The sequence below is a fragment of the Amblyomma americanum genome, chromosome 7 (assembly GCF_052857255.1).
Source record: "Amblyomma americanum isolate KBUSLIRL-KWMA chromosome 7, ASM5285725v1, whole genome shotgun sequence".
NCBI lineage: Eukaryota > Metazoa > Arthropoda > Arachnida > Ixodida > Ixodidae > Amblyomma > Amblyomma americanum.
In genome coordinates, this window is record NC_135503.1 from 151781430 (window position 1) to 151852629 (window position 71200).

Genomic DNA, 71200 nt, shown 5'->3' on the forward strand with positions numbered 1-71200 from the left:
TCTATAGCTTCTACCCGAAAGTCAAGGAGATCATTGAAGACTCCACTATCGGACTGCTTGCCGCGAATTGGCAAGTCATGCGTCGCGCAAAAGAGAATGGTGCAAACTATTTGAAATAGTTTCTCCCGATTCCTTTCAACTTGCTCGTGCAGGGCTCTGTTCAGGCGCTGTACAACGAGTAGCTGCTTGCCTTTCCTCACATCCATAAAGTTCTGTGAGGCCGTCATTGCCTCCTGGTGCCATTGGGATTTTACGTGATCCCTGCACGCCTCGTGCATTTTTCTGTAGTTACTGAAAGCGCACACGAAAAAAACTACCTTCAGTACCCCGGTGAACATATGGAGGAAAAGTGACGCAAAAACGACAAATGGCGCCTTTCGCTGTCACTGAGTACGCAAGCCAAGAGGCGTAATCTCCCAGCCATTGGTGGCGAAAAGGCCTCTTTCCAGGTGTTACATCCTTGTTAAAGTCGTATGTAACATTTGGTGACCATGGCTTAGTAAGAAGATGTAGCTTTAAAAAGTCTGATATGCCAGTGAGTTTAGCTTTGCCCAGAAACTCGCCTAAGTCATATTCTTGAGGCAAGTTGTTTTCTTGCTGTTGTCTCCGGACTTCAATCCCAAGTAAGGAGAAAGGGAACCGTCTCGGCTTACTGCGTGACTGGAGCTCGCTGTTGGACGACTTCCTTCCATGGAGTCGACGACATCGGCTACTGTCCGGTGATGAAAGCTTGCATCACTCTGGTCAAATGCTACACCGTTGTCACATGTCACGCCAGAATCTTCAGGGGGGCGGTTGGATAATGCTTCGTCAGACAAGCGCTGACGCTTGAAGAAGCGCCAGATGTCCATCATTCAGGACCACGCGAGACAAAACTGGCTATGGAGTTCCTCGTGGTTGATAGTGTTAGAAAATATATACACTTTGATTGGAAAAACATTTGAATACGTACGCTGAAAACAGAAACTAGCTATATATACAACAAGAACTTATTTACAGCATAAATGCACGCTCGCAGCTTCATACGCCTCGCTCGATCTTGCTCGCGCATCCGCACAGTGGATCAAGCGCGCACACACTGCTCGCCGCTCTCTCGTCCGCTGTCTCGCTTGTTCTCAGCTCCGTTGACAACCGGCCACTTAAATACCTGCCTACTCGCCCGTGGGGAAGGAGAAAAGCATCCGCTTTTCTGCTTCTCCAAGGCGCGCCTAGCCGGCCAGGGAAGGGTACGGCATTCCGAAACTCCCACAAGCTTCTAGCTGAGCGCAACCTAGCGTTTAGGGGCAGTGAGAAGATTTTTGGTTTACCGAGAAATGGTAATTATATGGGAGTGCTTAAGGCCATTGCCAAGTTTGATCCCTTTCTAGAGGAGCACATCAAACGGAACGATAACAAAGGAAAATGTCACCCATCGTATCTGCCAAAAACCATTTGTGATGAATTTATCGAGCATATATGGCATAGGCTGCCAAGGAACGTCTCGTTGACGAAGTGAAAAGCGCAAAATACTTCTCTTTAATTGTTGATTCGAGTCCACACCTTACTCACGTTGGTCAGCGGTCAGTTGTTTTACGATACTATTTAAATGGGAAAGTGTACGAACGCTTTCTTGGATTTGTTCCAATCGAATCGCATACCGACTTGTATCTTTTCGATACCGTGATGTCCCTCTTGACGGCCAGTGGCATCTCAATTGATGATTGTAGAGGCCAAGCTTATGATATTGCAAGTAATATATCAGGAAAATACAAAGGACTGCAAGCTCAAATCAAACACCTGAACGAATTGGCAGTCTACGTGCCGTGTGCTGATCATTCACTGAACTTAGTTGGCGCGTGTAGCGTTGACAGTTGCCTTGAGGCAGTCAAATTTTTCACTGTAATCCAGAGACTGTATGTGTTCTTTGCTCTCTCACCTAAGCGATGGAGGTATCTGTTGGACAGCATGGGCGGAACTGGCCAGCAGCTTGTTTTGAAAAGTCTCTCTGAGACCAGGTGGTCGAGACACGCTGAATCATGTAAAGCCATTCTGAAAAATTTCAATGCAGTCTTGTGCTGCTTTGAAGCTATATCAAAGAACGAGGAAGAAAACGGTGACACTATAAACGAAGCACACTCTTGAAGAAAATGCCAAAACTAGATATTGCATTCATGGCGATTTTCTGGAGTGAAATCTTGGGGCACTTTGACAAAACGAGCGTAGCACTTCAGAAACCAGGCCTAGACATTTCAACTGCTGTAGGCCTGCTGAGCTCTCTAGAATGCTTTGTTAATTCTTTGCGACCTCCCTTTGATACCTTTGAAGAGAGAGCACGCACGCTAAGTACCAATCAATGTTATCAAGATGAGGGCAAACGCATCGTTTTCAGTAAGCACCCGGACGAAAAAGCGATAGCGCGCTACAAGGTAGAAAAACGCTTATCGTAGAGACCTACAGTGTTGTGCTTGACAGTCTGGGCTCTGCTTTGCGAGTGCGAAAGGCTGCCTTCACTGAACTCAGAGAAAGGTTCGGATTCTTAAAATTGCAGACAGAAGTTGGGAGCGAGGCCTCTCTGGCACAGCAGCCTGAGAAGTTGGTGAAAACCTACAAAAATGATTTGGAGCCAGCATTTTCCTCTGAAATCGTTCAGTTTGCGAACTTTCTGCACAACTCTGTGTGCCAGGACACGAGTCCCCTGGGAATAATGAAGTTGCTGCACGAAAGCTTATTGATGTGTTTCCGAACCTTTCTTTTGCTTTGCGAATGTACATAAGCATACCCGTGGCAAACTGTGAGACCGAATGATCGTTTTCCACGTTGTCGCTGATAAAAAATCGCCTTCGTCCGAGCCTTGTTGACGACAAGGTGATCTCGCTTGCTATCATGTCGATTGAAAGTGACCTCCTCCGCGATCTATCCTTCGAACAGACTATACCTGATTTCGCCAAAGGAAAGGCGCGAAAGATGCCATTTTAAAAGCGTACTGTTTGCGCTATACATGAATAGTTCCATTAAGTTTCTTGTGTCGCCTCACAGCCTCCACTTTGTCAATGAAACGCTGAGCAGTGTAATTCAAGGTATGCAAATCTTCGTTGTTCATCTCTTGTTTGTTCTTCTTGTGATATTTAGCGTGCTTATAAAGAACTGTATTTTTTTATAGTGCCACGTTTATTTGGTGTCGTCCTTTGTTGTCTTACCTTAATCGAAAATATTTTCAAATAATGTTTTGTAATTGCATTTGGTAATTTTCATCTGTATTCTAGTACATTTTTATGGTGTTTGTACTGCCTTAAGTATTGTATATATCTATTGCATATTTACAGTGTAACGTGTATAATGAATACTGCAGTCTGATGCTTGAATTTTAATAAAGAATGTATTGGATACAATCATGCGTCTCCTGACGGGATTAAACTTAGTGATGCAAACAAAGCCTAGCTTCAGAAGGATCGACATCTGAGCTGTGTTGTCTTTTCTACGTTCTTGTTCGTCTTGAGTGCACTAAACTTTTCCTTAAAGCCTAGCGTTTGCTGGAAACAGAATGCAGATTAATCACAAAGTGAACATATGTGTTGGTGTTTACAACAGCACGCATTTCCAGCAAGTTTCGTTGTTTTCCTTATAATAATAACAATAACAATCCCGTTGATCGCACTTCGTTCTTTTTAATTTGGTGGAATTAAAATGAAACATGAAATATTTCCGGTAGCGTAGCAGGCTACAGGGGGGGGGGGGGGGGGGTCAGCGTAGGGAAAGGGGTCTGCATGCGCATTAGCCCAGGGCCCCCATTTTTCTTAATCCGGCCCTGGACATATGCTTGAATTAAGCTCTCAATTTATCTGATTATCTCCGAAGATGAACATGAGCACAGCACTCACGAGCATAATATCAAGGATAAATTCTGCATAAGCTAGCCTACCTGAATAAAACCCGCATACTGGGGAAAGCGGCAGGATCGACCCTTACAACGTATTGGCTATTATGCGAGTATATGCGTTGCATAAATCACGACGTGTTCTCCGCATGCGCCCGGTGATCACTGATCTCCACTAGGGGGCTGGATGCCGCATCGGGCGCCCGAAAGTGAAGCCACCGGAAGTTGGGCAGCATGTCCCGAAAGTCAGCCTTTGGCAGTGCACGAAATCGGACCTCAGCACGGTTTTTCTGTTTTAGTTTCCGTTTTCCACTTAGCACCTTGTCTTTTCGATATTCTCGTCTTTTTTCATGACAATGCCTACCTGTTGCGCCATCAACTGCATGAGGAGAGCAGCAAAGTCCTCGGGAAAGACGTTTAAAATATAAGGGTCTATTGCATCTCTAAGGGACGACACTAGCAGACGACAGAACGTCGCTACACAATGTACGTACAGAGCCTCGTGTGCTCAGCTCTCTGTCGTCCCGTTGCGCTTGCGTCGCCAACTCTGCTCTTTGTTGTGATGCACGTTGTCACGCTCTAAGCCCAAGTTATACCATCAATGGGGTATAAATTTAAGAAAGAAAAGGTGGAAACCTTCATTAGGCAGCCGACTTTGCAGTGAACATTTTACCGAATTATGTTTAGACCGAAACGGAGTGGGGGCGAGGCCACAATCTGGTGGGGTGCCGTCGGCGTTCTGCTGGTACACATTAGCGCGTCCAAAAGGTATATGGTACTACTTTTTCGACGGAGCTAGTGTATCAAGTACTGTTTCCTACTGTATCAAATTATGCCTGAATGGGATGTTATTCTTGATGCTTGGTGCAGTTGACTTCTAACAATGCTTGTCACACGCTCTGCAGCATTCGCCTTCCTCGTCAGTCGTTTCTCTCGTGATGTGTAGATGAAACATGGCTGTGATATTGAGTTAGATTAAAAGCACGTCGGAAAGGTAAATGACACCTTAAAGCGATAAACATCAGCTGCCATCGATGAGAGGAGACATCGTCCGCCATTAATCCGAAACTGAGACAGCAGAAGTTCGAGTGTCAGGATTTCCGCGCCATTGCCTTTTCTTTGCTACACGAAAATTTGCTTTTAAGATGGCCTAGACTTATCGTCATTCCACTACTTACCCTAATTACGCTCGTAAGACAAGAACCAGATCAGAAAATAGTGTTTAATGCACGTACCCCTTTGCCGCGGCATGGTGAGACCTGCATGCCTGTTTTCTTCGGTTTCTCTGAAATTACAGGGTTCCCCAAGCAATGCACAGATTTCTCGCGTTGACCTAGCTTATTCCTTTGATATTACAGCAGCCGTTACAGGAAAACAACGCGAAAAACTGAGAACGGAAGGGCGAAAGACGCGACTTTTTGCATTGAAATACACAGCAGACACCGAACTTCCGAGATATATGCCTCCGAACTTCCGGTGGCTTCACTTGCGCCCATTTCGCAAAGCGGGAATGCGGCATCCAGCCACCTCGTAGAGATCAGTGGTGAAGATATATATATATATATATATATATATATATATATATATATATATATATATATATATATATATATATATATATATATATATATATATATGTAAAGTAGTGGTGACGGCAGTCGAAGCAGCGATGAAGACGGACGAAAGGGTCTTCTAAAAGAAAACTGTTTATTGGGCTGACTTGCACCCAAAATGGACTGAATCACTCGCGGTGGCGAAGCTACAAGCGTGCTCGGCGGTCGTCGAACAGAATGCCCGCCGCTGTCAGCCGTGCTCAATTTAAAGCTGATAGCGAACTTTCGAGATAAAGCGTGCAAAGTTACTAGAACATTCCGGAACAACGTAGAATCAGTTCTGCCTGGCTGCGATCAATCGAGATAAATCTAGTCGCGTCTTGAGTCGAAAGGAAAGCGATAAGGTGGTGTGGCGGCAGATTTGAAAAACGAACAAACATTGCAAATATTCGCGGCATTACTCCCCTCTCAAAGAAGCATCGACCCGATGCATTAAAACAAATAATGCGACTAGTAAGAGAAAAAACGGATCTTGCGAAAATAGAGCATGGAAATGCAGCGGCCTTTATCGCGCATAATACAGCTTCAGACGGACTACACGGACAACTTCTGGTCGTACGCGGCGTCGCTGGGATGCAGTCATTGCGTCAGGGATGACTTCATAATCCAGTTCACCTAGCCGGCGAAGAACCTTGTACGGGCCGAAATAGCGGCGCAAAACCTTTTCACTCAATCCACGGCGGCTAATGGGCGTCAACACCCAGACTTGCTCTCCTGGCTTGTATTCCGCGTTGCGTCTTCGTAGGTTGTAGCGTCTGGCGTCGGACCGCTGCTGATATTTGATCCGAAATCGGGCAAGCCTTCGAGCTTCTTCTGCGCGTTCAAGGTAGGCGGCAACGTCGACGTTCCCTTCTTCTGTAACGTTGGGCAGCATGGCGTCTAGCGTGGTCGTGGCTTCCCTGCCATGGACGAGTCTAAAAGGCGTCATCTGGGTGGTCTCCTGCACTGCGGTGTTGTAGGCGAAGACGACGTAAGGCAGGATGACATCCCAGGTTTTGTGTTCGGCATCGACATACATGGCGAGCATATCGGCGATGGTTTTGTTCAGGCGCTCGGTCAGTCCGTTGGTCTGCGGATGGTATGCAGTTGTCCTCCGGTGGCTGGTTTGGCTGTAGCGCAGGATGGCTTGCGTTAGTTCCGCAGTGAATGCCGTTCCTCTGTCCGTGATGAGCACATCGGGGGCGCCGTGTCGAAGAAGAATGCACTCCACGAAAAATTTGGCGACTTCTGCTGCTGTTCCGTTCGGTAGGGCTTTCGCCTCGGCGTAGCGGGTCAGGTAGTCGGTCGCTATAATGATCCACTTATTTCCAGATGTTGACGTTGGAAAAGGGCCAAGCAAGTCCATGCCAATCTGCTGAAAGGGCCTTGAGGGAGGTTCAATGGGGTTCAGAAATCCTGCTGGTCGTGTGGGAGGAGTCTTTCGTCGCTGGCAATCTCGGCAAGTTTTCACGTAGTGTGCGACATCGGCAGTCTGGGCCAGTAATACTTGTCTTGAATGCGGCGGAGGGTGCGAGTAAACCCGAGATGTCCAGTTGTCGGCTCGTCGTGTGAAGCTTGTAGAACTACTTCGCGGAGACAAGTAGGTACAACAAGGAGGTACACTGTTTTGTTCGTTGTAAAGTTCTTCACAAGGACCTCATTCTGCACACAGAAGGAAGACAGTCCTCGCTTGAATGAAGCGGGGGGTGAAGAAACCTTGCCTTCCAGGTACTCGATGAGGCCTTTTAGGTCGGGGTCCGAGCGTTGCTGCTGAGCAAAAGAGCTGGGGCTGATGGGTCCCAGGAAGGCGTCCTCATCGTCGTCCGGCGGCGGTGCATCTACAGGGGCTCGTGAGAGGCAATCGGCGTCAGAGTGCTTGCGTCCGGACTTGTAAACGACGGTGACGTCAAACTCCTGGAGACGCAGACTCCATCGAGCGAGTCGGCCAGAGGGATCCTTCAAATTGGCAAGCCAGCAGAGCGCGTGGTGGTCGCTGACCACCTTGAACGGCCGTCCGTAGAGGAAGGGGCGGAATTTCGACGTAGCCCAGATGATGGCAAGGCACTCCTTCTCAGTTGTCGAATAGTTAGCCTCGGGCTTGGAAAGGGAACGGCTATCGTATGCGATGACTTTCTCCAGCCTGTCACTTTTCTGAACGAGGACGGCGCCTAGTCCCACGCTGCTTGCGTCGGTATGAACTTCAGTATCGGCGTTTTCATCAAAATGCGCAAGGATCGGGGGGGGGACTGTAAACGACGCTGAAGTTCTTTGAAGGCTTGTGCTTGCAGCGCTTCCCATTTAAACGGCTCGTCTGCCTTCGTCAGTTGGGTCAGGGCCTCGGCGATGCGCGAAAGGTTTTTCACAAATCGTCGGTAATATGCGCACAGTCCGAGAAATCTGCGCACTGCTTTCTTATCGGCCGGCGGTGGAAACTGTTCAATAGCAGCTGTTTTCTGCGGGTCTGGGCGTACTCCTTCCTTGTAAACGATGTGGCCTAGAAACAGCAGCTCTTCGTAGGCAAAGTGGCATTTCTCTGCTTTCAAGGTTAGGCCAGACGACTTGATTGCGTCTAGTACAGTTCGAAGTCTTTTGAGGTGCTCTTCAAAGTTCGAGGCGAAGACAACGACGTCATCTAAATATACCAGACAAATTTGCCACTTCAGGCCTGCCAACACTGTATTCATTACTCACTGAAACGTCGCTGGTGCGGAACAGAGACCAAATGGCATCACCTTGAACTCAAATAGCCCATCCGGAGTTATGAATGCTGTCTTCTCGCGATCTCTTTCGTCGACCTCAATTTGCCAGCAGCCGCTCTTGAGGTCCATCGATGAGAAATATTTGGCGTTGCAGAGGCGGTCCAGTGTGTCGTTGATGCGGGGGAGGGGGTAGACGTCCTTCTTTGTTATGTTGTTCAAGCGGCGGCAATGCACGCAGATTCGAAGTGCGCCATATTTCTTTCTCACTAGAACAACCGGTGCCGCCTATGGGCTGTTTGAAGGCTGGATGACGTCGTTGCGAAGCATTTCTTCGACTTGTTCCCGGATGGCTTGTCGTTCTCGCGGTGACACACGGTAGGGGCTTTGACGGAGAGGTCGGACGTGTTGATCCTTTATAATGCGATGCTTGGCAATTGGCGTCTGTCGCACATTCGGCGATGTCAAAAAACATTCACTGTAGCTTTGAAGCAGATTGCGGATCTGGTCTTGTCTGTTCCGGAGTAGGGCTGGGTTGATGTCGAAAGTGGGCGAGTTCTCTTGGTCAGGCGAATCTTCTGCGGAGGAGTCGGAGAGGGCGAAGGAGTCTCGTACGTCAGATATTTTTTCGAAGAAAGCAATCGTCGTTCCTCTCTTAATGTGCCGGTATTCTTCGCTGAAGTTAGCAGTACTTCGGCCTGGCCATTGTGGAAATGTGCGATGCCTCTTGCGATGCTGATTCCTCGGTCTAGAAGCAACTGCATGTTCCCCTCGATGATGGCTTCAGCGTTAATGGCTTTCGTGGCGCCTACCGTCACGATAACGCTTGATCGGGGTGGGACGCTCACTTATTCCCGCAGAAAACTTAGGGCAACGTGATTTGCCCCAGTTTTCATCGAAGCGATGGCTTTGTACGTCGAAAGCGTGACCTGCTTGGATCGGAGGTCGATGATCGCCTGATGCTCATTAAGGAAATCCATACCCAAGATCACTTCACGGGAGCATTGCGGTAGCACAACAAAGGTGGCAGGATATGTATGTCCTTTGACAGTCACTCGCGCTGTGCATCGTCCTGATGGCGTAATGAGGTGGCCCCCTGCGGTGCGAATTTGTGGGCCTTCCCAAGCCGTTGTGACTTTTCTCACCTGCGCAGCGAATGTTCCATTCATCACCGAGTAATCGGCTCCTGTGTCGACTAGAGCGGTAACTTTCCGGCCGTCGATAGTCACTTCTAAATCGGAGGTCCTGGCTTTTGCATTGCATGTCGCTCTCGGCGTCGGGTCACGGCTTCGTCGCGTATGCGAGTCGCGGGTGGGGCGTGTGGTCGAAGCTCTTCTGGGTGGCGGCGTCGTTTTCAAGGCAGCCTGCGTCGTGGTCGGGGTTCTCATTGTGTGCGGCGTTGGTGCAGCGAGTTCCGGTTCCTTATGAGGCGTCGCGGGTGCAGCGTCTTCATGGGGCGTGGTCGTTGGAGGATCTTCGGCGTTTCGCTCTTGAGCAATCTCACCTCCAGAGGTTGCTGCCTTTAGTTTCCCCTACGGGGGCTGGGGGACCTTCCTCGTACTGCGGCTGCGTAGCTGCGGCGTGGCGACACAAAGCGCGAGGTTGACGGCGATGGTGAGCGCGAAAAGCGGTTCGGCGTGTACTCTTCTCGACGCAGGTACTCGTCGATTTCCTGCGGACGTTGTCCGAAGCGTGGTCGTGGGGCGTTAACGGCAAATCCTCGAAGACCGATACGTCGGTACGGGCAGTGACGAAGAATATGGCCGGCCTCACCGCAATGGAAGCACAACGGCCGGTTGTCGGAAGTCCTCCAGGCGTCGCATTTCCTGGGGCTTGAGCGTCGGTCATAGGTTGGGCGGGCGGGGGCTGGGAGGCGGCGTTGTGGAACAAGTGGCTCATCCCGGGGAGGACGTGGGGGTTGTCGTTGGGGCTGAGCAGTCCTTACTGCAGCGGCGTAGGTCATGGCCTGGGGTTCTGTGGCCGTCGGGGTGCCAAGTGCGTGTTGCACTTCTTCCCGTACCACGTCCAGCAGAGTCGCTGTTTGTGGCTGTGGGGACGATGACAGTAATCGGCGTAGCTCCTCTCGGATGATTTCGCGGATAACTTCCCGCAAGCTGTCGCTGGTGGTGGCCGGCGTGTCCGAACGGATTGCACAGGCAGAGGAAGGGCGGTTGTACTGCCGAGCTCGGACGTCGAGGGTCTTCTCCATCGTGCAGGCTTCTTGCATGAATTCCTCTACTGTTTTTGGCGGCTGGCGGACGAGGATGCCAAAGAGTTGTTCTTTTACGCCGCGCATTAAGAACTGAAATTTCTTTTCCTCGGTCATCCTGGGGTCGGCGCGGCGAAATAGGCGCTTCATCTCCTCGACGTAACCGCGGACGGGCTCATTCGGAAGCTACATCCCGGACACGAGGAGTCGTTCGGCTCTTTCTTTCCTCACGACACTGGTGAATACCTTCAATAGTTCTCTCTTGAATAGCTCCCATGTCATAAGGGACGACTCGTAGTTTTCGTACCACGTGCGTGCGGAGCCATCCAATGAGAAGAACACGTGTCCAATTTTTGCCGCATCATCCCACTTGTTGAATGACGCCACGCGCTCAAATTGATCCAACCATTCTTCAGGGTCTTCGCCTAGGGAGCCATTGAAAGTTGGCGGCGCCCGCGGCTGCTGCAGTATGATCGGTGCGACATCTTCGGCGAGGTTGCGGTGCTCGTAGCAGCGTCTTTTCGCTGTCTGGTGTGGTCCGGCAGTTTCCCGCACTCAGGCTCTTCTCCCTGGAGACGTCGGCTGGCTCGCTGAGCTGCTGGCTCGTCCTCGGGTGCAAAGCGCTGAAGGCTGTCTTCACGACTTAACGGGGGCGTCTGGAACATGGAAGGCTACCCAGAACCTCCACCAGATGTCACGTAGTGGTGACGGCAGTCGAAGCAGCGATAAAGACGGACGAAAGGGTCTTCTAAAAGAAAACTTTATTGGGGCTGACTTGCACCCAAAATGGACTGAATCACTCGGCGGCGGTGAAGCGACAAGCGTTCTCGGCGGTCGTCGAACAGAATGCCCGCCGCTGTCGGCCGTGCTCAATTTAAAGCTGATAGTGAACTTTCGAGATAACGCGTGCAAAGTTACTAGAACATTCCGGAACAACATAGAATCAGCTCTGCCTGGCTGCGATCAATCGAGAAAAATCTAGTCGCGTCTTGCGTCGAAAAGAAAGTGATAAGGTGGTGTGGCGGCAGATTTGAAAAACGAACAAACATTGCAAATATTCGCGGCATATATATATATATATATATATATATATATATATATATATATATATATATATATATATATATATATATATATATATATATATATATACCAAAAGTGATTTCTGGCAGCTGATTTGGTCAATATAATATAAAATCACAAACATTGAAGAAACATAACAGGATTTAATTCACGACGTTTCGGCTGGAGGACCAGCCTTTTTCGAGTGTGTCCTCCAGCCGAAACGTCGTGAATTAAATCCTGTTATGTTTCTTCAATTTTTCGTGATTTTATAATGTATATATATATATATATATATATATATATATATATATATATATATATATATATGTATATATATATATATGTGTGTGTGTGTGTGTGTGTGTGTGTGTGTGTGTGTGTGTGTGTACCGGGGCGGGGGGGGGAGAGGCGCCTCGGTGCACTGGGAGTGTGTGCAAGCACCGGGCGGGGGGAGAGGAGCCTCGGTGCACAGGAAGTGTGTGCAAGCACCGGGCGCGGGGAGAGGAGCCTCGATGCACTGGGAGTATGTGCAAGCACCGGGCGGGGGGAGAGGACCCTCGGCGCACTGGGAGTGTGTGCAAGAACCAGGCGGGAGGAGCCTCGCTGCACTGGGAGTGTGTGCAAGCACAGGGCGGGGGGGGGGGGGGGGGGTGGAGAGGAGCCTCGGTGCACTGGGAGTGTGTGCAAGCACCGGGCGTGGGGGAGAGGAGCCTCGGTGCACTGGGAGTGTGTGCAAGAACCGGGCGGGGGGGGAGAGGAGCCTCGCTGCACTGGCAGTGTGTGCAAGCACCGGGCGGGGGGAGAGGATCCTCGGTGCACTGGGAGTGTGTGCAAGCACCGGGCGGCGTATTTCCGTTTGCTAGCCGCTGCAGACAAGCTCAATGTTGCCCACGCCAACGCGCGCGCGGATCAGCTGTTGCCATGACAACTATGTACATGCCATGGTTGCCTACGCCAACGCGCACGCGGAGCAGCTGTTCCCATGGCAAAGTGTGGAAAATAGACTCGACGCCGGTAATTGCAAACGGCGGCGCCCAGCCGCCTCTGGGTGTTCGTGCTTTTCGATGACAGCAACGATGACTGCCGCTTGCGGCGACTATCAGACTATGAGAGTGCCGTTTGGACAAGCTTAATTCAAGGTGGGTATTTTGTTCGCTTTCATTCTTTGCATCTACGCCGGTGAGGCGGTGAAGCAACGATGTCTGCCGTAGGGGTGGTATGCGATAAGTTTAACGAAGGTGAGTAATTTATCTGGGACAACTGTGCTGTCCCAGTTTTTTTTAGTGCGTAAGAGACTACATGAATACATGGCGTAAAAGAGTGCCGTTTGGGCAAGCTTAATTGAATGTATGTGCAAATGGCTGCGTTCCACGACCACAGAACAGTTTACCTTGTGGACTTTCTTCTTAGAGCGGAACAGAAAGAAGTTGTGAAGAACAAGGTACCGTGATTGGTACAGGTAAATATTCTTGGTAATGCTCTTGTTTTATTGGAAATTTGCCACAACTAGGGCTATTTTCATCTTGTTCAATCATGCAAATGTTTTAGAACCTCCTAGTAATTTCTGGCTTTTTTTGGATATGCCCAAAATTTGGTTCCTACGCGCGCACGCAGCTTACTTGCAAAATCAGCTGGTGATGTCAACACCTGTAGTTCACCTTTTGGTGTTTTCCGTCTTATTAAAGCTCAGTTTTCGGTGACAGCAGTTCCTTTGACATTAGAATATCATAGTCTGTCGAGTAGCAGGTCAACTTTAATTTATCCTCAATGTTCTTTTAAGTTTGGTTTGATTTGTGCCCAGTCATAACTGAAGCTTATATTGTGTGTAGTTATGCAGCATTCATTTGGGGGCTGAAATTTTTCAGAGCACTTTAAAATTACTCTCAAAAGTGCACTTCATCCTTAAATAATTTAGTTAACATGAGGTTTACGATTGCTATGCACTGAGAGAGCAATAAAACCTGCTCATAACTGTACATTGTACAAAGATTGCTTTTGAATATCGGGTCTAAAGCTGTGTAAGTGAGGTTGTATAATGACTAATAATAAGCTGGTCCATCTAAAACGAGACCTTTCATATGCGCAATTTCATATTCCAGAGAGCTGTGGCGTACAAAGTTCCTGAACGGCAAACACTGAAATATACACCTCATTAGTGTTGCACCCAGCTTCAGTGTATGTTGACTCGAGATAGATTGCTCGAAATGTAGGTGCATAAAACTATATCTGAAGGGAATTTAGTGAGGAAATCACTTCCAGTTCTCAACATTTGAAAGGGTCATACACTTAGTGTAACGCTGAACAAACTTGCTAAGGCTTAGTCCCGTTTTGAGCTGTGCTAATTTCCCTTGCAATTCTACATGTATGAAATTATATGCATTTAAAAAAAAGATGAGGCCAGGCATGGTGTCAGTGAGGTTATTAATTGTTTCATTCTTGCTGAGATGGCCGTATGTGCTGCTAGGCTAAGCTTTCTCCAACCGTTACGAATTGCAAACATACTCATGAGAGAAGAAAGTTGGCACATTTTGTAGGTGCCCGTCAGAGTTGTTTCATACATTGCACAAGTAGTGTACTTTATTACATAGATAAGCTTCATGCAGTTACTATAATCTGAACTGCATGAAAAGGTTGATGCAGTGTGAACATGGTTAAACAAGAATAAAGGGAGGTCGCATTAAATGTCATACTGTCACTCCCTTTCGAAAATGACACCTAATTTTGGTTACATCCTGTCTTCTCTGTAATGAAGCATAAGATATTAGAATACATGGATCACCACATGGTATTTAGCTAGGCCTGCTATGTGATTTAAAATTCAATTTATTTTCTCATGCTGTTTCGCTTTAGACAGCCAGACAATGGCTATGACATGAAAGGTCAGTATAGGTCACTGCTTCTTCATTTGTAGTCATTCTCACTCTTGAGACAGGCTGGTTTTAGCATTGCAGTTAATGAAAACAAAGAAGGAGCAGTTATATTGCAGTTTATTTTATGCCGCATGTGGCGCACACCGACCTTTGATATCACAACTATCTCCTAGCTGCTGGAATCAAAACAGCATCAAGAGGAAATTCGATTGTAAATTATTTAGCGACTGATGTGTATGGGGTGATCCATATATACTCATGTCTAACGCATCGTTTCAAACAAGAAAACACGCAAGCAACGATTTGGTTGGTGGGTATAGTCCTGTAAAAAGAACAGTGAAAAAGCAAGAAAGGAAGGAGGAAAAATTAGAACTACACACACACACAGCAATTGAAGAGCAATGAAGAGAGGATGCGAGTGTGTTCCATGCCTTACCTGCATTATGTTTCTCACGTCAAGAAAGATCCAGGCAGGTAACGAGTAAGCCTCTGTTTTTGGTGCAATTTATGCGAGGAGCTCCAAATTTTTGTGGACTTTGGCAATACATTTTGCTGCATGAATGTTCTGTCTTCTCAAGCTTAGAGTGGCATTCCTATGTCGTTTTAGAGGCATAACTGCTTCATGGTGCTTTTCTAAATACACATACTGACTATAAATATGAGAAAAATGTGGAGATGGTGCAAAGACAACGGCGACATTCTTGAAAGAACAAAAATGAACAAGGATACTGTACCATTTTCACTATGAGCTCAGGCCCACCTATTGAGTTGTTGAATTCCAACAGCATTTCGTGAATGAATATTCATCTAGGACCACTGTTTATTTCCAGAAATGAGACCACTGCTGCCACTCAGAACACTGAAATGCAAAAGCTACAAAGGAATAATTTCAAAGCATATTAGGAAAAATAAATCTGTCACAACAAGAAACACACTGGCATCAATGGCAAATATGTTGAGAGATGTTTGAATGAATAGACTCTTTTGGTACAACCTTTGTCCTTCGTTCCATCAACTAACGGCCACAAATTTTAGACCTCTTCTCGTAAGCTTGCCAAAGTGTACCCAAGGATGAGCAAAAGATTAAGAGCTCAAAGAGTTAACAAAAAATGACATAAGCGAACACAGTGCGCCTCACGGCCATCAACAAGGCCCTTTATTCCAACTTGCCGCTCATTAAAAAACATTCCATTTGGTAAGACCGACTGTGGGGCTAAGTTGGTGCATGGTTTTGAAAACAGACGCGCAAAAGAGACAACGCTGGGGGAAGACCGACGAAACAAGTGCAACTGTTTATTGACCTATTGAAGCAAGTGAATATATAGACAAAAAGGCAAGAGCAGAGAGGGACTTACACAGGCGCACAAGTCGAAACAAAACGGTAACAAATGGCTATAGAAAAAAATGTGTCTCAGGACATATCTAAAGAGACACTTTCTTTTCTGTCAATTGTAAGCGAGGGCGTGCTTACATAATCTCTTCCGCCTTTGTTGATGTGGAACGCCTCTATAAGTTCACGGGCTGTAGTATCTTTGCCCCTGCTTAGGATTTTTGTTTCCTTCAGCTTCGCCTGGCATTTTTTCTTCTTTTTCCCTGCAGGCTTTACAGTAATGTGGGAAGAAAGAACCCATGCCGTTCTTTAATGCGTGATTATGGTCAGCAAGGCTATCATTAATACATCAGCCTGCTTGGTCAATGTAAGATTTCCCACACCTCAGCGGGATCTGATAAACTACGCCCACTGCACACTTCACAAACGGCGTCACATGCTTTTTCTGGCATTCTGCTTTTTCCGGTTTGTTTCAATCCATTTTGCCACACAAAGAGAACAGCTTTTTAAGGGTGGAAAAACTACACGATCTTTAAACTTTGCCTCAGTATGTTTCAGATTGTGTGCCATCTTATGAATATAAGGAAGTATCACAGGTTTAGTTTTCTGTTTGGCAACATCATTTTTGCACTGTTATTACGCTTTTATTTTTTAAATATTTTTCAGTAACACTTCGGCAACTGAGCAGAGTAGGATAGCTAGCTTGTTGAAGCCTGGTCTTGCCTTTTTGGTGATCTATTCACTCGTTTTCCAAGTGAATACACAGTTGCAGAGTTGCACTTATTTCGTCTGTCTTTCTCCTGTGTTGTTTTGTTTTGTGCATTGTTTTTTTTCAAAATTCCATTTGGTGACACCTGACTGCCCCAAATGGCGGAAGTAGATGCACATCTGCTTCTGGCATTTTGGCCAATTAGGTGTCGCTGAAAGGGACCTTTTCAAAAGGGACACAAATTGGAATACAGGCCGAGATTCGCCTACCGTGTGGGAGTATGCCCATTTGGCAATGCACTGTAGTAAAAGCAAGAAACATGGCTGCTGCCCTGCCTTTGAAAACGCAGTGTTACAGTGTTGTTTGCAAAGGCAAGATGTAAAACTGAGGCTTTCATATCACCAAGAATGCCGACAAAAATATATGAGCCCGCCATCTATCTTCATCATTATCATCATCAGCATGACTGCGCCCACTGTAGGGCAAAGGCCTCTCCCATGTCTCTCCCATTAACCCTGTCCTTTGCCAGCTGCAGCCACCGTATCCCCGTAAACTTCCTAATCTCATCCGCCCAGTTAACTTTCTGCCGTCGCCTGCTACTGTTGCCTTCTCTTGGAATCCACTCCGTTACCCCTAAGGACCAATGGTTGTTTTGCCTTCGCATTACATGCCCTGCCCAAGCCCATTTCTTCCTCTTAATTTCGACTAGGATGCCATTAACCCGTGTTTGTTCTCTCACCCACTCTGCCCGCTTCCGGTCTCATAACGTTACACCTAACATTTTTCTTTCCATGGCTCGCTGTGTTGTCCTTAACTTAAGCTGAACCCTTTTTGTTAGCCTCTACGTTTCTGCCCCATAGGCGAGTACCGGCAAGATAAAGCTGTTGTACACTTTTCTGTTGAGGGATATTGGTAAACTGCTATTAATGATCAGAGAGAACCTGCCATATACGCTCCACCCTTCTTATCCTTCTAGTTATATCCCTCTCATGATCCGGATCAACAGTCTCTGCCTGCCCTAAGTGACATATTCCCTTACCACTTCCAGCATCTCGCTTCCAATTGTGAACTACTGTTCCCTTGCTAGGCTATTGAACATTACCTTGGTTTTCTGCATGTTAATTTTTAGACCCACCGTTCTGCTCTGCCTGTCTAAATAATTGATCATGCTTTGCAATTCATCTCGTGAGTGACTCAGCAAGGTAATGTCATCAGCAAATCACAGATTATTTAGGTATTCTCCATTAACTCTTAACCCCAGCTGTTCCCAATTCAGGCCACATGATGTTATAACCCTTTATTTTTGCTGTAGTATGCAGTCTTCCCTTCATATTTTGTGCATATACAAGGTACTTGAATAGCACCATCTGCCGGGCTAGTTGGTTGCGATCCATATGTATCAGCAGCGTGAACACAAAAAGGAAGAAGAAGGAGAAGATAGTACAGAGCGCTGAACTTTCAACTTTTATTTGAATGAAAACTGAACCCGCACTTGTATACACACACCAAGAAAAGCCCACCAGAGGGATTGGTCAAGCCACGCGAACAAACTGGGACCCGCACGATTTACAGGGGATCAAAAGATAACAGGAATCACACTATACAATGAGATCAAAGATATGGAGCATGAATGACATGTGTAAACAAAATGGAAAAACGGTTGAGTATGCGCGAGTGACAAAACAGAGTTGAGGGCGCGATTTTGCTAAAAAACCAAAACATGAGACGGCGAGAATACGAAAAAAAAATGCGAAACGAAGGATGAGCACCAAAAATTAACACGGCTAGAACGAAAAAGCGACATGTGAAGTGTGCCTCTAAAAACCGGGTAAAATCAGATAAAACCAGACAGGAAGGTGATTTCTTTTTGAGATAATCATACAGAAGGGGTGCTACTGCAACCTTCCTTAAGCCCTGAGATGTGGGCTGCTTCAATGATTTCGCGCGTTATTTGGTTTTTATGTTTTTTTCAAGACAGTTGCCTTCTTAAAGTTAGGAATGCATTTCTTTTTGCTGTCACATACCCGGCAATGTGCGGGCAAGTTCCTCAATGGCGCTCCAGTTAAGTCGTTCTTGTGTTCTATTAACCTTTCATTTAAACATCTTCCTGTTTGGCCTATGTAAGCCTTACCGCAAGTTAAAGGGATGGAATACACGGCGCCCTCCACACAAGGCAAAAAAGGGTCTCGGTGCCGGGTTGTACAGCTACTGTTCTATTTCTTTTTGTTCACTTTGTTGCACAGGCCGGACAAGCGCAGTAGGGCTGAAAAGACGTCTACGCCTGCTTTTTTACCAATTTTCTTAAGATTATGAGATATTTGATGCAGATACGGCAAAACGGCAACCCATTTGTTCCGCTGTCGTGTGTCATCCGGGGCTCCCCTATCATGCTTGATACCTATCAGGACTTTTTTTGCTATTGACGACAGGAGAGATTGCGGGTACCCTGATTGCGTCAGCCTCAACACCTGATTCGAAAAACTGTCATGCAACTTGTGTTCACAAGATTTTGTGAGTGCTTTTATAAAAGTTGACTTCACGATGTCCCTTTTTACAAGTTTTGAGTGGGCTGAGTCGTAAGGCAGGATGGACTTATTGGCTCTTGGTTCAAATAACCAGCAGACGTGGTTCTCTCCGAAATAAACCTTTAACTCTTAAAAAACCTTTAAACCTTTAAAATCTTGCGTTCAGAATGGCAGCACCTGGCGGGCACCCATAGAGAACATCTGCGGTTAATGGTGTTCGCATCGTCGCCAGCGCCAGCAGCAGCAAGAAAATGGCGTGAGGTTGTGACTCAAGCCAGCCGAACGACAGAGTGCCTCTGGCAGCAGGTACTCCCGGGCCTGCGTGCTCTCGTGCCTCCAAAGAAGAAAAATACCGGAAATCCCGTCTATCTCGTGGGAGGTGTCAGGAGCATCCCAGAGGAGGTCCAGCGTTTTCTAGGTCACGGCCCCAAGTTCGCTGTGGAACCGATGAGGACAGCGCCGGAATTGTTGACCATGGTCAGGCAAGTTTCTCTCCTAGCCCCAGCGGCGGAAGCGGTTCGATGTATTGCGGAAGGAGTGGATCTGGTCACGCGTTGTAGCGCTGAAAGACACAGGTTCCCAATCAAGAAGACTGTGTCATATTTAACGAAGAAAAATTTGTCATTGTTAACCACCGACAAAGAGGGAGGGTTTGCCGTCCTTCCAAAACGAGTGTTCATGTCAAAGGCAGCGGAAGCAGTTCAAGCAAATTTTGAAAAATGCGGAACTTCCGATTCAAAACTAAGAAGTAATGCAAATAAACTATGCCAACGATTGAATTTAGAAAACCTTTCACGTGCAATACAAGGAAAGAAGACTGGCTGTCTGGAAATGTTTTTTACCGCCAAGACGCACAAGACTGGATGCCCTTTGCGTGTGATTGTGTCTGAAAAGATGACCTGGCAAAAAGAAGTCGCCAAGTTTCTGCAAAGTAACCTCAAGCGACTTCCAGTCAATGACCCCTTTCTTGCAAAAAATACCAAAGAAGTCGTCAGATTCCTGCATGAAAACAGAACAGTGTCGTTCAATGGCTTCTCCATTGATGTAAAGGATCTGTGTTATTCCATCCCTCAGGATGCCCTCATAGAATGTGTTCGTGACGCCATCGATAGACACGGTGTGGTGGCCTTCCAAAATGAGTGTGGCGTATCTGCGGACGGCTTCATTGAGCTGCTATGCACTTACCTAAAATCTACAGTAACTGAGTGGAACGGCTCCAGATTCATACAAAGGCAAGGCTGTTGTATAGGCTCTTGCATCGCCCCCATTTTGAGCGACCTTTTCCTGGCTATGCATGACAGATCCTTGAAGGACAAGCTCGAGTCTTCAAGCGTTCTCAAAATTTTCCGGTACGTTGATGACTTCCTGGTTCTCTTAGACTGCGACTCTGAAGCATTTAAAACAGAAGCAACTCAAGTCCTCCACGTTTTTTCTAATACTTTATTACCTCTTGAAGTTACCCATGAATTCCCAGAACAAAACGCAATGCGGTTTATAGAGTTAAAGTTTTTTTTCGGAGAGGACCACGTCTGCTGGTTATTTGAACCAAGAGCCAATAAGTCCATCCTGCCTTACGACTCAGCCCACTCAAAACTTGTAAAAAGGGACATCGTGAAGTCAACTTTTATAAAAGCACTCACAAAATCTTGTGAACACAAGTTGCATGACAGTTTTTCGAATCAGGTGTTGAGGCTGACGCAATCAGGGTACCCGCAATCTCTCCTGTCGTCAATAGCAAAAAAAGTCCTGATAGGTATCAAGCATGATAGGGGAGCCCCGGATGACACACGACAGCGGAACAAATGGGTTACCGTTTTTCCGTACCTGCACCAAATATCTCATAATCTTAAGAAAATTGGTAAAAAAGCAGGTGTAGAAGTTGTCTTTTCAGCCCCACTGCGCTTGTCCAGCCTGTGCAACAAAGTGAACAAAAAGAAATAGAACAGTAGCTGTACAACCCGGCACCGACACTATTTTGTGCCTTGTGTGGAGGGCGCCGTGTATTCCATCCCTTTAACTTGCGGTAAGGCTTACATAGGCCAAACAGGAAGATGTTTAAATGAAAGGTTAATAGAACACAAGAACGACTTAACTGGAGCGCATTGAGGAACTTGCCCGCACATTGCCGGGTATGTGACAGCAAAAAGAAATGCATTCCTAACTTTAAGAAGGCAACTGTCATGAAAAAACATAAAAACCAAATAACGCGCGAAATCATTGAAGCAGCCCACATCTCAGGGCTTAAGGAAGGTTGCGTTAGCACCCCTTCTATTTCATTATCTCAAAAAGAAATCACCTTCCTGTCTGGTTTTATCTGATTTTACCCGGTTTTTAGAGGCACACTTCACATGTCGCTTTTTCGTTCTAGCCGTGTTAATTTTTGGCGCTCATCCTTCGTTTCGCAATATTTTTTCGTATTCTCGCCGTCTCATGTTTTGGTTTTTTAGCAAAATCGCGCCCTCAACTCTGTTTTGTCACTCACGCATGCTCAACTCTGTTTTTCCATTTTGTTTACACATGTCATTCATGCTCCATATCTTTGATCTCATTGTATAGTGTGATTCCTGTTATCATTTGATGCCCTGTAAATCGTTTGGGTCCCAGTTTGTTCGCGTGGCTTGACCACTCCCTCTGGTGGGCTTTTCTTGGTGTGTGTATATAAGTGCGGGTTCAGTTTTCGTTCAAATAAAAGTTGAAAGTTCAGCGCTGTGTACTATCTTCTCCTTCTTCTTCCTTTTTGTGTTCGCGCTGCTGATACGTATATATACAAGGTGTCTGATTTAATTCAATACCTCAATACAAATGGTTTATTAAACATTGCATTTGCTGTACACCACAGCTTTGGAAGTTGAATAATCGGTGAGGCTGATGCCTCAGTCAAGTGCAATGTAAATAATAAATGCGTATATATCTAACACTTTGAGATTGGCTTTTTAAATCCTGTGTTTAGGTCATATCTATAGGGAATAACATGGCACACTCTGTATACCATGAGTATTCCGGCCAAACATATTCTTTAAGAATAAATGAAAACACAGAAATGGCTCCATTGCGCCATCTTCTCATAATATGTCCAATGCTAAAGGCAATTGCTACAGTTTAGCAAGGCCAGAAATAAAATCAGCGTTTCACTGGACGGACCATAACAGGTGCTGGCACCACATCGCTGGAACTCCTTCATAAAAATTTATTTCTCGCCAACAAAAAATATTTTTCTAGTTTTTAATATGCGAAACTAAATGGATTGACCATTTGGCTAATTTTTTTGTTCAGCAACGTTGCCCACATAGCGTTTCCTGGTCCTCAATGTGGCCGTTTCCGCAGAAATCTATGTACTTTTTATTTAAATTACAGAACAACGCAAGGTTCAAGTTTAATTCAAACAGTGCTAGATTAAGGTTTAAGGCAAAATTCCAAAAAGGTTGCTTAAATTTAGCCTCCAAGTTTAGTTTAATGCGGAAATCTTCAAATTTTTCTCCTGTTAAGCACTTCCATTTTAAACCAAAATGGCATCATCCACAGTTTATTTTTTCAGGCATGACAGGGATCTCAATACCAGACTACATGTGGAGATAAGTTTTGCCGACAAGGACCGGTTCCTGAACAACAATTCTTGCAAAATGCCCAGATGAAGGTGATGTCTTACACTTTGGAGCATGATATATGGAGAAAATTTTTTTTTATTTGAAAGAAGGTCTCTACACTTCTGTTGGGACTGGTCGTCCATGAATTTTCTCAGCAAAATCTAAAATACCAAGAATTTGGTGCATCTCCTTTCGCGTGGAATGACTCTGCTGTCCCCAAATTTAATTCTTGAAATCGACAGAGAAGCACTGTAAAAAAAAATTGTTTCATGAACCTCGACGGCTGTGAATCGTGACGAAACATTCATGAAACGGGCAATTTTCTTTGTTAAGGTTTTCTGCCTAGATACATGCCTTACGGAGCATACTTGTCCCCAACAGTTTTATGTTTTCTGGACCACTCGTTTCGTTGCACTCCTAGAACCGCAGCCCAGGCCTAGACAACTGTTTTTTTCTTCAAATTTATGAATTTTAAATTTCTTGTATGAAATTGTCTTCTCACTTTATTATGTCAACAAACACTGAATCTCAAAAATTCAAAACAAAAATTTGAGCTTTGCAAAACAAAAAGAATTACAAGAATGACTTCACCCTGCAAGAACAATGAATGTTGAACTAGCCTTCTGCCATATTTTCTTAGCTTTGCAGGTTTCAAGAAAAATATATATTGGAAAATAATGTTCTGCACATAAAACAGTGACATTTGGTGAGAGCAGTCATAAAATTATTTTTAAATTGCTCAAAAAATTTCATGTAAATCCAGCTAGAAATAAACTAAATTTTGTTGAAAGTTGCGTCCCTTCTGAAATGGAGGTGTGGGACAGACTGCCGGACATATCATGCTGACTTGAAATCCTATTGTTTACATCGAGTGCTGTATTGCTTGCTGCATTGCCTTTCTGACTGGTTCTCGCATTTCCTTGTCAAGTGCGAGTGAACTTTGAAAATGGGCAAGGTGCCACCTCTTTTTGACACAGAGTGGCACATGACCAGAAATGTTTGAAGTAATGGCCATTTGGCAATCACTAAGTGCCAGCAGACTGGTTGGAAATATGCAGAAATCACTCTTGCTTGACACTTCAGCAGCCGACCATGATGCATGAATACTTTACTGTGAGACTGTTTATTACCCTGGATGCACTCCAGAAACTCCACATTGTAGCACTCTCTATGTAGCCACTGTCTGCAAGTTACCACATCTGTTCTTCCATGGCCGAGATAAAGGTGCCCCCTGCCATCATTGGTATCCAAAGTCTCCCTATGCATCGCTCCCACTATAGTGGCAGTGTTTATCATGCTGTTCGTCCTTTGATACAGCCACATTAGAAGATGCATGCAAAGTTAGTGGGCTTCCTCATAACAGGAACATTGAAAGGACTCTCAAAATGAACACTGAAGCTTGTTTGGCTGGCTGCTGTTTACTTCAGAAAGTTTTGCATAATACCATTTCTGTGTGCTCAACTTACTGCCCTACCATTTCTGTATTTTTTGTCATAGCAGGGATGAGGGACGTTCTTTAGGAAGGCCATGCATATCATGCGAAACCAGGTGGTGTTTTTCGAATACTGCATGGTTATATAGAGGCATGCCTCGTTAATATGGTACTTTCGTCACCCGTCAGAACTGTCCAAAACAAATTTGGAAGAAAAATAAAAACAAGACATTTATTCAGATATATACTCTGGGATTACAGTATGCTTTTCTGCATAACAACAAGCAGTGAATTGCAAATTATAATCTTAGAAACTTGAACATTTTCCCGGTCGAAAAAGTTGTACTGCGGTGCGAATTGCCTCACAGGCCGTGAGAGACATGATGGCAGGATTCGCACTGGGTGTCCGATTCTGTGTTTGCTGTTGTATCCACAGTGGCCCTGTAGACGACTTGCTTGTTCACCAGTTGTTCATCACTTTCTGGTCTACTGCGTCAGCTGCAGGCATTCCTGAAGACTCACGAGGAGGATGTCATTGATGCGCACATTCATTTGCTTGTGACCTCCCTGTGAGGAATGCGATTTCTTGGCTGCTCTGTGACAACGATGGTGAGCCAATGCATATGTGGGCTTTGTTGGCTATGCAGAATCCTTCAAGGTTTGTGTGCGTTTGCACCTTTTGTACTGGAGTTACAGGTTCCCTGGTTCACCTATCTGTTTGCATATGTTTCTGTGTTCATGTTAGCACCATTTGCATGTTCCCTAACGAAATTCCAATTCTTGTGCAGGATGTCTGCACAATGACAGACACTGCACTGCTGAGTTTAGCCGTTCCCGAATCTGGCAGTATCGATGCTAGAGTCTGTGCCTCAAAGCTGAGGTTAAGTGTTGGACCTGCCTAACTCCCAAAGTTTAATTTCGGTTTCATTCCTCACTGGTTGGGCTAAATTAAATTGTTCTTGCTGCTTATACTTGTAAATGTAGAGCTTTGAACTGCTGTTAAGCTCAGTTCCTCTGCGCTTAACCGCAGTCATATCTCAAGACCAAATACCGCTTAATTTTCACCACAACTGTTTTGCTTGTGTGCTTTTTTCCCGAGTGGTCATCACACTGCAAGTGAACACCTTTGTTTTTATTATTTTTTGAGTGGCTTTGTTCTCTTTGCAGGCGCAGGTTGGCACAACAAAGGTTGACGAAACTTCCATTCTTTTCTTTACAATGTTGAAATGCTTATGGAGGCGGTCATTTGAAAAGTTAATTATTTTCACATCCTGCAGCGTCAGGTGAAACTGTGGCGTGAGGAGCGGAAAAATTATGTACCCCAGTGTGCCCTTCTGAACACCTGCCCGATGACAGCAGGGTCTAATACACTGAATATTGTGCAGTGGAATTTTTTCCTTACATATTTCTTTGTACACTTTTTTCCCAGAAGTGGTTGCCCTCATCCTACAAAGTAATGCAACTAGGCTATGCAGAAAAAAAACTGACATTAGTTTGCTGCCTGATTTTCAAGCTATGCAACAGCTGAAATGCCCTGGAGACTATACCATGAAGCCTTAAGCAACACCCGCCGCGGTGGCTCAGTGGTTATGGCGCTCGGCTGCTGATCCGGAAGACGCGGGTTCAATCCCGGCCGTGGCGCTGAATTGCGACTAAATTTCGATGGATGCGAAATTCTAGAGGCCCTTGTACTGAGCGATGCCAGTGCACGTTAAAGAACCCTAGGTGGTCGAAATTTCTGGAGCCCTTCTCTACGGCGTCCCTCATAGCCTGAGTCGCTTTGGGACGTTAAGCCCCCATAACCCTTCAGCAACATTGGCCAAAACGTAGTTAAGGTACTGTGCTTCTGCCAAGTGTGCATTCTTTGAGAACCTGATGCTAACATGGTGTGAACATGACATTGAAGAGATGTCTTCACGATAGCTGCCTTGACAAGTTTACGGTGGAATGAATTGTATGGAAGCAGTCCTTTAATAAAGGCACTGTCTCTTCATTGCTGTTCAGAGCAACCAAACTGCCATATATATAGCCAAGTGGAAATCGGACAGCGATTCAATGTCAAAGTGGTTGTTTTCTGTGCCAAACGAGCTGCAATCGTTGTGCCAGATGACTAGGCCGACCATTTCTTGCACGAATAGAATGCGAAAAAAACATAACTTCAGATTTTTTCAGTGCACGGGATTCATTGTACATTGGATCCCGCTGTCTTAGGTACGGTTTCTTTAACGGCAGACTGGGGTACATTTAAATGATTGTTTTCACCAGCATTGCAAAAATGTAAAAGTTAGAGAATGGTGGTTTCCTCAGCTTTCATTGCAGAGTTTGCAGATGCCAACATATCTTTGACATATTGTAACGGGAAGAAGCATATCTGATAACCCGAGAAATTGTCTAAACAGAAATAATTCATAGTCTGAAAAGAGAAAACTGCACATCTACTCCGGCCGACATTTTACTGCAGAAACCTGCCGTCATGATGATGATTCTTATTCATTCACAGTGCCAGCACTCTTTACTGCATAAGTCTGTGCAAGAGTGCGAACAGTAAATGGCAAGCAGCAGCAGCAGTGCATCATCCTTTCCCCTGTATTCATTGTCTGTGTACTTAACCAAAAATAAAAATTACGATTACTGACGCTGCAAGACCAGGCCCCTTCTCATCAAACAAGCCCTTTCCAACAATGTACTTCGCACCAAGGCACTGCGAGTTTTCTGTTCGAAACATAAGTTAAGGAGCTGCACAACAGAGTCCACACAACTTTCTGCACAGTGCGGATGTCAGACGAGTGATGTATTCCTTCCAGTCCTCATAAATTGGCAGTCAAACCACACCTTCGGTCACATGCAGCGTCAGACTGATGTGGATGTTAGTTTTCTGTACAGTATGGTACACTGTTAAAGGGAACATGCGGTCGCGTAAGGTTGACTTTCCGCGAGGCGCTGCTGACGAAAGTCGGAAAGAATGCCGAGCTGATTATGGTCCGCAGTTTTTTTTGGGGGCATTCTGCCCCATGCATGGATCTCATTTTTCACACCCACAACACATCGATTACCTCTTCTCGCTGCTGAATTGGCTTTTTCCATTCTGTGGTCGCGTTTCGTGCGAAATAAGCAACATTTTCTGCGGACTAGATTATCCATGTGTGAGTGACTTGGTTCATATGCCACTTAACGCGTACAGTACACGTTGATAAACAGTAATAAACATGCTGTTCTTATTGACAGATCCATGCACTAACACTGCGCCTTTGTTTAATCGGCACCTACATCGCCGAAACAATAACAAAAACGCCTTTACAGACAGGCTGACTGCTGGAAACGCTACAAAGGCTGGAAATGCTACAAAGCATGCGATAAGGATTATCAGTTGATGTCTAAAAAATGGTGTCATTGCAAGGCATCAATTTTTTGGGAAGGAAGCATTCGAGTATTTTTTATTTATTTGCACATACTGCTGTCTCTTCTCTTAAGAGGCATAACAGGGGTGTGCTACACAGCATTTGATTACAACAATGTCAATAACATAGTTAGGCAGTTCTTTTTGAAATTGATTATTTAGCAATGCACGCAGATCACCGTCCAAGTTATTCCATAATTTAACATTCTGTGGACCTTGATATGCCGGCCTGTTGACATTGCAGATCTGCAAGCTTGAGCCATTTTTGCAAGCCACCCAAGACAAACACATTAGGTAAAAAATTGTGAAGCATAGTAGTGATGTCATTGTTAAAGAGTGTGGGAAGACGGGACACATGAAAGGAAGACAAGCAACACAACCACTGAAGCAAATGCATCATTACCAGCTCGCCCAAACAGAAGCTTTAATTTAGTGGTGATATGTTCACTTTTTCAAGAACTGGTGAGCGGTTTCAGCAGATTTACATCGTACCGGTCATTTTAGTTTTCATTTACCCACTGCAGTATGTTTTTTCACATTCACACTGCTCTGATATAACTACCAGCCCTTCTGACATGTATGATCCTGACAAAACTCAACGAAATTTGGGTGCGCAGAAAAACCCATATAAATGCGCCATAACCCATAGCAACATTTCCAAGGCAATCATGAGAGAACATGCACACTCCATTCACTGGCATAATGCCAGGCAACTGGTACGCAAGGCACCAGCACACCAATGAAGTTTTTCCTACACAGCCACACTCTGCAATCCTTTGAGGCTGACAAAACAGAAGATAGCAGTGCAGCACAAGGTCGTGACTGTGACTCAAGATTTCTGGATGATAGGATTTAACAAGAGTGGCCATGGAAAACTCTGTCAAACATGCACATAGCTAGCATACAACAGAGGAGAACCGTACATTGGTGAGTTGTTGGTATAACATGGCAACAGCAGCACTACAAGACAATGGCACAGGATCAGCACAGCCCCCTAGTTCTTCTGTCAATATGTTTTGGTGCTTCTTCTACCACAGATTGAATATCCTATATTCAGTACTTCTCATGATAACTTGGTATCTTGTAAATACTTTAAAAAATCTATATTTAGAATGAACTTAAACGCTTGTACCCATTCTTGAATTACTCATAACATGCTTCAAGTTTGTTTGTTTTTTCTGGGAAGAGGGGGGAGGCGAGATGCTGGCGGAAAACTTCAAACATGTTTACTACATCCTTTTGCATACATTCCTTCCAGATATTTTTGGGGACACTGTGTTATCTGTTCTTATAAGTAAACACAGTTTTTTTTGTAATGCTCCTTTTCTTATTCTCAATTTGCTGTTAACTATTGTTACAACGCTGCTAAGGGCACGTTGTTTGACCCCTCGTTGACCTCACGAAAAAGAAAAAAAGATGTCTCGGGGAAACTACCCGTGGAATCTCCCACGCACGCTCCCCTTGTGTCGGACCGTGAGACGCGACCGACGATGGACAAGATGACGAAAGGAAGCGGGCAGAAGCGCATTCCCGAGGACGAAGTAGCAGCGGACCTCCGTATCCTCCTCGCCCATTCCCACAGGGCTCAGCGTGCTATGTGCGGCGACTCTTCCGATCTGCGAATCGTGTGGTGAAAGCGGCGGAGCCTCAGTGTATTTAACGAGTGTCCCGAGTACGAACGATCGCTATGGGCCCTGATGACAATGCTCAACCAGTTGCTCGACGCTATCAACTTTTAATTCCTTACTGTTTGCTCTTTCTGTTTCCTTTTAAATTATGTAATCAAGTTTCTTGAAAAGTGCCAGTGAACCCGTTTGTTTTTCGTTTTCCCAAGCTTGAAGTTCCATATTTCTTCAACCCGAAGGCTCGGACACGTTACCCAACGGAGCCCGGGTTCGAGTGAACCCCTGCGCCACACACTATGAATGATTTACTTCTCACTGTTCAGACATTTTTTTACAGTTGAACATAGTCTCGGCAGATACTTTCTTGTTACACAGTACTCAGTACCATTATTAACTGTTTCATGAAAAGTATTTTCAACAAATCTGTTTTGCGCTCATGTGCCTAAACTTTGACCTACAGCAGATAGATCTGAGAAAAACGCACCAAGTACGCACGCACCAACGCAAATGCCAGTATGCACCAACGCTACTGCCACTCAATGTTATTTCACAATATCAGCATACGGTGATGCCAAGTTCAGCAATACATAGTACCACAACTTGTTTGGCAGAGTTCGCTAAAAATGTATTAGGCTGCCTTGCCATGCTGTTGCCAAATACAAGACATGTTAACCAGTTGCAGCATTTGTCATTATGAGCAGGCAGTGGTGATGAAAAACACTTATAGAAAAAGAGAGAGAGAGAGAGAGAGAGAGAAGAGGCTATCAAATACAGATGCTTTGCTAAAGCACGTTGATGACCTCTGTTATCAATAGTTAGGTCAAACAACTGGTAGCCGCGTTCAAACTCATTTGAGGTGCTGAATCGAGCTGGACTGGTCAGAAACGTGCTTATGGAGTGTCTTTATACGGTTATGAAGGCATCAACTGTACAGCAATTGTAAACGTTGTCACTGTCATTTTGGCTCAGGAGGGCTAATATTTTAGTGCGAAAGTACTACTTCACGAGGTCGAACTGGCTCACAGAGTTAGTGTGAAGCTTGACCTTGAGGATGACCTTGGCAAACATAATAAAATAAATAATGCCGCGACTGGAATTCGAACCCGCAGTGGCGCGAGCAGATCAATTTCGCTGGCCTGTGCACGAGAGCACTATGCTGCTGCCGCAGACGACCCCGGCTCGCGTTAAACTGCAGCACACGCTCGCGCTCTGCAATGCATGTCGTCGACTTCCATCAACTAAAACTACTCTAGAACTAATCACGTCGCCAGAAGTGCCGACGACCTAGCAAAGCAAAACCATGAGCCAACCAGGCTAAACACGTGCTTTCACACATACACTCGGTTTAACTACGTTAAAACCCTACCATTCCCCCCCCCCCCATTGTGCGGTTAATAATTGGTTTTTGGGGGGAAAGGAAATGGCGCAGTATCTGTCTCATTTATCGTTGGACACCTGAACCGCGCCGCAAGGGAAGGGATAAAGGAGGGAGTGAAAGAAGAAAAGAAGAAAGAGGTGCCGTAGTGGAGGGCTCCGGAATAATTTCGACCACCTGGGGATCTTTAACGTGCACTGACATCGCACAGCACACGGGCGCCTTACCGTTTTTCCTCCATAAAAACGCAGCCGCCGCGGTCGGGTTCGAACCCGGGAACTCCGGATCAGTAGTCGAGCGCCCTAACCACTGAGCCACCGCGGCGGGTACCGTTTACTATACAGGGTCAGAGTGGCTGAGCTCGCGCACTGCGCTCAGTATTTGTAAGAAAATTAACTGTGTGAACTCGCTTAATTGAACAGGTCCGGCCTGAAGTGATCAATTTCGAAACGCGTCACACGGAGGTACTATCGGCAGGCAAAATTTACGAGGTGGGAGTGTACGGGGAAGAAGAAGAAGATTGGTTTTTGGGGAAAAGAAATGGCGCAGTATCTGTCTCGCATCTTGGCGGACAACTGAACCGTGCCGTAAGGGAAGGGGTATAGGAGGGACTGAGAAAAGAAAGATGTGCCGTAGTGTATGGCTCCGGAATAATTTCGACCACCTAGGGATGTTTAACGTGCACTCACATCGCACAGCACACGGGCGCCTTTGCGTTTGGCCTCCATCGAAAATGCGGCCGCCGCAGTCGGGTTCGAACCCGGGAACTCCTGCAGAGTAGCCAAGGGCCACGTAAGCCAATCGTTCGAAGTGTCTGAACGAGGGGACTTGCATTCACCACACGCTGGTAGCGTTTTCAAAAGCACTAGGTCGCGAGGAAGCCCCACAATAACTTTTCTTCCCCGAGAACACGCACCCCAATAACTATTGCTGCTGGTGGTACATACATTTACGCGGTATGAACTCGACTCTGTCCGATAGAATTACTCAGCAGTAAAAGCCTCCGAAAAGAAAAGTGCCCATAAGGTACCTGAACTGCTGTTTTCCCAAAAATTAGTACAGTACTAACGAAGGCCGTGTAGGTAGCCGCGCAGCACGGAAAGCTCACCTCAACTAGGTCCAACGTGTCATACTTGAAGACGGCAGCATAACTTTTTTTGCTTGCGCTTAAAAATGCACTCAGTGTTACAACAAACGCAAGAACAGAACCAATCCAGCCACAGATACAAACGACCCACGACACGCAGGATGATGCTGATGTCGATGGACAGGCCGTCCCAGGCAGATGGCGCTACAACGCTACCTACGAAATGAACTTTTTCTGCAACAGATACGAAATGCGCTGGAAACATGACTCACAATTATTAAGGAATGACACCACAATAGCACCATAAAACAATGAAAGCTGACAGCAAAAATAATGAAAGTACAGATTTTAGACAAAACTGCCAACCCTACAATCAAAACCGAAACTCTGCAAAAAATGCACTCGGAAGGCAACTTCAATTTTTTTTTGTCATCGAAGCGCATTGACCTACAGCTGACGCAAGAACAGCACCAATCCAGCCACAGATACAAACGACCCACGGCACGCAGGATGATGCTGATGTCGATGGACAGGCCGTCCCAAGCAGATGGCGCTACAACGCTACCTACGAAATGAACTTTTTCTGCAAGTGATACGAAATGCACTGGAAACATGACTCACAATTGTTAAGGAATGACACCACAATAGCACCATAAAACAATGAAAGCTGACAGCAAAAATAATGAAAGTACAGATTTTAGACAAAACTGCCAACCCTAAAATCAAAACCGAAACTCTGCAAAGAATGCACTCGGAAGGCAACTTCACCAATTTTTTTTTGTCATCGAAGCGCGTTGACCTACAGCTGCACCAACTTGAGTCTTAATTTTGAAGCGTGAAAATGTTATTCCTAAAACCTGCACCATTTTTTTTTTCCTGTCCGAGTCGCGACAGCGCCTGCGTCGCGGCAGTGGCAGATCTGCCAGGCATGAGAAGTATTTCAAGCAGAAATTTACAAGCTACATATGTACACCGTAGGTCTAGATACTCTTTCTCGAATCAAATGCTCTCTCGTAACCGAAACAAGATTGGTTTCGGTTCCATAGCATGCACTGTCATCAGACAGTACACGGTCCTCCAGCATTAACGCCACCATCTAAATGCGACAGGCGCCGCGGGATAGAACCCGCGTCTTTCGGGTCAGGAGCCGAGCACTATAACCACAGCAGCGGCTGAACGGAGGTGCTGGCATTCATGGAGGTACATGGAAGATATGGCGAAGCTATTATAATTGTGCAGTCTCAACCCCTTTTCTCGAGGCGTCATATCTCGTTTCACAATTGGATGGGTAAAGATTGCAGGCTGAAATAAGCCCCCTTTACAAGAATACAGCAATGCCGCACCGCATATTTCGCGGACGCGACACGCCACTCTTCACATATGTACTATCGGGCACAAAAGTTTGCGGAACGAGAGTTCTTGGAAAAACGTTTATTGCAGCTCCAACTCGCTAGTCAGTCGCCAGATAGTGTATGAAGTATACGAAAGAGTGCTTGGCTAAGGTGGCCTATCTTGGCCATTGTCTCGGCCCTTGGCAAGTTTCGACTTTATCATAATGGCCGTCCTTTTGACGTGGTCACCAACCCCCATGCCCTATGTTGGCTTTCTTCGCGAAAAGATCCCTCCGGTCGCCTGCCATGGCTCGATGGGCTCTCCATCTACAAGAATATAACATACGTGTCGTATATCGGTCTGGCCGCAAGCACTATGATGCTGATGCCTTGTACCGCTCCCCGCTACTGGCCGAGCTTGCCAGCCTCTCTGCCCTCAAATCCGCTGCGCCTTCGCTCAATACTTGCGACATGACTTCTAAACAGCGTAAAGATCACTGGATTGCATCTCTTCTTGACTTTCTCTCTGCCCCATCTACGGGACCAGCGTAACGCTCGTGGAAAATTTGTAAATTGTAGGGTTTAACATCTGAAAACAACCCGCCAGCTACAAGGGTCACCATAGTGGAGGGCTCCGAATTAATTTCAAGCACGTAAACAAGACTGAAGAGACCTACACTTAATGCAATGTGACCATGCTGCCTTGAGAACTTTTGCATAGGCTGTCAGAAGCAAAAGGCCAAGGGCTATCGCGAACTATTTCCTGCGTAGTGTCTCATGGTGTCAGAAGCTTCAAACCATTTAGGTAAAGAGTGCTAATTGGTCAACAGCTCAGAGCGAGACTAACACCGTTCTTGCTTCAGGTTGATGATCAATTTGACCTCATCATGACATCTGCTAGGCATCCTGGTTAGCGTTAGCTTAAATGTAGAGTGAGTGCCCAGTCAAGCAGTGGTCCCAGATTTTATCCCCAGACTAAGACGAATTTTTCTTCAGCTGCAAAGCTTCTGAGAAAGCTGCTAGCTTTGTTCTGCAACTGTATAACTGCGATCAAGTAGAAACTCATGAGTAATTACAACGTAATTGAAATGCACTTCGCCTCTAGTGTTTCCCTTAAACACTTTGGACTACATTGTGAATGTGCATTCCAAGAGCATCTTCCATTCCCCAATATTATCCTTGCCCTAAAACAGTTAGCAATCTGAAACTCAAAACAAAACAAGAGGCTCCATGCTGACACTGTCAACAGGAATTTTCTATTCAGTCTTTAAGAATATATACATCCTATTGTAACGATATTTTTGATAAAGCATTGTGTACACAGACTTAGGACACAAATCAATCACACTCTCACTTTACAGTTCCATTCAGTGCCTCTCACGATGAACCTTCATGTCTACTCTTTGGTTATAAGAGGGTTTTTGCTGCAGTGCTGCCTGCATTACCTACCCCTTTCCAATTTCCTATTCTTCTTTTGCCAAGGCTGTGGAGTCTGATTGCACCTGTTTCAGTTAATAGGTATATTTAGCAGGCTAGTAGCTGCAGTGCGCAGAGTGTTTGAAGTTACTTTCCTTGCAGTGGAATAAAATGTAGCAGGAAGCTTTTGATAACTGGATTCTTATGCTCCAAACCTGTTGGACCTAACATGTGCTTTCTGGCAGTTTCTCAGGGTCATCTTTCTGCATTTTTGGAGTACACTGAAACTTAGGATTAGAGACAATGATAGATAATGCTTTGCGCAACATGCATGGAAGCAACTTCACATTTTTTTGCCGTGGCTGCAATCCTAGCAGGATGACCTAGAGCATGAACTAACACATGGTGACGTTTGAGTTTAGGTTCTCTGTTGGGCTTTCTAGAAACTATATGCTTGCTGCATGAAGTCGAGGGTTGGACGGAAACCTGTCTAGTTGGGGCTGTACGTGGAGAAGGCAGAACACCGAGCAAAATAAAATGAACTCCTAAATGACGATTCAGCTCCCACACGGGAGCCTTGTTCACAAACAGGTGCAGACGTGTAAGGCTGGCTTTTTAAGCTTGAAAATGTGCCCTAGGCAGCGGGCGTATTCACTAGGAAGTGGCCCGTCAGAGCAATTAAGAGTGTGTTTGGTTGTCTGAATCATTAAGGATTCTAGATATAGACAGCTCTGGAGATTCTTTTCTGTTTTCAAAATGCACGCGTTGCTCAATCTATATGATGCTGCTTGCTTTCAGAATTTTCGGCGAGTGCATTTGACGAAGCTTTCTTGTTTGCAACATCATACTGGTGTTGTTTCAACCTTTCAACGAAGTTTCCACTTTCACCCACATGCACATGGTTTTACAGCCTCTGCACGGTATACTGTACACTGCGCCCGGAAAATTTTTTTGGTGCGGACAACAGCTCTATACCTGGCTTGAAAAGTGATGATATTCTAGAGTTTCGTTTTTATTCATTATTCTCAGCAATCACTGTCTGCCACTCTCTACTAACAATCCTCACATCATCTAGTACAGAAGCATCATTCCATAAAAGGTTGAAAAAGTGTGTACTTTTAAATTACCTTCATTTGTCATGCCAATGAACCCTGTATTTACTTTGTATGGCTTTTATTGCTTGAGTGCTTATAGTATTGTGTTCTCTTTTTGCCATGTTCCCTAATGAGTTTGTAAAATTGAGCATGCTTAATCTAATTTTTTGTTGTGATTGTTAATTCCTGCTGCACCTGTTTTCAGATATGTAGTTGCTATCTTCCATATGTTTAATATGTGTCATATATACAATTAACTAAAGGAGGTCCCCCTGACAGTTTCTACTCGGGGCCTCCTCCTCTACTAATTTATTTACCTCATGTCTGCACTAGTTTTTGAATAAATAATGTATGTCAAACAAAACTTTGCAGTGGTTATTCGTCATCTGCATGCCGTCCTGCTCACATACTGTTAGATTCACACCGCCTGCTAAGCTAGACTGCATGCTGGAGGTCAGGTTTTGAGTTAACGGGATTGGTATATTATTCCAAGATGTTAATTAGGCCCAGGTATTTGGTCGTGATGATATTCCTCCAGTGTAATTTACAAATTGTGTATGATTCACATACTTTTGCTAAAAGATTTGCAAACTGTCCACATGACCTTTACAAGAAAGTGTTGTAATCACTTCGATAGGTACAGAGTTAATCATATTACTTTAAAAACAAGCAAGAAATTTATGTTTAGGAGTGCTTTTTATCTCAGGCCTTTGATTAAGCATGTGAATTACATTTGGAAAGAGGCAGCCATCAGCTCCGGGTTTATTACAGTCGAGATTCGGTCATTTGCAAAGTGATTTCAGAATACAGCTGATAGTCAAGTCTGACCTATACTTGAGTATGGATGTGTTTGTTGGGGCTTGCATACATGGCCACTTATAAGTAAATTGAAAAAATTCACAACACTGTTGCTTGATTTCCACCGAGAAATTAAAGAAAGTAACTCAGAATGACAGAGCAAATGCAAACTGAAATAGAAACAGCAGCAGAACGACCAAGGGAAAAATATTTGATTAAAATCTTTCTACAATATCTAGTTGCTAAAACTGCTGTAAACTGTGAGAAATATACTCAACGAACAACTTAATTACATATTGAAGCATTTCAAGGTAAAAGAACTTTCCTTAAAGGGTGATGTTTTCCATTCTTCTGTTTTTTTACCTATCCTAGAGTAGAACAGCTTAGTGTCAAGTATAGTTCATATATTATCCAATGGTGCTTTCTTTCATTATTTCAATGAGTAGACTGCTTTCATTTTAAACATCTTTAACTTCTTGGGTGCTATGGGGTGGAACAAGTACCTATTAAAAATATATTGATGTTCAGAGAGTAGTCACCTCTTTTGTTTATACTGAGGACACTAGATAAGCTCCAAGCCATCAAAGGGGGCTCACTACACAACATCAAAAGAGTCATTATGCATTGTATAAAAGAAGCAAGCACATAAACCAAGCATGGAAAGCAGGCCTCTAAGTGAGAGAAGCTTGCACTTTCAGAAGCAATATCACTTATATTTAGGACCCTACCAGATCACAGATTGCCGAAGATATGTGGATGCCACATCGAGCTCAGATTAGACACATAGCAGTGGATGCAATATTAATAATGACTACTTTTTGCACTCTGAACAGTTTATTTAGGGGAGGTTGTGCTTAGTGGGACTTTTCCCTTCCTGTGCCCAATGTTAAGATAAGACAGCAAGTATATGCCACATCATGAAACTGTATGCATCAGTGTCTAAATTAAGGAAATGATCTTATAGCCCAATGCACTGTTCTAGGTTACCTGACACAATTGTCACATCAGCTACTTTATTTCAGTTTCCCCGAATCAATCATGCGAAAACGTCACTCGTCACCGCGCGAAGCTTTCATGAGAGGTGTGAAATAGATATGAACGTTTGACGATTCAGCAATTTGAAAAAAATGTGCCACAACCCAAGACGAAGAATGGACAAAATGCGTATAGACTGTCGTCACAATTTTTGCAGTAAACAACAAAAATATACGCTGAAAACCTACATCATACAAAAACCACTCCGGCAGGGACATTACAGCAGCCCCGCTAAGAGAAAAGGCTCAACAAAGCGACGGTTATGCAGAAAAATCACCGACAATGAAACAAAAGTGCCAGCAGGAATGTCAGCTTGCTTTTGGAAAGGCCAGGAATTTTACACACTGCCTGTCACACTCACCTATTCTCATTACTACAATACAACTTGGGCCTGGCAGGCGCTTGCATTTGTCGGGAACAGGCGTGGGAAAAACTGCACTTGGCAGCAGCGTCTGTTTTGGCAACGTTGCACTTGTCAGGAACGGGCGTGGACAACACTGAACTTGGCTGCATCATCTGTTTTGGTAACATTGCACTAGTCGGGAACGAGCATGGGCAACATTGGGCATGTCTGCAGCGGGTAGCAAATGAAAATATGCCACCGGGCGCGGGGAGAGGAGCCTCGGTGCACTGGGAGGGTGTGCAAGCACTGGGCGGGGGGAGAGGAGCCTCAGTGCACTGGGAGTGTTGCAAGCACCGGACGGGAGGGAGAGGAGCCTCGGTGCACTGGGAATGTGCAAGCACCGGGCGGAGGGAGGGAGGAGAGAGGAGCCTCGTTGCACTGGTAGTGTGTGCAAGCACTGGACGGGGAGAGGGGAGGAGCCTCGGTGCACTGGAAGTGTGGGCAAGCACTGGACGGGGAGAGGGGAGGAGCCTCGGTGCACTGGAAGTGTGGGCATGCACCTGGCGGGAAAAAAAGGAGCCTCGGTGCACTGAGAATATGTGCATGCACCGGATGAGGGGGAGACAAGCCTCGGTGCACTGGGAGTGTGTCCAACCACCGGGCGGTGGGGGGAGGATCATTCGTGCACAGGGAGTATGCGCAAGCACCGGGCGGGAAGGAAAGGAGCCTCGGTGCACTGGGAGAGTGCAAACACCGGGCGGAGTGAAGGGAGGGGAGAGGAGCCTCGGTGCACTGGAAGTATATGCAAGCACTGGAGGGGGAGGAGCCTCGGTGCGCTGGGAGCGTGTGCAAGCACCGCGCGAGAGGGAAAGGAGCCTCGGTGCACTGGAAGCGTGTGGGAGCACCGGCCGGGAGGGGAATGAGCCTCGCTGCACTGGTAGTGTGTGCAAGCGCCAGGTGGGGAGAGGAGCCTTGGTGCACTGGGAGTGTGTGCAAGCACCGGGAGGGAGGGAAAGGAGCCTCGGTGCACTGGGAGTGTGTGCAAGCACCGGGTGGGGAGAGGTGACTCGGTGCACTGGGAGTGTGTGCAAGCACTGGGCTGGAGGGAAAGCCGCCTCGGTTCACTGGGAGTGTGTGCTAGCGCCGGGTGAGGGGAGAGGAGCCCCGGTGCACTTGGGAGTGTGTGCAAGCACCGGGAGGGAGGGAAAGGAGCCTCGGTGCACAGGGAGTGTGACCGGGCGATGAAGGGGGAGAGGAGCCTCGGTGCACTGGGAGTGTGTGCAAGCACCGGGCGGGCGGAACCGGTCTCGGTGCACTGAGAGTGTGTGCCAGCACGGGGGCGAGGGAAAGCAGCCTTGGTGCACTGGGAGTGTGTGCTAGCGCCGGGCGGGAGGGAAAGGAGCCTCGGTGCACTGGGAACGTGTGCAAGCAGCGGGTGGGAGGGAAAGGAGCCTCGGTGCACTGGTAATGTGTGCATGCACCGGGTGGGGGGAGAGAAGCCTCGGTGCACTGGGAGTGTGTACAAGCACCGGGCGGTGGGGGAGGATCCTCGGTGCACTGGGAGTGTGTGCAAGCACCGAGCGGGAGGGGAATGAGCCTCGGTGCACTGGCAAGCGCCGGGTGGGGGGAAGGGAGCCTCTGTGGACTGGGAGTGTGACCGGGTGGGGGGAGAGGAGCCTCGGTGCACTGGGAGTGTGTGCAAGCACCGGGCGGGAGGAACCGGTCTTGGTGCACTGGAAGTCTGTGCCAGCACCCGGTGGGGGGAGGAGCCTCGATGCACTGGTTGTGTGTGCAAGCACCGGGCGGGAGGGAAACGAGCCTCGGTGAACTGGGATTGTGTGCAAACACTGAGCGGGAGGGAAAGCAGCCTCGGTGCACTGGGAGTGTGTGCTATCGCCCTGCGGGAGGGAAAGGAGCCTCGGTGCACTGGGAGTGTGTGCAAGCACCGGGTTTGAGGGAAAGGAGTCTCGGTGCACTGGAAATGTGTGCATGCACCGGGGGGGAGAGAAGCCTCGGTGCACTGGGAGTGTGTCCAAGCACTGGGAGGTGGGGGGAGGATCCTTGGTGGACTGGCAGTGTGCGCAAGCACCGGGCGGGGGGGAAGGAGCCTCGGTGCACTGGGAGTGTGTGCAAAAAGCACCGGTCGGGAATGAAAGGAGCCTCGTTGCACTGGGATTGTGTGCAAGCACCGGGCGATGGGGGGTGCGAGGCGCCTCGGCAGACTGGAAGTGTGCGCAAGCACAGGGCTGGGGGAGGGAGTATGCGCAAGCACCGGGCGGGAGGGAAAGGAGCCTCGGTGCACTGTGAATGTGCAAGCACCGGGCGGAGTGGGAGGGGAGAGGAGCCTCGGTGCACTGGTAGTGTGTGCAAGCACCGGGCGGGAGGGAAAGGAGTCTCGGTGCACTGGGAATGTGTGCATGCACCGGGTGTGGGGAGAGAAGCCTCGGTGTACGGGGTGTGTGTCCAAGCACCGGGCGGTGGGGGGAGGATCTTTGGTCTACTAGTAGTGTGCGCAAGCACCGGGAGAGGGGGAATGAGCCTCGCTGCACTGGGAGTGTGTGCAATAAGCACAGGGCAGGAGGGAAAGGAGCCTCGGTGCACTGGGAGTGTGTGCAAGCACTGGACGGGGAGGGGGAGAAGCCTCGATGCACTGGAAGTGTGTACAAGCATCGGGCGGGGGGGGGGGGTAGGTGACTCGGTGCACTGGGAGTGTGTGCAAGCGCTGGGCGGGAGGGAAAGCAGCCACGGTGCACCTGGAGTGTGTGCTAGCGCCGGGTGGGGGGAGAAGAGCCTCGGTGCACTGGGAGTTTGTGCAAGCACCGGGCGGGAGGAACCGGTCTCGGAGCACTGGGAGTGTGTGCCAGCACTAGGCGGGGGAGAGGAGCCTCCATGCACTGGGAGTGTGTGCAAGCACCGGGCGGGAGGGAAACGAGCCTCGGTGCACTGGGATTGTGTGCAAACAATGGGCGGGAGGGAAAGCAGCCTCGGTGCCCTGGGAGTGTGTGCTATCGCCGGGAGGGATTGAAAGGAGCCTCGGTGCACTGGGAGTGTGTGCAAGCACCTGGTGGGGGAGAGGAGCCTCGATGCACTGGGAGTGTGTGCAAGCACCTGGCGGGAAGGAAACGAGCCTCGGTGCACTGGGATTGTGTGCAAACTCTGGGCTGGAATGAAAGCAGCCTCCGTGCACTGGGAGTGGTGTGCTAGCTCCGGGCGGGAGGGAAAGGAGCCTCGGTGCACTGGGAGTGTGTGGAAAAAGCACAGTGCGGGAGGGAAAGGAGCCTCGGTGCACTGGGAGTGTGCAAGCACCAGGCAAAGGGGGAGGGGAGAGGAGCCTCGGTGCACTGGGAGTGTGTGCAAGCACTGGACGGGGAGGGGGGAGGAGCCTCGGTGCACTGGGAGTGTGTGCAAGCACCGGGCGGGGGTAGGTGACTCGGTGCACTGGGAGTGTGTGCAAGCGCTGGGCGAGAGGGAAAGCAGCCACGGTGCACCTGGAGTGTGTGCTAGCGCCGGGTGGGAGGAGAAGAGGTCTCGGTGCAGTGGGAGTGTGACCGCGTGGTAGGAGAGGGAACCTCGGTGAATAGGAGCGTGTGCACGCACCGCGCGGGAGGGAGAGGAGCCTTGGTGCACTGGGAATGTGTGCAAGCACCGGGCAAAGGGGGAGGGGAGAGGAGCCTCGGTGCACTGGGAGCGTGTGCAAGCACCGGGTGGGGGGAGAGGAACCTCGGTGCACTGGGAGTGTGAGCATGCACCGGGCGGGAGGGGAATGAGCCTCAGTGCACTGGGAGTGTGTGCAACCGCCGGGTGGAGGAGAGGAGCCTTGGTGCACTGGGAGTGTGTGCAAGCACCGGGCGGGAGGGAAAGAAGCCTCGGTGCAATGGGAGTGTGACCGGGTGGGTGGAGATGAACCTTGGTGCACTGGAAGTGTGGCCGAGCACCTGGCGGGAGGGAAAGGAGCCTCGGTGCACTGAAAATATGTGCATGCACGCGTGAGGGGGAAGAGAAGCCTCGGTGCACTGGGAGTGTGTCCAACCACCGGGCGGGGGGGGGGGGGCAGGATCATTGGTGCACTGGGAGTTATGCGCAAGCACCGGACGGGGGAAGAGCTTCGGTGCACTGGAAGTGTGTGCAAGCACTGAGCTGGGGAGGGAGTGTGGGCAAGTACCGGGTCGGAGGGAAAGGAGCCTCGGTGCACTAGGAGCGTGACCTGGTTGGGGGAGAGGAGCCTCGGTGCACCGGGAGTGTGTGCAAGCACCGGGCTGGAGGAACCGGTCTCGGTGCACTGGGAGTGTGTGCCATCACAGGTTTGGGGTGAGGAGCCTCGATGCACTGGGACGTGTGTGCAAGCACGGGGCGAAAGGGAAACGAGCCTCGTGCACTGGGGATTGTGTGCAAACACTCGGCGGGAGGGAAAGCAGCTCTTGGTGCACTGGGAGTGTGTGCTATCGCCGGGCGGGAGGGAAAGGAGCCTCGGTGCTCTGGGAGTGTGTGCTAGCGCCGGGCGGGAGGGAAAGGGAGCCTCGGTTCTCTGGGAGTGTGTGCTAGCGCCGGTGTGGGGGGGGAGAGGAGCCTCGGTGCACTTAGGAGTGTGTGCTAGCACCGGGCGGGAGGAACCGGTCGCGGTGCACTGGAGTGTGTGCCAGCACCGGGTGGGGGAGAGGAGCCTCGATGTACTGGGAGTGTGTGCAAGCACCGGGCGGGTGGGGAAACGAGCCTCGGTGCACTGGTAGTGTGTGCTATCGCCGGGCGGGAGGAAAAGGAGCCTCGGTGCACTGGGAGTGCGTGCATGCATCGGGTGGGGGAGAGAAGCCTCGGTCAACTGGGATTGCCTGCAACACTGGGCGGGAGGGAAAGCAGCCGTCGGTGCACTGGGAGTGTGGGCTAGCGCAGGGCGGGAGGTAAAGGAGCCTCGGTGCATTGGAGTGGTCGTGCAAAAAGCACGGGCAGGAGAGAAAAGAGCCTCATTGCACTGGGAGTGTGTGCAAGAACTGGACGGGGAGAGGGAGGAGGATGCTCAGTGCATTAAGAGTGTGTGCAAGCACCGGCGGGAGGGAAAAGAGCTTCGGTGCACAGGGAGGTGTGACCGGGTGGGGGAGAGGACCCTCGTTGCACTGGGAGTGTGTGGAAGCACTGGACGGGGAGGGGAAATAGTCTCTGTGCACTGGGGGTGGGTGCAAGCACCGGGCGGGGGGGTTAGGTGGCTCGCTGCATTGGGAGTGTGTGCGAGCGCTGGGCGGGAAGGAAGGCAGCCTCGGTGCACCTGGGAGTGTGTGCTAGCGCCGGTTGGGGAGAGAGGATCCTCGGTGCTCTGGGAGTGTGACCGCGTTGGGGGGAGAGGAGCCTCGGTGCACTGGGAGAGTTTGCAAGCAGCGCGTAGGGAGAGGAACCTCGGTGCACTGGTAGCGTGTGCAAGCACCGGGCGGAAAGGGGAAATGAGCCTTGGTGCACTAGGAATATGTGCATGCACCGGGTGGGGGGGACAGAAGCCTCAGTGCACTGGGGAGTGTGTCTAAGCACCGGGAGGTGGGGGAGGATCCTTGGTGCACTGGGTTTTGTGCGCAAGCACCGGGCGGGGGGGAGGGCGAGAAGCCTCGGCGCACTGGAAGTGTGTGCAAGCACCGGGCTGGGGGGGAGTGTGGGCAAGCACTGGGCGGGAGGGAAAGGAGCCTCGGTGCACTGGGAGTGTGTGCAAGCACTGGTTGAGGGGGAGGATCCTCGCTGCGCTGGGAGTGTGTGTAAGCACCGCGCGGGAAGGAAAGGAGCCTCGGTGCCATGGGAGTGTGATCGCGAGGGGAGAGAGGAACCCCAGTGCATTGGGAGTGTGGCAAGCACCGGACGGGAGGGAGAGGAGCCTCGGTGCACTGGGAATGTGCAAGCACCGGGCGGAGGGAGGGAGGAGAGAGGAGCCTCGTTGCACGGGGAGTGTGTGCAAGCACTGAACGGGGAGAGGGGAGGAGCCTTGGTGCACTGGAAGTGTGGGCAAGCACCTGGCGGGAAGGAAAGGAGCCTCGGTGCACTGAGAATATGTTCATGCACCGGATGAGTGGGAGAGAAGCCTCGGTGCACTGGGAGTGTGTCCAACCACCGGGCGGTGGGGGGAGGATCATTCGTGCGCTGGGAGTATGCGCAAGCACCGGGTGGGAGGGAGAGGAGCCTCGGTGCACTGGAAGTATATGCAAGCACTGGAGGGGGAGGAGCCTCGGTGCGCTGGGAGCGTGTGCAAGCACCGCGCGAGAGGGAAAGGGCCTCGGTGCACTGGAAGTGTGTGGGAGCACCGGCCGGGAGGGGAATGAGTCTCGGTGCACTGGTAGGGTGTGCAAGCGCCAGGTGGGGGAGAGGAGCCTTGGTGCACTGGGAGTGTGTGCAAGCACCGGGCGGGGAGAGGTGACTCGGTGCACTGGGAGTGTGTGCAAGCACTGGGCGGGAGGGAAAGCCGCCTCAGTGCACTGGGAGTGTGTGCAAGCACCGGGCGGGAGGAACCGGTCTTGGTGCACTGGAAGTGTGTGCCAGCACCGAGTGGGGGGAGGAGCCTCGATGCACTCGATGTGTGTGCAAGCACCGGGCGGGAGGGAAACGAGCCTCGGTGCACTGGGATTGTGTGCAAACACTGGGCGAGAGGGAAAGCAGCCTCGGTGCACTGGGAGTGTGTGCTATCGCCCTGCGGGAGGGAAAGGAGCCTCGGTGCACTCGGAGTGTGTGCAATTACCGGGTGTGAGGGAAATGAGTCTTGGTGCACTGGAAGTGTGTGCAAGCACTGAGCTGGGGAGTTAGTGTGGGCAAGCACCGGGTCGGAGGGAAAGGAGCCTCGGTGCACTGGGAGAGTGCAAGCACCGCGCGGGAGGGAAAGCCGCCTCGGTTCACTGGGAGTGTGACCTGGAGAGGGGAGAGGAGCCTCGGTGCACCGGGAGTGTGTGCAAGCACCGGGCTGGAGCAACCGGTCTCGGTGCACTGGGAGTGTGTGCCAGCACCGGTTTGGGGAGAGGAGCCTCGATGCACTGGGGAGTGTGTGCAAGCACCGGGCGATAGGAAAACGAGCGCCGGTGCACTGGGATTGTGTGCAAACACTCGGCGGGAGGGAAAGCAGCCTTGGTGCACTGGGAGTGTGTGCTATCGCCGGGCGGGAGGGAAAGGAGCCTCGGTGCTCTGGGAGTGTGTGCAAGCTCCGGGTGGGAGGAACCGGTCTCGGTGCACTGGGAGTGTGTGCCAGCACCGGGTGGTGAAGAGCAGCCTCGATGCCATGGGAGTGTGTCCAAGTACCGGGCGGGAGTGAAAGGAGCCTCGGTGCACTGTGAGTGTGCGCAAACACTGGGCGGGAGGGAAAGCAGCCTCCGTGCACTGGGAGTGTGTGCTAGCGCCGGGCGGGAGGGAAAGGAGCCTCGGTGCACTGGGAGTGTGTGCCAGCACCGGGCGGGGGAGAGGGACCTCGGTGCACTGGGAGTGTTTGCAAGCACCGGGTGGGAGGGGAATGATCCTCGGGGCACTGGGAGTGTGCCAGCGCTGGGTGAGGGGAGAGGAGCCTTGGTGCACTGGGAGTGTGCAAGCACTGGGCGGGAGGAACCGGTCACGGTGCACTGGGAGTGTGTGCCAGCACCGGGTGGGGGGGAGGAGCCTCGATGCACTGAGAATGTGTGCAAGCACCGGGCGGGAGGGAAACGAGCCTCGGTGCACTGGGATTGTGTGCAAACACTGGCCGGGAGGGAAAGCAGCCTCGGTGCACTGGGAGTGTGTTCTCGTGCCGGGCGGTGGGTGGGACGAGGAGCCTCGCTGCATTGGAAGTGTGTGCAAGCACCGAGCTGGGGGAGGGAGTGTGGGCAAGCACCGGGCAGGAGGGAAAGGAGCATCGGTGCACTGGGAGTTTGTACAAGCACTGGGCGGGTGGAAAAACAGCCTCGTTGCACTGGGAGTGTGACCGGTTGGGGGAGGAACCTCGGTGCACTGGGAGTGAGGGCAAGAGCTGGGCGGAGGGAAAGGAGCCTCGTTGCACTGGGAATGTGCAAGCACCGGGCGGAGGGGGGAGCGGAGAGGAGCCTCATTGCACTGGGAGTGTGGGGAGTGTGTGCAAGAACTGGACGGGGAGAGGGAGGATACTCTGTGCATAAGAGTGTGTGCAAGCACCGGGCGGGAGGGAAAAGAGCCTCGGTGCACAGGGAGTGTGATCGGGTGGGGGAGAGGACCCTCGATGCACTGGGAGTGTGTGGAAGCACTGGACGGGGAGGGGAAAGAGTCTCGGTGCACTGGGAGTGTGTGCAAGCACCGGGCGGGGGGGAGGGTTAGGTGGCGCGCTGCACTAGGAGCGTGTGCGAGCACTGGGCGGGAGGGAAAGCAGCCTCGGTGCAACTTGAGTGTGTGCTAGCGCCGGATGTGGAGAGAGGAGCCTCGGTACACTGTGAGTGTGACCGCGGGGGGGGGGGAGAAGAACCTCGGTGCACTGGTAGCGTGTGCAAGCACCGGGAGGGAGGGGAATGAGTATTGGTGCTCTAGGAATATGTGCATGCACCGGGTGGGGGGAGAGAAGCCTCAGTGCACTAAGAGTGTGTCTAAGCACCGGAAGGTGGGGGAGGATCCTTGGTGCACTGGGTTTGTGCGCAAGCACCGGGCGGGGGGGAGGGCGCATAGCCTCGGCGCACTGGAAGTGTGTGCAAGAACCGGGCTGGGGGGAGGGAGTGTGGGCAAGCGCTGGGCGCTAGGGAAAGGAGCCTCGGTGCACTGGGAGTGTGCAAGCACCGGGCGGGGTGGGGGAGGGGGCCTCAGTGCACTGGAAGTGTGTGCACGCACTGGACGAGGGGGAGGAGCCTCGGTGCGCTGGGAGTGTGTGTAAGCACCGCGCGGGAAGGAAAGGAGACGCGGTGCACTGGGAGTGTGACCAGGAGGGAGAGAGGAACCTCGGTGCTCTGGGAGTGTGGGCAAGCACCGGACGGGAAGGAGAGGAGCCTCGGTGCACTGGGAATGTGCAAGCGCCGGGCGGAGGGAGGGAGGAGAGAGGAGCTTTGTTGCACGGGGAGTGTGTGCAAGCACTGGACGGGGAGAGGGGAGGAGCCTCGGTGCACTGGAAGTGTGGGCAAGCACCTTGCGGGAAGGAAAGGAGCCTCACTGCACTGATAATATGTTCATGCACGGGATGACACCTGAACCGCGCCGTAAGGGAAGGGATAAAAGAGGGAGTGAAAGAAGAGAGGAACAAATAGGTCCGTAGTGGAGGGCTCCGGAATAATTTCGACCCAGGTGGTCGAAATTATTCCGGAGCCCTTCACTACGGACCTATTTGTTCCTCTCTCCTTTCACTCCCTCCTTTATCCCTTCCATTACGGCGCGGTTCAGGTGTCCAACGATATATGAGACAGATACTGCGCCATTTCCTTTCCACCAAAAACCAATTATTATTATTATTATTCACGGGATGAGGGGGACAGAGGCCTCGGTGCACTGGGAGTGTGTCCAACCACCGGGCGGTGGGGTGACGATCATTCGTGCGCTGGGAGTATGCGCAAGCACCGGGTGGGAGGGAAAGGAGCCTCGGTGCACTGGGAGAGTGTAAGCACCGTGCGGAGTGAAGGGAGGGGAAAGGAGCCTCGGTGCACTGGAAGTATATGCAAGCACTGGAGTGGGAGGAGCCTCGGTGCGCTGGGAGCGTGTGCAAGCACCGCGCGAGAGGGAAAGGAGCCTGGGTGCACTTGAAGTGTGTGGGAGCACCGGCCGGGATGGGAATGAGCCTCGGTGCACTGGTAGTGTGTGCAAGCGCCAGGTGGGGGAGAGGAGCCTTGGTGCACTGGGACGGAGTGCAAACACCGGGCGCGAGGGAAAGGAGCCCCGGTGCACTGCGAGTGTGTGCAAGCACCGGGTGGGGAGAGGTGACTCGGTGCACTGGGAGTGTTTGCAAGCACAGGGCGGGAGGGAAAGCCGCCTCGGTTCACTGGGAGTGTGTGCAAGCGCCGGGTGAGGGGAGAGGAGCCCCGGTGCAGTTGGGAGTGTGTGCAAGCACCGGGCGGGAGAGAAAGGAGCCTCGGTGCACTGGGAGTGTGACCGGGCGGGGAAGGGGGAGAGGAGCCTCGGTGCACTGGGAGTGTGTGCAAGCACCGGCTGGGAGGAACCGGTCTCGGTGAACTGAGAGTGTGTGCCAGCACGGGGGAAGGGAAAGCAGCCTTGGTGCACTGGGAGTGTGTGCTAGCGCCGGGCGGGAGGGAAAGAAGCCTCTGTGCACTGGGAACGTGTGCAAGCAGCGGGTGGGAGGGAAAGGAGCCTCGGTGCACTGGGAGTATGTGCAAGCGCCGGGTGGGGGAGAGGACCCTCGGTGCACTTGGGAGTGTGCAAGCACCGGGCGCGAGGGAATGTTGCCTCGGTGGACTGGAAGTGTGGCCGAGTGGGGGGAGAGGAGCCCCGGTGCACTGGGAGTGTGTGCCAGCACCGGGCGTGAGGAACCGGTCTTGGTGCACTGGAAGTGTGTGCCAGCACCCGGTGGGGGGAGGAGCCTCGATGCACTGGTTGTGTGTGCAAGCACCGGGCGGGAGGGAAACGAGCCTCGGTGCACTGGGATTGTGTGCAAATAGTGGGCGGGAGGGAAAGACCCCTCGGTGGACTGGGAGTGTGTGCTATCGCCCTGCGGGAGGGAAAGAAGCCTCGGTGCACTGGGAGTGTGTGCAAGCACAGGGTGGGAGGGAAAGGAGTCTCGGTGCACTGGAAATGTGTGCATGCAGCGGGGGGGAGAGAAGCCTCGGTGCACTGGAAGTGTGTCCAAGCACTGGGCGGTGGGGGGAGGATCCTTCGTGCACTGGCAGTGTGCGCAAGCACCGGGCGGGGGGAAGGAGCCTCGGTGCACTGGGAGTGTGTGCAAAAAGCACCGCGCGGGAAAGAAAGGAGCCTCGTTTCACTGGGATTGTGTGCAAGCACCGGGCGATGGGGGGTACGAGGAGCCTCGGCAGACTGGAAGTGTGCGCAAGCACAGGGCTGGGGGAGATAGTATGCGCAAGCACCGGGCGGGAGGGAAAGGAGCCTCGGTGCACTGGGAATGTGCAAGCACCGGGCGGAGTTGGAGGGGAGAGGAGCCTCGGTACACTGGTAGTGTGTGCAAGCACCCGGCGGGAGGGAAAGGAGTCTCGGTGCACTGGGAATGTGTGCATGCACCGGGTGTGGGGAGAGCACGGGGGTTGTTGCAGCGATGGCGTAGAGGTAGAACATCCGCCTCGCGTGCAAGAGGACCGGGGTTCAAATCCTGGTGCCGCTCAACTCTCCACCGGGTTTAAAAAAAAATCCGCTTGTCGATGGAATTGCATAACCAGGCCTGGAGTGCGGCCTTATCTCGGTGACCAGAACCGACAACGCACTCTCTCACCAGAGCAGGATTTGGCCACCCTGGTGTAGTATTTGGCCACAACCTTCTGTGATCAAACCAATTAACCCTCGGCCCTCAGTCCCCAGCGGCTGCAGAGCAACTGACCACGGCGGCGGTCAGACCTGTGACGCAGCGGAGGGTGCTAAGAATCTCTGGCTCCGGACAGGCCGCCATTGGAATCTGAACCTGGCAACGTTTAACGCTAGAACTTTAGCTAGTGAGGCTAGCCTAGCAGTGCTGTTTGAGGAACTAGCGGGAATTATATGGGATGTGATAGGGCTTAGCGAAGTTAGGAGGACAGGTGAGGCGTATACAGTACTAAAGGACGGACACATACTGTGCTATCGCGGGTTAGAGGATAGACGAGAACTAGGTGTGGGTTTCCTCATTAATAAGGATATAGCTGGCAACGTAGAGGAGCTCTACAGTATTAACGAGAGGGTAGCAGCTATAGTAATTAGGCTGAATAGGAGGTACAAGCTGAAAGTGGTGCAGGCCTACGCACCCACATCCAGCCATGATCAGACCGTTGAAAGCTTCTATGAGGACGTAGAATCAGCAATGAATAAAGCAAAATCGCAGTACACTGTACTGATGGGCGACTTCAATGCGAAGGTGGGCAAGAAGCAGGCTGACGACCACGCGGTAGGTGACTATGGGATAGGCTCTAGAAATAGCAGGGGAGAGTTACTAGTCGAATTCGCGGATAGAAATAATTTACGGATCATGAATACCTTCTTCCGCAAACGAGAAAACAGGAAGTGGACCTGGAAGAGCCCCAATGGTGAGATTAAAAATGAAATCGACTTCATACTATGCGCTAAACCTGGCATCATTCAGGATGTGGCCGTCCTCGGAAGGGTGCGTTGCAGCGACCATAGAATGGTAAGGTCTAGAATTAGCTTAGACTTGAAGAGGGAACGGAAGAAGCTAGCGAAGAAGAAGACCATTAACGAGTTAGCCGTAAGAGGGAAAGCACAGGAGTTTAGGATAGCGCTGCAAAACAGATATTCGGCTTTAACTGAGGAAGGTGATCTTGATGTTCATTCAATGCACGATAACCTGACATCAATAATTACGGAGTGCGCAGTAGAAGTAGGCGGTAGGACAGTTCGAAAAGATACCGGGAAGCTATCTCAGGTGACGAAAGATCTGATTAAGAAGTGCCAAAACATGAAGGCATCTAACACTACCGATAGAATAGAACTAACGGAGCTATCAAAGTTAATAAATAAGCGCAAGGTAGCCGACATAAGGAAGTTTAATATGGAGAGAATCGAGCATGCTATAAAGAACGGAGGTAGCCTAAAAACAGTGAAGAGGAAACTAGGCATAGGTAACAACCAGATGTATGCATTAAGAGACAAGCAGGGCAATGTCATTAGCAATATGGATAAGCTAGTTAACGTAGCCGAAGAGTTCTACACAGACCTGTACAGTAGCCAATGTAATCAGAGCGCTAATGAGAAAGACAGCAGTGCACAGCACTGCGCCATCCCGCTAGTAACGAAAGATGAAGTAAAGAAAGCCTTAGAAGCAATGAAAAGGGGAAACGCAGCTGGGGAGGATCAGGTAACAGCAGATCTGTTGAAGGATGGAGGGGACATCGTGCTAGAAAAACTAGCCACCCTGTATAATCAATGCCTTATGACCTCAACTGTACCAGAAGCTTGGAAGAAGGCAAACATCTTAATTCATAAGAAGGAAGACGCCAAGGACTTGAAAAATTACAGGCCGATCAGCTTACTATCCGTTGCCTACAAAGTATTTACTAAGGTAATCGCTAATAGAGTGAGGGCAACGTTAGACTTTAATCAACCAAATGACCAGGCAGGCTTTCGTAAAGGATATTCCACAATAGATCATATTCACACTATCAATCAGGTGATAGAGAAATGCGCAGAATATAACCAACCTCTATATATAGCTTTCATTGATTACGAGAAAGCATTCGACTCAGTGGAAACCTCAGCAGTCATACAGGCATTGCGTAATCAGGGGGTAGAAGAGCCTTATGTCAAAATACTGGAAGATATATATAGCAACTGCACAGCTACTATAGTCCTCCATAAAGTCAGCAATAAAATTCCAATAAGGAAGGGCGTTAGGCAAGGAGACACGATCTCGCCAATGCTGTTCACCGCATGTTTGCGGGAGGTATTTCGAAGCCTGAATTGGGAACAGTTGGGAATAAGAATAAATGAAGAATACCTAAATAATCTGCGATTTGCTGATGACATTGCCTTGCTGAGTCACTCAGGAGGTGAACTGCAAATCATGATCAACGAGTTAGACAGGCAGAGCAGATCGATTGGTCTAAAAATTAACATGCAGAAAACCAAGGTAATGTTCAACAGCCTAGCAAGGGAACAACAGTTCACAATTGGCAGCGAGAGCCTAGAAATGGTGCCGGAATACGTCTACTTAGGGCAGGTAGTGACAGCTGATCCAGATCATGAGAGGGAGATAACTAGAAGGATAAGAATGGGCTGGAGCGCATATGGCAAATTCTCGCAGATCATGAGTGGCAGTTTACCAATTTGCCTCAAGAGGAAAGTGTACAACAGCATAATCTTACCGGTACTCACCTACGGGGCAGAAACGTGGAGGCTAACGAAAAGAGTTCAGCTTAGGTTAAGGACAACGCAGCGAGCCATGGAAAGAAAAATGATAGGTGTAACGTTAAGAGATCGGAAGCGGGCAGAGTGGGTGAGGAAACAAACACGGGTTAATGACATCCTAGTCGAAATCAAGAGAAAGAAATGGGCTTGGGCAGGGCAGTAATGCGAAGGCAAGATAACCGCTGGTCCTTAAGGGTAACGGAGTGGGTTCCAAGAGAAAGTAAGCGTAGCAGGGGGCGGCAGAAGGTTAGATGGGCGGATGAGATTAAGAAGTTTGCAGGCAAAGGGTGGATGCAGCTGGCAAAGGATAGGGTTAATTGGAGAGACATGGGAGAGGCCTTTGCCCTGCAGTGGGTGTAGTAAGGCTGATGATGATGATGACGGGGGGTGTGTCCAAGCACCGGGCGGTGGGGGGAGGATCTTTGGTCTACTGGGAGTGTGCGGAAGCACCGGGAGAGGGGGAATGAGCCTCGGTGCACTGGGAGTGTGTGCAAAAAGCACCGCGCGGGAAAGAAAGGAGCCTCGTTGCACTGGGATTGTGTGCAAGCACCGGGCGATGGGGGCTGCGAGGAGCCTCGGCAGACTGGAAGTGTGCGCAAGCACAGGGCTGGGGGAGGGAGTATGCGCAAGCAACGGGCGGGAGGGAAAGGAGCCTCGGTGTACTGGGAATGTGCAAGCACCGGGCGGAGTGGGAGGGGAGAGGAGCCTCGGTACACTGGTAGTGTGTGCAAGCACCGGGCGGGAGGCAAAGGAGTCTCGGTGCACTGGGAATGTGTGCATGCACCGGGTGTGGGGAGAGAAGCCTCGGTGTACGGGGGGTGTGTCCAAGCACCGGGCGGTGGGGGGAAGAGCTTTGGTCTACTGGGAGTGTGCGCAAGCACCGGGAGAGGGGGAATGAGCCTCGGTGCACTGGGAGTGTGTGCAAAAAGCACCGGGCAGGAGGGAAAGGAGCCTCGGTGCACTGGGAGTGTGCAAGCACCGGGCGGAGGAGGAAGGGTAGAGGAGCCTCGGTGCACTGGGAGTGTGTGCAAGCACTGGACAGGGAGGGGGGAGAAGCCTCGGTGCACTGGGAGTGTGTACAAGCATCGGGCGGGGGGTAGGTGACTCGGTGCACTGGGAGTTTGTGCAAGCACCGGGCGGGAGGAACCGGTCTCTGTGCACTGGGAGTTTGTGCCAGCACTAGGTGAGGGAGAGGAGCCTCCATGCACTGGGAGTGTGTGCAAGCACCGGGCGGGAGTGAAACGAGCCTCGGTGCACTGGGATTGCGTGCAAACACTGGGCGGGAATGAAAGCAGCCTCCGTGCACTGGGAGTGTGTTCTAGCGCCGGGCGGGAGGGAAAGGAGCCTCGGCGCACAGGGAGCGTGTGCTAGCGCCGGGCGGGAAGGAAACGAGCCTCGGTGCACTGGGAATGTGTGCAAGCACCGGGTGGGAGGGAAAGGAGCCTCGGTGCACTGGGAATGTGTGCATGCGCCGGGTGGTGGGAGAGAAGCCTCGGTGCACTGGGAGTGTGTCCAAGAACCGGGCGGTGGTGTGAAGATCCTTTGTGCACTGAGAGTGTACGCAAGCACCGGGAGGGGGTAAGGAGCCTCGGTGCACCGGGAGGGTGTGGAAAAAGCACCGTGCGGGAGGGAACGGAGCCTCGGTGCACTGGGAGTGTGCAAGCACCAGGCAAAGGGGGAGGGGAGAGGAGCCTCGGTGCTCTGAGAGTGTGTGCAAGCATTGGACGGGGAGGGGGGAGGAGCCTCCGTGCACTGGGAGTGTGTGCAAGCACCGGGCGGGGGGTAGGTGACTCGGTGCACTGGGAGAGTGTGCAAGCACCGCGCGGGAGGGAAAGGAGCCTCGGTGCACTGGAAGTGTGTGCAAGCACCGGGTGGAGGGAGAGGAGCCTTGGTGCACTGGGAGTGTGTGCAAGCACCGGGCGGGAGGGAAAGGCGCCTCGGTGCACTGGGAGTGTGTGCAAGCACCGGGCAAAGGGGTAGGAGAGAGGAGCCTCGGTGCACTGGGAGCCTGTGCAAGCACCGGGTGGGGGGAAAGGAACCTATGTGCACTGGAAGTGTGAGCATGCACCGGGCGGGAGGGGAATGAGCCTCTGTGCACTGGGAGTGTGTGCTACCGCCGGGAGGAGGAGAGGAGCCTTGGTGCATTGGGAGTGTGTGCAAGCACCAGGCGGGAGGGAAAGAAGCCTCGGTGTAATGGGAGTGTAACCGGGTGGGTGGAGATGAACCTTGGTGCACTGGGAGTGTGTCCAACCACCGGGCGGGGGGGGAGGATCATTGGTGCACTGGGAGTATGCGCAAGCACCGGGCGGGGGGAAAGAGCCTCGGTGCACTTGAAGTGTGTGCAAGCACTGAGCTGGGGAGGGAGTGTGGGCAAGAACCGGGTCGGAGGAAAAGGAGCCTCGGTGCATTGGGAGTGTGCAAGCACCGGGCGGGAGGGAAAGCCGCCTCGGTTCATTGAGAGTGTGACCTGGTGGGGGGAGAGGAGCCTCGGTGCACCGGGAGTGTGTGCAAGCACCGGGCTGGAGGAACCGGTCTCGGTGCACTGGGAGTGTGTGCCAGCACCGGTTTGGGGAGAGGAGCCTCGATGCACTGGGAGGGTGTGCAAGCACCGGGCGATAGGGAAACGAGCCTCGGTGCACTGGGATTGTGTGCAAACACTCGGCGGGAGGGAAAGCAGCCTTGGTGCACTGGGAGTGTGTGTTATCGCCGGGCGGGTGGGAAAGGAGCCTCGGTGCTCTGGGAATGTGTGCAAGCACCGGGTGGGAGGAACCGGTCTCGGTGCACTGGAAGTGTGTGCCAGCACCGGGTAGGTGAGAGGATCCTCGATGCCCTGGGAGTGTGTGCAGGAACCGGGCGGGAGTGAAACGAGCCTCGGTGCACTGTGATTGTGCGCAAACACTGGGCGGGAGGGAAAGCAGCCTCCGTGCACTGGGAGTGTGCGGTAGCGCCGGGCGGGAGGGAAAGGAGCCTCGGTGCACTGGGAGTGTGTGCCAGCACCGGGCGGGGGAGGTAACTCGGTGTACTGGGAGTTTGCAAGCACTAGGCGGGAGGGAAAGCCGCCTCGGTTCACTGGGAGTGTGTGCTAGCGCCGGGTGTGGGGGAGAGGAGCCTCGGTGCACTTAGGAGTGTGTGCAAGCACCGGGCGGGAGGAACCGCTCTCGGTGCACTGGGAGTGTGTGCCAGCACCGGGTGGGGGAGAGGAGCCTCGATGCACTGGGAGTGTGTGCAAGCACCGGGCGGGAGGAAAACGAGCCTCGGTGCACTGGTAGTGTGTGCTATCGCCGGGCGGGTGGGAAAGGAGCCTCGGTGCACTGGGAGTGTGTGCATGCATCGGGTGGGGGGAGAAAAGCCTCGGTCAACTGGGATTGTCTGCAAACACTGGGCGGAAGGGAAAGCAGCCACGGTGCACTGGGAGTGTGGGCTAGCGCAAGGCGGGAGGTAAAGGAGCCTCGGTGCATTGGAGTGTGTGCAAGAAGCACCGTGCAGGAGAGAAAAGAGCCTCGTTGCACTGGGAGTGTGTGCAAGCACGGGGCGATGGGGGAAGAGCCTCGGTAGACTGGAAGTGTGTGTAAGCACCGCGCTGGGAGAGGGAGTGTGGGCAAGCACCGGGCGGGAGGGAAAGGAATCTCGGTGCACTGGGAGTGTGCAAGCACCTGGCAGGAGGGAAAGGAGCCTCGGTGCACTGGGAGTGTGTGGAAGCGCTGGGCGGGAGGGAAAGCAGCCTCGGTGCACCTGGAGTGTGTGCTAGCACCGTGTGGGGAAAAGAGCCTCGGTGCACTGGGAGTTTCTGCAAGCACCGGTCGGGAAGGAAAGGAGATTCCGTGCATTGGGAGTGTGACCGCGTGGTGGGAGATAAACCTCGGTGCACTGGGAGCGTGTGCAAGCACCGCACGGGAGGGAAAGGAGCCTCGGTGCACTAAGAGTGTGTAAGTACCGGTTGGGGGGAGAGAACCTCGGTGCACTGGGAGTGTGTGCAAGCACCAGGCAGGAGGGGAATGAGCCTCGGTGCACTGGGAGTGTGTGCAAGCGCCGGATGGGGGAGAGGAGCCTTGGTGCACTGGGAGTGTGCAAGCACTGGGCGGGAGGGAAAGCCGCCTTGGTTCACTGGCATTGTGTGCTAGCGCCGGGTTGGGGTGAGAGGACCCTCGGTGCACTTCGGAGTGTGCAAGCACCGGGCAGGAGGGAAAGGAGCCTCGGTGGACTGGGAGTGTGACCGGGTGGTGGGAGAGGAGCCTCGGTGCACTGGGAGTGTGTGCAAGCACCGGGCGGGAGGAACCGGTCTCGGTGCACAGGGAGTGTGTGCCAGAACCGGGTGAGGGGAGGAGCCTCGATGGACTGGGAGTGTGTGCAAGCACCGGGCGGGAGGGAAACGAGCATCGCTGCACTGGGATTGTGTGCAAACACTGGGAGGGAGGGAAAGCAGCCTCGGTGCACTGGGAGTGTGTGCTATCGCCGGGCGGGAAAGAAAGGAGCCTCGGTGCACTGGGAGTGTGTACAAGCACCGGGTGGGAGGGAAAGAAGTCTCGGTGCACTGGAAATGTGTGCATGCACCGGAGGGGAGAGAAGCCTTGGTGCACTGGGAGTGTGTTCGAGCACTGGGCGGTGGGGGGAGGATCCTTGGGGCACTGGGAGTGTGCGCTAGCACCGGGCGAGGGGGAAGGAGCCTCGGTGCACAGGGAGTGTGTGCAAAAAGCACCGGGCGGGAAAGAAAGGAGCCTTGTTGCACTGGGAGTGTGTGCAAGCACCGGGCTGGGGCAGGGAGTATGCTCAAGCACCGGGCGGGAAGGAAAGGAGCCATGGTGCACTGGGAATGTGCAAGCACCGGGCGGAGTGGGAGGGGAGAGGAGCCTCGGTGCACTTGGTGTGTGTGCAAGCACTGGACGGGGGGAGGAGCCTCGGTGCGCTGGTAGTGTGTGCAACCACCGGGCGGAAAGGAAAGGAGTCTCGTTGCACTGGGAATGTGTGCATCCACCGGTTGTGGGGAGAGAAGCCTCGGTGCACTGGGGGTGTGTCCAAGCACCGGGCGGTGGGGGAGGATCTTTGGACTACTGGGAGTGTGCGCAAGCACCGGGAGACGGGGAATGAGCCTCGGTGCACTGGGAGTGTGTGCAAGCACTGGACGGGGAGGAGAGGAGCCTCAGTGCATTGCGAGTGTGACCGCGTGGTAGGAGAGGAACCTCGGTGCACTGGGAGCGTGTGCAAGCACCGCGCGGGAGGGAAAGGAGCCTCGGAGCACTGGAAGTATGTGCAAGCACCGGGTGAGGTGAGACGAACCTCGGTGCACTGGGAGTGTGTGCAAGCGCCCGATGGGGGGAGACGAGCATTGGAGCACTGGGAGTGTGTGCAAGCACCGGGCGGCGGGAGGTAACTCGGTGCACTGCGAGTCTGAAAGCACTGGGCGGGAGGGAAAGCCGCCTCGGTTCACTGGGAGTGTGACCGGGTGCGAGGGAGAGGAGCCTCGGTGCACTGGGAGTGTGTGCCAGCACCGGGCGGGGGAGAGGAGCCTCAATGCACTAGGAGTGTGTCCAAGTATCGGGTGGTGGGGGAGATCATTGGTGCACTGGGAGTGTGCGCAAGCACCGGGCGGGGAGGGAAGGAGCCTCGGCGCACAGGGAATGTGTGCCGGGCGGAGTGAATGGAGGGGAGATGAGCCTCTGTGCACAGGGAGTATGGGCAAGCATTGAAGAGGGATTAGCCTCGGTGCGCTGGGAGAGTGTGCAAGCACCGGGCGGGAAGGAAAGACGCCTCGATGCACTGGGAGTGTGTGCAAGCACCGTGCGGGAGGGAAAGGAGCCTCGGTGCACTAGGAGTGTGTGCAAGCGCCGGATGGGGGAAAGCAGCCTCGGTGCACTGGGTGTGTGTGCAAGCACTGGGCGGGTGGGAAAGCAGCCTAGGTGCACTGGGAGTGTGTGCTAGCGCCGGGCGGGAGGGAAAGGAGCCTCGGTGGACTGGCAGTGTGACCGGGTGGGGGGGAGGAACCTCGGTGTACTGGGAGTGTGGGCAAGCACTGGGCGGGAAGGAAAGGAGCCTCGGTGCACTGGGATTGTGACCGGGTGGGGGAGACGAACCTCGGTGCACTGGGAATGTGGGCAAGCAACGTGCGGGAGGGAAAGGAGCCTCGGTGCACTGGAACTGTGTGCAAGCACCAGGCAGGATGGTAATGAGCCTCGGTCCACTCGGAGAGTGTGCAAGTGCCGGGTGGGGGAGAGGAACCTCGGTGCACTGGAAGCATGTGCGAGCACCTGGTGGGACGGAATGGAGCCTCGGTTCCCTGGGAGTGTGTGCTAGCGCCGGATGGGGGGAGAGGAGCCTCAGTGAACTGGGAGTGTGTCCAAGCACCGGGCGGTGGTGTGAGAATGCTTGGTGCACCGAGAGTTTGCGCAAGCACCGGGAGGGGGAGAATGAGCCTTGGAGCACTGGGATTGGTGGAAAAAGCACCGTGCGGGAGGGAAAGGAGCCTCGGTGCACTGGGAGTGTGATCAAGCACTGGACGCGGAGGAGGGAGGAGCCTCGGTGCACTGGGAGTGTGTGCAGGCACCGGGCGGGGGGTAGGTGACTCGGTGCACTGGGAGTGTGTGCAAGCGCTGGGTGGGAGGGAAAGCAGCCACTGTGCACCTGGAGTGTGTGCTAGCGCCGGTTGGGGGAGAAGAGCCTCGGTGCACTAGGAGTTTGTTCAAGCACCGGGCGGGAAGGAAAGGAGCCTCGGTGCATTGCGAGTGTGACCGCGTAGTAGGAGAGGAACCTCGGTGCACTGGGAGCGTGTGCAAGCACCGCGCGGGAAGGAAAGGAGCCTCGGTGCACTGGAAGTGTGTGCATGCACCGGGCGGGAGGGGAATGAGCCTCGGTGCACTGTGAGTGTGTGCATGCGCCGGGTGCGGGGAGAGGAGCCTTGGTGCACTGGGAGTGTTTGCAAGCACCGGGCGGCATGGAAAGGAGCCTCGGTGCACTTGGAGTGTGTGCAAGCACCGGGCGGGGGAGGTAACTCGGCACACTGAAAGTGTGCAAGCACTGGCCGGGAGGGAAAGCCGCCTCGGTTCACTGGGAGTGTGACCGGGTGGGGGAGAGGAGCCTCGGTGCACTGGGAGGGAGTGTGTGCAAGCACCGGGCGGGAGGAACGTGTCTCGGTGCACTGGGAGTGTGTGCCAGCACCGGGTGGGGGGAAAGTACCCTCCATGCACTGGGAGTGTGTGCAAGCACCGGGCGGGAGGCAAACGAGCCTCGGTGCACTGGGATTGTGTGCAAACACTGGGCGGGAGCGAAAGCAGCCTCGGTGCACTGGGAGTGTGTGCTATCGCCGGGCGGGAGGGAAAGAAGCCTCGGTGCACTGGTAGTGTGCGCAAGCACCGGGTGGGAGGAACCGGTCACAGTGCACTGGGAGTGTGTGCAAGCACCGAGAGGAGCCTCGATGCACTGGGAGTGTGTCAAAGCACCGGGCGGGAGGCAAACGAGCCTCGGTGCACTAGGATTGTGTGCAAACACTGGGCGGGAGAAAAAGCAGCGTCGGTGCACTGGGAGTGTGTGCTAGCGCCGGGCGGGAGGGAAAGGAGCCTCGGTGCTCTGGGAATGTGTGCATGCGCCGGGTGGGGGGAGAGAAGCCTCGGTGCACTGGGAGTGTGTCCAAGAACCGGGCGGTGGTGTGAGGATCCTTGGTGCACTGAGAGTGTGCGCAAGCACCGGGAGGGGGGAAGGAGCCTCGGTGCACTGGGAGTGTGTGCAAGCACTGGACGGGGAGGGGGAGGAGCCTCGGTGCACTGGGAGTGTGCAAGCACCGGGTGGGGGGTAGGTGACTCGGTGCACTGGGAGTGTGTTCAAGCGCTGGGCGGGAGGGAAAGCAGCCACGGTGCACCTGGAGTGTGTGCTAGCGCCGGGTGGGAGGAGAAGAGCCTCGGTGCACTGGGAGTTTCTGCAAGCACCGGGCGGGAAGGAAAGGAGCCTCGGTGCATTGGGAATGTGTGCATGCACCGGGTGTGGGGAGAGAAGCCTCGGTGTACGGGGGGTGTGTACAAGCACCGGGCGGTGGGGGGAGGATCTTTGGTCTACTGGGAGTGTGCGCAAGCACCGGGAGAGGGGGAATGAGCCTCGGTGCACTGGGAGTGTGTGCAAAAAGCACCGGGCAGGAGGGAAAGGAGCCTCGGTGCACTGGGAGTGTGCAAGCACCGGGCGGAGGGGGAAGGGTAGAGGAGCCTCGGTGCACTGGGAGTGTGTGCAAGCACTGGACGGGGAGGGGGAGAAGCCTCGGTGCACTAAGAGTGTGTAAGTACCGGGTGGGGGAGAGGAACCTTGGTGCACTGGGAGTGTGTGCAAGCACCAGGCGGGAGGGGAATGAGCCTCGGTGCACTGGGAGTGTGTGCAAGCGCCGGGTGGGGGAGAGGAGCCTTGGTGCACTGGGAGTGTGAGCAAGCACCGGGCGGTGGGGAGGGAGTGTGGGCAAGCACCGGGCAGAAGGGAAGGAAGCCTCGGTGCACTGGGAGTGTGCAAGCACCGGGCGGGGTGGGGGAGGGGAGAGGAGCCTCGGTGCACTGAGAGTGTGTGCAAGAACTGGACAGGGGGGAGGAACCTCGGTGCAGTGGGAGTGTGTGCAAGCACCGGGCGGGAAGGAAAGGAGTCTCGGTGCACTGGGAGTATGACCGGGAGAGGGAGAGGAGCCTCGGTACACGGGGAGTGTGTGCAAGCACCGGGTGGGAGGAAGCGGCCTCGGTGCAATGAAAGTGTTGGCCAGCACCGGGTGGGGGGTGAGTAGCCTCGGTGCACTGGGAGTGTGTGCGAGCACCGGGCGGGAGGGAAAGGAGCCTTGGCGCACCGGGAGTGTGTGCAAGTACTGGGCGGGAGGGAAGAAGCCTCGGTGCACTGGGAGTGTGTGCTAGCGCCGGGTGGGGGGAAAGGAGTCTCGGTGCACTGGGAGTGTGTGCAAGTACCGGGCGGGAGGGAAAGGAGCCTCGATGCATTGGGAGTGTGTGCATGCACCGGGCGGGAGGGAAAGGAGCCTCGGTGCATTGGGAGTTTGTGCAAGCACCAGGCGGGAGGGGAATGAGCCTCGGTGCACTGGGAGTGTGTGCAAGCACCAGGCGGGAGGGGAATCAGCCTCGGTGCACTGGGAGTGTTTGCAAGCGCCGGATGGGGGAGAGGAGCCTTGGTGCACTGGGAGTGTTTGGAAAAAGCACCGTGCGGTAGGGAAAGGAGCCTCGGTGCGCTGGAAGTATGTGCAAGCACCGGGTGAGGTGAGACGAACCTCGGTGCAATGGGAGTGTGTGCATGCACCGGGTGGGAGGGGAATGAGCCTCGGTCCACTGGGAGTGTTTGCAAGCTCCCGATGGGGGAGACGAGAATTGGAGCACTGGGAGTGTGTGCAAGCACCGGGCGGCGGGAGGTAACTCGGAGCTCTGCGAGTGTGAAAGCACTGGGCGGGAGGGAAAGCCGCCTCGGTTCACTGGGAGTGTGGCCGGGTGGGGGGAGAGGAGCCTCGGTGCACTGATAGTGTGTGGAAACACCGGGCAGGAGGAACCGGTCTCGGTGCACTGGGAGTGTGTGCCAGCACCGGTTGGGGGAGAGGAGCCTCGATGCACTGGAAGTGTGTGCAAGCACCGGACGGGAGGGAAACGAGCCTCGGTGCAATGGGAGTGTTTGCAAGCACCGTGCGGTGGAAGGTAACTCGGTGCAGTGGGAGTGTGCAAGCACTGGGCGGGAGGGAAAGCCGCCTCGGTTTACTGGGAGTGTGACCGGGTAAGAGGGAGAGGAGCCTCGGTGCACTGGGAGTGTGTGCCAGAACCGGGCGGGGGAGAGGAGCCTCGATGCACTGGGAGTGTGTCCAAGCATCGGGCGGTGGGGGGGATCATTGGTGCACTGGGAGTGTGCGCAAGCACCGGGCGGGGAGGGAAGGAGCCTCGGCGCACGTGGAAGAAAAAGTAGATTCGGTGCACTGGGAATGTGTGTAAGCACTGAGTTGGGGAAAGGAGTGTGGGCCAGCACCGGGTGGGAGGGACAGGAGCCTTGGTGCACTGGGAGTGTGGAAGCACCGGGCGGAGTGAAGGGAGGGGAGAGGAGCCTCGGTGCACTTGGAGTATGGGCAAGCAATGAAGAGGGATTAGCCTCGGTGCGCTGGGAGAGTGTGCAAGCACCGGGCGGGAAGGAATGAAGACTCTATGCACTGGGAGTTTGTGCAAGATCGGGCGGAAGGGAAAGAAGCCTCGGTGCACTGGTAGTGTGTGCAAGCACTGGGCGGGAGGGAAAGCAGCCTCGGTGCACTGGGAGTGTGTGCAAGCACTGGGCGGGTGGAAAAGCAGCCTCGGTGCACTGGGAGTGTGTGCTAGCGCCGGGCGGGAGGGAAAGGAGCCTCGGTGGACTGCAGTGTGACCGGGTGGGGAAGGAACCTCGGTGTTCTGGGAGAGTGGGCAAGCATTGGGCGGGAAGGAAAGCAGCCTCGGTGCACCGGGATTGTGACCGGGTGGGGGAGAGGAACCTCGGTGCACTGCGAGTGTGGGCAAGCACCAGGCGGGAGGGAAAGGAGCCTCGTTGTACTGGGAGTGTTACCGGGTGGGAGGAGAGGAACCTCGGTGCACCTGGAGTGTGTGCTAGCGCCGGGTGGGGGGAGAGCAACCTCAGTGCACTGGGATCGTGTACAAGCACCAGGCAGGATGGTAATCAGCCTCGGTTCACTGGGAGTGTGTGCAAGTGCCGGGTGGGGGAGAGGAACCTCGGTGCACTGGAAGAGTGTGCAAGCACCGGGTGGGAGGGAATGGAGCCTCGGTGCACTGGTAGTGTGTGCTAGCGCTGGGTGGGGGGAGAGGAGCCTTGGTGCACTGGGAGTGTGTGCAAGCACCATGCGGGGAGAGGTGACTCGGTGCACTGGGAGTGTGTGCAAGCAGTGGGCGGGAGGGAAAGCCGCCTCGGATCACTGGGAGTGTGTGCTAGCGCCGGGTGGGGGGAAAGGAGCCCCGGTGCAGTTGGGAGTGTGTGCAAGCACCGGGCGGGAGGGAAAGGAGCCTCGGTGCACTGGGAGTGTGTGCTAGTGCCGGGCGGGAGAAAAAGGAGCCTCGGTGCACTGGGAACGTGTGCAAGCAGCGGGTGGGAGGGAAAGGAGCCTCGGTGCACTGGTAATGTGTGCATGCACCGGGTGGGGGGAGAGAAGCCTCGGTGCACTGGGAGTCTGTACAAGCACCAGGCGGTGGGGGAGGATCCTTGGTGCACTGGGAGTGCGCGCAAGCACCGGGAGAAGGAAGGAGCCTCGGAGCACGGGGAGTGTGTTCAAAATGCACCGGGAGGGAGGGAAAGGAGCCTCGGTGCACTGGGAGTGTGCTATCACCGAGCGGGGCGGGGGTAGGTGACTCGGTGCACTGGGAGTGTGTGCAAGCGCTGGACGGGAAGGAAAGCAGCCTCGGTGCACCTGGAGTGTGTGCTAGCGCCGTGTGTGGAGAAGAGCCTCGGTGCACTGGCAGTTTCTGCAAGCACCGGGCGGGAAGGATAGGAGCCTCGGTGCATTGGGAGTGTGACCGCGTGGTGGGAGAGGAACCTCGGTGCACTGGGAGCGCGTGCAAGCACCGCGCGGGAGGGAAAGGAGCCTCGGTGCACTAAGAGTGTGTAAGTACCGGGTGGGGGGAGAGGAACCTTGGTGCACTGGGAGTGTGTGCAAGCACCATGCGGGAGGGGAATGAGGCTCGGTGCACTGGAAGTGTGTGCAAGCGCCGGTTGGGGGAGAGGAGCCTTGGTGCACTGGGAGTGTGTGCAAGCACCGGGCGGTGGGGAGGAAGTGTGGGCAAGCACCGGGCAGGAGGGAAGGGAGCCTCGGTGCACTGGGAGTGTGCAAGCACAGGGCGGGGTGGGGGAGTGGAGAGGAGCCTCGGTGCACTGAGAGTGTGTGCAAGAACTGGACAGGGGGGAGGAGCCTCGGTGCACTGGGAGTGTGTGCAAGCACAGGGCGGGAGGGAAAGGAGCCTCGGTGCACTGGAAGTATGACCGGGAAAGGGAGAGGAACCTCGGTACACTGAAAGTGTGTGCAAGCACCGGGTGGGAGGAAGTGGCCTCGGTGCACTGTGAGTGTTGGCTAGCATCGGGTGGGGGGTGAGTAGCCTTGGTGCACTGGGAGAGTGTGCGAGCAGCGGGCGGGAGGGAAAGGAGGCTTGGCGTACCGGGAGTGTGTGCAAGCACTGGGCGGGAGGGAAAGCAGCCTCGGTGCACTGGGAGTGTGTGCTATGGCCGGGTGGGGGGAAAGGAGTCTCGGTGCACTGGGAGTGTGTGCAAGTACCGGGCGGGAGGGAAAGGAGCCTCGATGCATTGGGAGTGTGTGCAAGCACCGGGCGGGAGGGAAAGGAGCCTCGGTGCATTAGGAGTTTGTGCAAGCACCAGGCGGGAGGGGAATGAGCCTCGGTGCACTGGGAGTGTGTGCAAGCACCAGGCGGGAGTGGAATGAGCCTCGGTGCACTGGGAGTGTGTGCAAGCGCCGGATGGGGGAGAGGAGCCTTTGTGCACTGGGAGTGTGTGCAAGCACGGGGCGGTGGGGAGGGAGTGTGGGCAAGCACCGGGCGGGAGGGAAAGGAGCATCGGTGCACTGGAAGTTTGTGCAAGCACTGGGCGGCGGGAAATGAGCCTAGTTGCATTGGGAATGCGAGAGAACCTGGCGAAGGGGGGCAGAGGAGCCTCGGTGCACTGGGAGTGTGTGCAAGCACTGGACGGGGAGGGGGAGGAGCCTCTGTGCACTGGTAGTGTGTGCAAGCACCGGGCGGGATTGAAAGGAGCCTCGGTGAACTAGGAGTGTAACCGGGTGGGGGGAGAGGAATCTCGGTGCACTGGGAGTGTGTGCAAGCAACGGGTGGGAGGGAAAGGAGCCTCGGTGCACTGGGAATGTGTGCATGCGCCGGGTGGGGGGAGAGAAGCCTCGGTGCACTGGGAGTGTGTCCAAGCACCGGGCGGTGGTGTGAGAATGCTTGGTGCACTGAGAGTGTGCGCAAGCACCGGGAGGGGGAGAAGGAGCCTTGGTGCACTGGGATTGGTGGAAAAAGCACCGTGCGGGAGGGAAAGGAGCCTCGGTGCACTGGGTGTGTGTGCAAGCACTGGACGCGGAGGAGGGAGGAGCCTCGGTGCACTGGGAGTGTGTGCAGGCACCGGGCGATGGGTAGGTGACTCGGTGCACTGGGAGTGTGTGCAAGCGCTGGGCGGGGGGGAAAGCAGCCTCTGTGCACCTGAAGTGTGTGCTAGCGCCGGTTGGGGGAGAAGAGCCTCGGTGCACTAGGAGTTTGTGCAAGCACCGGGCGGGAAGGAAAGGAGCCTCGGTGCATTGCGAGTGTGACCGCGTAGTAGGAGAGGAACCTCGGTGCACTGGGAGCGTGTGCAAGTACCGCGCTGGAGGGAAAGAAGCCTCGGTGCACTGGGATTGTGTGCAAACACTGGGCGGGAGCGAAAGCAGCCTCGGTGCACTGGGAGTGTGTGCTATCGCCGGGCAGGAGGGAAAGGAGCCTCGGTGCACTGTGAGTGTGTGCAAGCACCGGTGGGAGGAACCGGTCACAGTGCACTTGGAGTGTGTGCCAGCACCGAGAGGAGCCTCGATGCACTGGGAGTGTGTCCAAGCACCGGGCGGGAGGCAAACGGGCCTCGGTGCACTGGGATTGTGTGCAAACACTGGGCGGGAGAGAAAGCAGCCTCGGTGCACTGGGAGTGTGTGCAAGCACCGGGTGGGAGGAACCGGTCACAGTGCACTGGGAGTGTGTGCCAGCACCGAGAGTAGCCTCGATGCACTGGGAATGTGTGCATGCGCCGGGTGGGGGGAGAGAAGCCTCGGTGCACTGGGAGTGTGTCCAAGAACCGGGCGGTGGCGTGAGGATCCTTGGTGCACTGAGAGTGTGCGCAAGAACCGGGAGGGGGGAAGGAGCCTCGGTGCACTTGGAGGGTGTGGAAAAAGTACCGTGCGGTAGGGAAAGGAGCCTCGGTGCACTGGGAGTGTGCAAGCACCGGGCAAAGAGGGAGGGAAGAGGAGCCTCGGTGCACTGGGAGTGTGTGCAAGCACTGGAAGGGGAGGGGGGAGGAGCCTCGGTGCACTGGGAGTGTGCAAGCACCGGGTTGGGGATAGGTGACTCGGTGCACTGGGAGTGTGTTCAAGCGCTTGGCGGGAGGGAAAGCAGCCACGGTGCACCTGGATTGTGTGCTAGCGCCGGGTGGGAGGAGAAGAGCCTCGGTGCACTGGGAGATTGTGCAAGTACCGGGCTGGAAGGAAAGGAGCCTCGGTGCATTGCGAGTGTGACCGCGTGGTAGGAGAGGAACCTCGGTGCACTGGGAGCGTGTGCAAGCACCGTGCGGGAGGGAAAGGAGCCTCGCTGCACTGGAAGTGTGTGCAAGCACCGGGCGGGAGGGGAATCAGCCTCGGGGCACTGGGAGTATGTGCACGCGCCGGGTGGGGGGAGAGGAGCCTTGGTGCACTGGGCGGGAGGGAAAGCCGCCTTGGTTCACTGGGATTGTGTGCTAGCGCCGGGTTGGGGTGAGAGGACCCTTGGTGCACTTCGGAGTGTGCAAGCACCGGGCATAAGGGAAAGGAGCCTCGGTGGACTGGGAGTGTGACCGGGTGGTGGGAGAGGAGCCTCGGTGCACTGGGAGTGTGTGCAAGCACCGGGCGGGAGGAACCGGTCTCGGTGCACTGGGAGTGTGTGCCAGCACCGGGTGAGGGGAGGAGCCTCGATGGACTGGGAGTGTGTGCAAGCACCGGGCGGGGGAAACGAGCATCGGTGCACTGAGATTGTGTGCAAACACTGGGCGGGAGGGAAAGCAGCCTCGGTGCACTGGGAGTGTGTGCAAGCACTGGGCGGTGGGGGGAGGACCCTTGGTGCACTGGGAGTGTGCGCTAGCACCGGGCGAGGGGGAAGGAGCCTCGTTGCACTGGGAGTGTGTGCAAGCACCGGGCGATGGGGGGTGCGAGGAGCCTCGGCAGACTGGAAGTGTGCGCAAGCACCGGGCTGGGGGATGGAGTATGCTCAAGCACCGGGCGGGAGGGAAAGGAGTCTCGGTGCACTGGGAATATGCAAGCACCGGGCGGAGTGGGAGGGGAGAGGAGCCTCGGTGCACTTGGAGAGTGTGCATGCACCGGGTGTGGGGAGAGAAGCCTCGGTGCACTGGGGGTCTGTCCAAGCACCGGGCGGTGGGGGGAGGATCTTTGGACTACTGGGAGTGTGCGCAAGCACCGGGAGGCGGGGAATGAGCCTCGGTGCACTGGGAGTGTGTGCAAAAACCCCGGGCCGGAGGGAAAGGAGCCTCGGTGCACTGGAAGTGTGCAAGCACCGGGCGGAGGGGGAAGGGGAAAGGAGCCTCGGTGCACTGGAAGTGCGTGCAAGCACTGGAAGGGGAGGGGGGAGGAGCCTCGGTTCACTGGGAGTGTGTGCAAGCATCGGGCGGGGGGTAGGTGACTCGGTGCACTGGGAGTTTGTGCAAGCACCGGGCGGGAAGGAAAGGAGCCTCAGTGCATTGCGAGTGCGACCGCGTGGTAGGAGAGGAACCTCGGTGCACTGGGAGCGTGTGCAAGCACCGCGCGGGAGGGATAGGAGCCTCGGTGCACTGGAAGTATGTGCAAGCACCGGGTGAGGTGAGACGAACCTCGGTGCACTGGGAGTGTGTGCATGCGCCGGGCGGGATGGGAATGGGCCTCGGTGCACTGGGAGTGTGTGAGAGCGCCCGATGGGGGGAGACGAGCATTGGAGCACTGGGAGTGTGTGCAAGCACCGGGCGGCGGGAGGTAACTCGGTGCACTGCGAGTGTGAAAGCACTGGGCGGGAGGGAAAGCCGCCTCGGTTCACTGGCAGTGTGACCGGGTGGGGGGAGAGGAGCCTCGGTGCACTGATAGTGTGTGGAAGCACCGGGCAGGAGGAACCGGTCTCGGTGCACTGGGAGTGTGTGCCAGCACCGGGTGGGGGAGAGGAGCCTCGATGCAATGGAAGTGTGTGCAAGCACCGGACGGGGGAAGGTAACTCGGTGCAGTGGGAGTGTGCAAGCACTGGGCGGGAGGGAAAGACGCCTCGGTTCACTGGGAGTGTGACCGGGTGGGAGGAAGAGGAGCCTCGGTGCACTGGGAGTGTGTGCCAGCACCGGACGGGGGAGAGGAGCCTCGATGCACTGGGAGTGTGTCCAAGCATCGGGTGGTGGGGGGGATCATTGGTGCACTGGGAGTGTGCGCAAGCACCGGGCGGGGAGGGAAGGAGCCTCGGCGCACGTGGAAGAAAAAGTAGATTCGGTGCACTGGGAGTGTGTGCAAGCACTGAGCTGGGGAAGGGAGTGTGGGCCAGCACCGGGTGGGAGGGAAAGGAGCCTTGGTGCACTGGGAGTGTGCAAGCACCGGGCGGAGTGAAGGGAGGGGAGAGGAGCCTCGGTGCACTGAGAGTATGGGCAAGCATTGAAGAGGGATTAGCCTCGGTGCGCGGGGAGAGTGTGCAAGCACCGGGCCGGAGGGAAAGGAGCCTCTGTGCACTGGGAGTGTGTGCAAGCACCGGGCCGGAGGGAAAGGAGCCTCTGTGCACTGGGAGTGTGTGCAAGCACTGAGGGGGAGGGAAAGCAGCATCGGTGCACTGGGTGTGTGTGCTAGCGCCGGGCGTGAGGGAGAGGGCCCTCGGTGCACTGGGAGTGTGTGCAAGCACTGGGCGGGTGGGAAAGCCGCCTAGGTGCACTGGGAGTGTGTGCTAGCGCCGGGCGGGAGGGAAAGGAGCCTCGGTGGACTGGCAGTGTGACCGGGTGGGGGGGGAGGAACCTCGGTGTACTGGGAGTGTGGGCAAGCACTGGGCGGGAAGGAAAGGAGCCTCGGTGCACTGGGATTGTGACCGGGTGGGGGAGAGGAACCTCGGTGCACTGGGAGTGTGGGCAAGCAACGTGCGGGAGGGAAAAGAGCCTCGGTGCACTGGGAGTGTGACCGGGTGGGGGAGAGGAACCTCGGTGCCCCTGGAGTGTGTGCTAGCGCCGGGTGGGGGGAGAGGAACCTCGGTGCACTGGAACTGTGTGCAAGCACCAGGCAGGATGGTAATGAGCCTCGGTTCACTGGGAGTGTGTGCAAGTGCCGGGTGGGGGAGAGGAACCTCGGTGCACTGGAAGCGTGTGCGAGCACCGGGTAGGGGAAGGTGCCTCGGAGCAAAGGGAGTGTGCGCAAGCGCCGGGCGGGAGATTGGAGTGGAGCCTCAGCGCACTGGGAGTGTGTGCTAGCGCCTAGCGGGAGGGAAAGGAGCCTCGGTGCACTGGGAGTGTGTGCAAGCACCGGGTGGGAGGGAAAGGAGCCTAGGTGCACTGGGAATGTATGCATGCACCGGGTGTCTTTCCAGTGCAAAAAATGCCAATGTGTTCCCGATTACAAGATCACGCGCATCATGTTCCGACATTACAATAAATTAACACGCGAAGTTATGAAAGCTTTTTATATTTACCACAACGGTGCAAAATGTACCAACAGCCCTTCCATAACGTTATCCGAAAGGAAATTGAGTTATCTAACCTCCCACGTGCCTTCCAGATAACTTTTTGTTGATTGGTAAGTAGTTCAGTGTTTGTATTTATACACTTTTAGTTCTTAAATAAAAAACCAGTTGATAGTCAGCGCCTGTTTGTGCTAGTCGTTCGTCTTGTGTCCCGTTCGTGTTGCGCTGTGAGCGAAAATGAACACTTACCAACTCGCCCAAATTTCCGCCTTGCGGGGAAAGAAGCCTTGGTGCACAGGGAGTGTGTCCAAGCACCAGGCGGTGGGGGAGGATCCTTGGTGCACTGTGAGTGTGCAAGCAACAGCCAGGGGAAGGAACCTCGGTGTACTGGGAGTGTGTGCAAAATGCACCGGGCAGGAGAGAATGGAGCCTCGGTGCACTGGGAATGTGTGCAAGCACCGGGCGGTGGGGGAGGGGCGATGAGCCATGGTGCACTGGAAGTGTGTGCAAGCACCGGGCTGGGAGAGAGAGTGTGTGCAAGCATTGGACGGGAGGGAGGAGCCTCGGTGCGCTGAGTGTGCAAGCACCGGGCGGGGGGGAAGAAGCCTCGATGCACTGGGAGTGTGTGCAAGCACCGGGCGGGAGGGAAAAGAGCCTCGTTGCGCTGGGAGTGGGTGCTAGCACCGGGCGGGAGGGAAAGGAGCCTCGGTGCACTGGGAGTGTGCAAGCGCCGGGTGGAGTGGGAGGGGAGAGGAGACTCGATGAACTTGGAGTGTGTGCAAGCACTGGACGGGGGGAGGAGCCTCGGTGCTCTGGTAGTGAGTGCAAGCACCGGGCGGAAGGGAAAGGAGTCTCGGTGCACTGGGAATGTGTCCAAGCACCGGGCGGTGGGGGGAGGATATTTGGTCTACTGGGAGTGTGCGCAAGCACCGGGAGAGGGGGAATGAGCCTCGGTGCACTGGGAGTGTGTGCAAAAGCACCTGTCTGGAGGGAAAGGAGCCTCGGTGCACTGGGAGTGTGCAAGCACCGGGCGGAGGGGGAGGGGAGAGAAGCCTCGGTGCACTGGGAGTGTGTGCAAGCGCAGGATGGGGAGGGGGGATGAGCCTCAGTGCACTGGGAGTGTGTGCAAGCATCGGGCGGGGGGTAGGTGACTCGGTGCACTGGGAGTGTGTGCAAGCGCTGGGCGGGAGGGAAAGCAGCCACGGTGCACCTGGAGTGTGTGCTAGCGCCGGGTGGGGGAGAAGAGCCTCGGTGCACTGGGAGTTTGTGCAAGCACCGGGCGGGAAGGAAAAGGGGCCTCAGTGCATAGCGAGTGCGACCGCGTGGTAGGAGAGGAACCTCGGTGCACTTTGAGCGTGTGCAAGCACCGCGCGGGAGGGAAAGGAGCCTCGGTGCACTGGAAGTATGGGCAAGCACCGGGTGTGGAAGGGGAACCTCGGCGCACTGGGAGTGTGCGCATGAACCGGGCGGGAGGGGAATGAGCCTCGGTGCACTGGGAGTGTATGCAAGCGCCCGCTGGGGGAGAGGAGCCTTGGTGCACTGGGAGTGTGTGCATGCACCGGGCGGGAGAGAAAGGAGCATCGGTGCACTGGGAGTGTGTGCAAGCGCCGGGTGGCGGGAGGTAACTGGGTGCACTGGGAGTGTAAAAGCACTGGGCGGGAGGGAAAGCCGCCTCGGTTCACTGGGAGTGTTTCCGGGTGGGGGAGAGGAGCCTCGGTGCACTGGGAGTGTGTGCAAGCACCGGGCGGGAGGAACCGGTCTCGGTGCACTGGGAGTGTGTGCCAGCACCGGGTGGGGGATCGGAGCCTCAATGCTTTGGAAGTGTGTGCAAGCACCGGGGGGGAGGGAAACGAGCGTCGGTGCACAGGGAGTGTGTGCAAACACCGGGCGGGGGGAGGTAACTCGGTGCACTGGGATTGTGCAAGCACTGGGCCGGAGGGGAAGCCGCCTCGGTTCACTGGGAGTGTGACCGGGTGGGGGGAGAGGAGCCTCGGTGCACTGGGAGTGTGTGCAAGCACCGGGCGGGAGGAACCCGTCTCGGTGCACTGGGAGTGTGTGCCGGCACCAGGTGGGGTGAGGAGCCTCGATGTACTGGGGGTGTGTCCAAGGATCGGGGGGTGGGGGGATCATTGGTGCACTGGGAGTGTGCGCAAGCACCGGGCGGGGAGGAAGGGAGCCTCGGCGCACAGGGAGTGTGTGCAAAAAGCACCGGCCGGGAGAGAAAGGAGATTCGGTGCACTGGAAGTGAGTGCTAGCACCGGGCGGTGGGGAGCGAGGAGCTTCGGTGCTCTGTATGTGTGTCCAGGCACTGAGCTGGGGGAGGCAGAGTGGGTGGGCCAGCACCGGGTTGGAGGGAACAGAGCCTTGGTGCACTGGTAGTTTTCAAGCACCAGGCGGAGTGAAGGGAGTGGAGAGGAGCCTCGGTGCACTGGGAGTATGTGCAAGCATTAAAGGGGGATTAGCCTCGGTGCGCTGGAAGAATGTGCAAGCACCGGGCGGTAATGAAAGAAGCCTCGATGCACTG